At 46.6% G+C, this 72089-nt stretch overlaps 1 protein-coding gene across 1 annotated transcript; it reads left to right on the top strand.

Moving 5' to 3' along the window:
* The first annotated feature begins 20223 nt into the window (after positions 1–20223).
* Positions 20224–71616, top strand: LOC126531689 (uncharacterized). The gene is made up of 3 exons (XM_050179355.3): positions 20224–20658; positions 35037–36034; positions 65486–71616. Exons 1-3 carry the CDS (start codon positions 20600–20602, stop codon positions 66145–66147), a joined length of 1719 nt encoding a protein of 572 aa, XP_050035312.1. The 5' UTR covers positions 20224–20599; the 3' UTR covers positions 66148–71616.
* The last annotated feature ends 473 nt before the right edge of the window (positions 71617–72089 follow it).

Here is a 72089-nt window from a genome sequence, read left to right as displayed (position 1 = left end):
GAGCATTGCATTCATCAGAAGGATGGTCATTGACACTACATTTCGCGTATGTTTCCTTGCCTCTGCATGATTGCGATGCATATTCGAACCTGTGGCACTTGAAACACCGCCTCTGGTTCGGTATGCACGGTCTGACGTTGATTTTCAGATATCCTGCGTCAAGTGAACTAGGTACAGTGCTGCTACCAAATGTCAATATCACATGTTTCATCACGATCTGGAGGTCATTTCGCCGTAGTGTGATTCTTTGCACTTTAATTACGTTTTGCTTCTGAAATCCTTCGAGGAGCTCTTCGTCACTGAGGTTTAGGAAGTCTTCTTCTGATATAACACCCTTACTTGTGTTGAGTGAGCGATGTGGAGAGATTGTCACTTAAATGTCACCGATACGGCTGAGTTCAGCGAGCTTTTCTAGTAAATTTTTCTTCGTCAGTTCAATGAGGAGATCTCCGCTAGCCATCTTTGAGGCCTTGTAATCTGGTCCGATCGTGTTGGCTAGGCATTTAGAAACTAGAAGAGGTGACAGTTTTCTTACGGTTGTGTTGCCTTCACTGTGGAGAACATCGTATTTTGGAAACGTGTCTTCGTTTGATTTCAAAAAGAACTGGAAAACTGCTACGGTGCGACCTATTTTCAGAGGCCGATCTGAAAGTCGCGGGAACGCTTCTGCCGTGGGATGGTCCTAAATTACGGCGGTGGTGGTAGCCACCCACCACCGACCCCAACAACGGGACGCTACAGGTTCCAAATACCCTGCAGACGCCAGCTATACACCGCCATTATAACCTAATGCATATACCCCAAGGCTGAATATATTACCCACGGTTAACCCTTCCCGCCGGAAATTCGGAAGTAAGAATAAGTGAGTAGAAGACAGGAAGGATTGAAAGTGAGAGAGAAAGAAAAAAGTTTGAAGAGGTGCACAGGAAAAGGCGACTGCCGATTTCTCCCGGGTGGGTCAGTGCGGGAGTGCCGTCTATGTGAAGCAGAGGCCAAAGAGGTGTGTTGTCTCCGCCGCGGTGGCTTAAAGGTCCGAACACCTGGCATCAGCTCCACCCCCAAGATCCCCCTTTCCCTAGACACGGCTAAGCCGCGCACGACTATACGCGGGAGGGTCCAGCCCTCGTGTGCTCGGATACGTGGTGTCGCAACACACCAAACGCCTGCTGACGCAGACGCCCCTGAGGGGACTTGCCTATGTAAACCGCAACAAAGTGTTAGCTTGTATTTCCATTGCTTATGCTGACTGACTTCTTCTCACTCGTGCTACAGACCTATATCAGGAGTACAGTACGTGCAAACAAATAAAATTTAAAAATTTGTATTTTAGCCCAAAGAGCGACACACTGACAGCGTCAGCTAGGTTTAGCGTTACAGTTGAACTCCTCGGATGCTGTTCTAACACGCATATTTGACATACGCGGGTGCGCCAAAACGTTCGGCGTCCTTGTAAACCTTTAACACGCCAGGAAGGTCCTGTAATTGCATCGCATAGGCGCCACTTCGCTGCCCTAAAAAGCGGCGCCAGTTAAATTACGTAACTTTCAAACTGTGAGCATTAATACTATTTTGCACTTTCAATAGACCGAACATTTCAGATATGAGACACGCGTTCTGAATGAAATGTCTTAATAATTTTGCTTGCGGGCTACAATTCCCTAATTTTGTGAGGAATAACCCAGTCACGAAGAGAACCCCTTGTTTCAGAAACTTTGTCAGCAGAATAGTATAGCGTCTATCTCGCATATACGGCATAGGTAAACATATGGCCTACATATACCTAAATACGTATGGAACATTATGGCGACGATTCTAATTGGCTTGCAGTGTCCATTTAATTGCTATAGCAATAATAACATGACAATATGGAGGACGCATAAGCTTCGCCTTTAAGAGGGAACCCGATAGCGTTCATCGATCCCTGGCTGCTTCTCGCGCTTCCAGGCAACTGCAGCTTATGTAACCGTAATGTTTACCACGAAACGCTGGCGGCGAACGCTGTGCACGAAGACGAGCGTTCTGGTAGAAACGCGGCCTCTTGCGTGAGCCGATCCCGGAGGCAGTGCACAGCCGCACCAAGAGAATTGCATCATTTTCAAGTTTCTGTTCTTGTTCCGCATGTTTAATATTTAAGTATGAGAAGATTTAACATAAAAGCCACGCGGTGTCGGTGTTTCGTTTCATGACATTCTTGTTTTACTGTCATTCCCAAAATTCCGAGGAATAACTTTGTCAAGAATGTAAGATGAGGTATGAGCAACTTTAGTGATAAAATGATGTGGCAATATAACCCGCACATACAGCTTCTGAGTAGCCGTAGCCGCTTTTAGAGAAGCAAATCCTGGATGTACGGCTAGCCCGCGACCGAGCCAATGGGCCATACCTGCCGGTCCCGACGTCGGAGTAGCCGAGTGCGCGACGAGTTCGCGCCCTCGCCGGAGTTTCTTCACAATAAAGTTTCTTCACTCACTCACTCACTCACATACCGCATGTAATATATCAAGGCATGGTTTAAACATATACGTAAATATGTACGAACATTTTCGCTCACAGACAACTCCGCCGACGCCGACACCAGGTTTTCTGCGACATGGGGCCCTTAAGGCTATCGTGTTAATAAATAACTACGGGAACATTCAAACAAGTGGCTTTGGGCGTGTTCTGCGTCACGACCAGTGCGTAACACGTGTGGCACCTTTCCTCGTCTTCTTGTCTGTTTTGTCTTACATTAAGCGCTCGTCACAATACCGCGAACGCTGCTCCGATTTCACGGGAAACATTCATTTAAGTCATACACTTAATTCCGAGAACTAATATTTGTAAAAGTTGAAAGAGTCACTACGTTTTGTTGCCGATAAAATTGACATGGGGTTACCTGCGCCGCTACTCTGTAGTTATTGACACTGCCGTTTAACGAGCACCTTACGGTGCGCAGAGCGGCAGAGCAAACTTGCGCAATTTATTTTTATGTTGGTATACTGAAATACAGAACCAAAGCCATACAGGACAATAACAGAATGAGTTCATGCTGACTGAATACCAACAAGCCCGGTCTCACACCCTGCTTGAGTTCACGCACCAGTTAGTTTTCTCATTTCTCATTTAGTTTTCGGTCAACAGCGCCACCTGTGAAATTTTTTCCTGAAGTCAAGATGATCAGTCAGTCGTCAGTCGGTCAGTCGTCAGTCGGATAGACAGAAGGACAGACAGACAGACAGACAGACAGACAGACAGACAGACAGACAGACAGACAGACAGACAGACAGACAGACAGAAGGACAGACAGACAGAAGGACAGACAGACAGAAGGACAGACAGACAGAAGGACAGACAGAAGGACAGAAGGACAGACAGACAGACAGACAGACAGACAGACAGACAGACAGACAGACAGACAGACAGACAGACAGACAGACAGACAGACAGACAGACAGACAGACAGACAGACAGACAGACAGACAGACAGACAGACAGACAGACAGACAGACAGACAGACAGACAGACAGACAGACAGACAGACAGACAGACAGACAGACAGACAGACAGACAGACAGACAGACAGACAGACAGACAGACAGACAGACAGACAGACAGACAGACAGACAGACAGACAGACAGACAGACAGACAGATAGATAGATAGATAGATAGATAGATAGATAGATAGATAGATAGATAGATAGATAGATAGATAGATAGATAGATAGATAGATAGATAGATAGATAGATAGATAGATAGATAGATAGATAGATAGATAGATAGATAGATAGATAGATAGATAGATAGATAGATAGATAGATAGATAGATAGATAGATAGATAGATAGATAGATAGATAGATAGATAGATAGATAGATAGATAGATAGATAGATAGATTCCATCGTTTGTCGTTTCCCCACTTCCACCAGTCTTCCAACCATCTCTTACTAATCTCTATTGCGGACATGTTTAGTTTCCCCGTACTCTTGCTGAACCCAACGGCTTCAAGGAGGCCAGTGGTGCCTAAATCGACCGTTGGGCAGATATCTTCACATTTTAATAAAACATGCTCCATCGTTACCCTAGCTTTACCGCAGCAAGCACATGCATCTTCTTCCTTGTTATATCTCGCCTTAGCAAGGTAATGAGCTTCCTTTTGAGTTATAAATTGTTTCTTCCGTGATTTCATGTTTTCACAGTTACTCATAGCAGGTTTCTTTTCCATTGCCGCCACCCATGAGATTATGGCCTTCTTTTAGACTTTCCGCTTGATGTTCTTTGTTGCCATGTTGCTCACCATAGAGGTCGCATAACTTGCTGGTAAGCTTCCTGAATCTTTTCCTCCACTGTGAATCAATGTTTTCTTGTACAAATACCTGAAAACTCTCCGAGCCCGTTACTTTCTTTCATATTCCTCAGTCGTTCTTCATAATAAATTTTACTGTGAGCCTCCCTCACTTCAAAACTAGTCCAGCCCATATCACCCTGCACATCTTCGTTCGTAGTCTTCCCGTGAGCGCCCAATGCGAGGCGTCCCACCGGCCTTTGGTTCCCATCGAGTCCTCATTGTACCCCTGATTTAAAGCAAACAACCGCATTTCCAAAACTAAGTCCTGGAACTATTACACATTTCCACATACCCCGGATCACCTCGTACTTATTTATATCCCCATAGCGCTCCGTGCTTCATTACGGATGCATTTCTCTTCCCCTTTACTGTTATTGTTCTTTCCTGTGTTTCCATATATATATATATATATACTGCCTTCGTTTATCCATATACCAAGGTATTTATATTCTGTTACCCAAGGTATTTTCTGGCCCTGTATCGCCACTGTCTGTTCACTGTTTTATTGAATACCATAACACCTGATTTTCTAACACTAAATTTAAACCTCAATTCTTGCTTTCCTGTCCACAGATATTAGCCAGACGTCACAAATTACTTTGCTTGTTAGCTAGCAACACAATGTCGTCCACATAAAATAAGACTGGAAGCTGCTGCTCTACTACTGACCCCCCTGTTTGTATGAGAGATTAAACCCGATATTACTCCCTTCTAGCGCCCTCTTCATCCTCACCATGTACTTGATAAACAGCACTGGGGATAAAGGGCACCCCTGCCTGAGTCCCTTAATATCAACTCTCTCCTCGCTCCTCATCCCTTCCCATTCCACGCAAACGGTATTCTGTAGGTATATCTCTCTCAAAAGCTGTAGACAATCGTCACCTAAGCCTTCCTCTTCCAGAATATCCTCCAATACGTTGCGGTCTACATCGTCATACGCTCCTGTAATGTCTAGAAAGGCCACATATAACGGTCTCCTTTCTACTATTGACATTTCAATACACTGAATAAGAACAAATAAGTTATAATCCAAGCGCCTACCTAATCTGAAGCCATTCTGAAGTTCTTCCAAAATACCTTTATTCTCTGCCCGTGCTTGCAGCTTTAATTTGATTGCCTGCATTGCTAGTCTGTATATTACCAACGTAATAGTCAACGGTCAATAAGAGGGAATTCTATCTCACCCCCCCGCTTACCTTTATAAATCAAATTCATTCTACTTTGTCGCCAGCTGTCTGGTATTCTTCTATCTTTTAAAGTATTTTCCACTGCTTTCCCCAGAGCTTCCTTACTTTTTGGTCCTAGTCCATTAATCAGCCTAACGGGAACCTCGTTTGGTCCTGTGGTTGTGCGCTTAGAAATTTTCTCTTCGGCTTTCTTCCAGTTGAAATTTGTCAGCACCAGCTCCTTCTCCATCTGGTTCTCTTTCATGCTCCTTTTTTCTTCAAATACAATCTCGACATTGTCTTGGAAAGATTCAGCTGTTATTTTTCGGATGTAGTTAAATGCCGCTTCCCCTTCCAGTTTGTTTCGTATACTCGTACGCAGACAAATCGTATACAAAATCAAAAATCATATACAGACACCGCCATCTCACGGAAAGAATGCAACATGCAGCCATTCAGTCAACGTCTCCACTCCAGGGTGGCGCGCAAGCAGTCCCAACAATAAAGATTTACCCAACATGTTACCCAACAGATTTACCCAAGGATCCATCTTAGCTAACCGACGCTGAAATTGACTCGAACTCGCCCAGCTCAGCACATTAAGCTAAAGAAACGAAAAACAGAAATCGCAATGTTTTCCTCGTCGTGAGAAGTTTATTCGTATTCTGTTACCGAATGCCCTCTGACGAACGGGCCACGGATCAACAGATTCGCCACTGCGATGCTCGTCACCAGGTAGCGCAAGTAACCCACAAACAAAGTGAAAGTCACATATGAAAGGACACAGCCCGCTAGATGAAAAGGTTTCTACAGTCATCGCTATACTTGACGCGAGCAGTTTTTGAACGCATTCTTGCTTCACTCGCAGAGGATGCTGGTGATTTCTAATTAGGGAATCAAATGTACTAGTTTATTGCGTCTTCTTTCGAAAGGATTCCATGTTTGCTTCTCTTCAGCCCGTGTGTTAAAATTAAGGTGCTAAATTTGTCTCTGTAGAAGTCGTATGTATTCCATAACGGTGACTACTTTAGTAACCTTCACTGCAATGGAATAGTGTAATGCAATAAAACATGCACAATGTACTGCGGTGAAGCATACTAGTAATAGAAAGAAGTAGCCGCTCTGCATTATAGCGAGGGCTCCGTGTTTTCGGATAAATCCGAAAAAATCTGTAAAACACTCGCCGTTAAATTTTTGACGATTCGGATTTAGCCGATACTCCGAATTTAACGACCAACATGACGCTATTTCGTTCTTTGTCGAAAGCTTTTCGATAAAGGACATGTTCTAGGCGGTCATTGATACATCGGCCGGTCTGGCCGATATAAACTGTACCTCACGTCAACAGTGTCTCATAGAGCTCACCCCCAGCACATTTAACGAAGGGCGTGTCGCCCCGGGAGCGCGAGACGACATCTTGATATACGTTCCCCTGGCGGCACTCGAGCGCCACTCATGCTCACATGACGCATTCCTTTAGCGAGGAACAGACATTTTGGGCAAGCAAAATGGGAAGGATACGAAAGCTTTCCAGCGACTACGTAAAGGAGTTTTGTGATTTTAAAAGGTCAACGTCATCTGAAGAAGTCATTGTTTGCAAGTTTTATCGTGCAAAAGCATCTTCAGTTGGACGTGCCGTCCAGCTGAAGAAGCCCTGTCGACACAGGTGAGTCCTTTTTTAAATGTTCGTGCTCTGAATTTACGGCTTTGTGAGAGTGTATGTAACATGCTTCGTACAGCCTGACACGGTTTCTCCATTTATTGTGCACGCTTCCTTCTATGCCAGCTGTCTTAACAGACTTCACATGGTCGCAAACCAATTTATTCCCATCGTCTTGTTATTCCTATCTCTTATGCAACTCGTCACAGCAAAGCTCGCTGGGAGAATGCATCACACGGGCCCGATCCAACAGACAAGACGCGAATGACATCCCGTACCAGTTTTGCCGTGCACTCTGCCATGCTGGAATTCCACTGCACCAGGATGATGGACCTCTTAGCAGCCTCTTTCGAAGCAAGTGTCCGGCGGCACCCACGATGCCAGGTAGTGATCAGCTATTTTGGAAATGCCTACACGAGGTTAGTGCGAAAGACATTGCGATGACAAGCTCTTCGATTAAAGACTTCCCCATTTCCATCACCATCGACGAGTCGCCGGAACTCCGCACTCGTCCAGCAGTGGCGGTGCTTGCAACCTTCGACGACGACGAGCTTCCTCGACGTAGGAACCTCATGATAGACATGCAAGTAGTTCAGCAGTGGAACGCAGCATCAATTGGCATGTTGATACAAACCGCCGTTCAGAAGGTTGGAAAGGCCTTAGCCGACGTAGCTGTGTTGTGCTCCGATTCAGTTTCCTATATGCAGAAGCTTCAGAAGGACTTGCAACTCTCCAGCCCCGATTTCAAGGCGCTTCATTTCAAAGATCCATGCCACCTACTTAACGCTATGGAGGATGGAATCAAGACGAGATCATTTAAGGTAATTCAAGATTTTGTTGTGCACTTTCCTGCCCTGTTGAAGTCGTCGCGGAAGCTGCACCGTAAGTTCGGTCTTGCGTGCGTGGCCATGGGCATGACCATCAAGTCGCTGAAAGTTGTATGTCTGTCTTGGTGGTTCTCTTTTTATTAAACCCTAGAAAATGTTCTGGACTACAGGCGTGCCATTTTGTCTTTCTTTAGAAGCGGCGATGCCAAAGGAAAGAAGTGTAAGAAGCTCAAAACTCTTGTTTCATCGCCTGAAGTTGTGCACGACTTGCTGATCAAGCTGAGGATTCTTAAGACGAATTCGTGTGCTAGCTCTCAATCACCGAACTTGAGGCAGAGTGGGTAAACCTGGTGTACCACTGGTACACCATGTTTACCCTATACCCTGGTTCACTTGCACGCGCTCCTCAGTCAATGGCGTGACCCACCTGAGGTCTTCACATCAGATGTCGCAAGTCTGTTGGATCTCCTTGACGAGAATGACCGCTCAACGACTGTCGTAGACCTTCATAGATACTACGCTGCTGTCGGTGACAAGTGGAGACAGACAGTTGACAGCAACCTTTGCGATGTTCAGTTGTTCAAATTGTGAATCCAAATGTGAAGCATATATATCAGCTACCCCACGCCTTCGAACCCTATGCGCCGATTCTTAAGTTAGTGCTTCTTGTAACTGACGACATGAGCCAGCTCATCAGTGATCTTGCGAAATATCAGAGCTATGAAATAAGTAACATTGTTGAACCCCTGTCGTTTCGGAGATTTCACAATGTCCAGTGGCCAGTGCTTTCTCGTTACGCACTGAGTCTTCTGGCTCACCCTGTTTCTAGTGCCAACGTTGAAAGGGCATTTTCAAAGCTGAGAATCATCAATCATCAATCATCAGCGCGCTTTCACCAGTGATAGCAACCTCGTAAAGTATGTTTGCGTCTATTACAACAAGCTTTAAGGTTGTAATACGCACAAACGTACGTAGGTGTTTTATATTCAAGTATTTGTGATTGTCTGCATATGTGATTTTGCGTTCAAACCTTCCACACAACTAAAAAATCGTTTCATTTGTTCTGATGTTTTTTTTTATTGTTCAAGTATCATTCCATCTAAGATTTTGGAGTATTGAGAATAATGCAAAATTAAACTCTGAATTTCGGAGAATTGGTAATTTACGAGAAATAAACGCCGATAAACGCCAAATTTCTGCCAAAAAACTCCGAAAAAGACCCTCCGAATTTCAAGAAAAAAAAACGGAAGACATTTTGTCGAAACTAAAGTGTCAAACGGCGGAAGCCTGACACCACTGCAAATGGCGATTTGTTGCGTCGGAAACACCACGGAGGCACACAACTCGTACACTGTTATGTCAATGTTTGTTTGTTTATTAAATGCCTGCAACGTCGTTCTGGACGAAGTGTCTGTTAGATAAGTTGGACGACGGCATGGGCCAGCTACCTTCGAATTCATGCCCGACTCCAATCTTGACAACGGATCACGAGCGATGAGATTGAACCCCCAATCATAACACCCACTTGATCACTGAAGCAAACCACATTCAGAAAGCGAAAAATAGACGCATCAGCAATACATTAATCGCATTAACAGAAAAATAAATACAGTATCTTAACAAGTGGCGAACGTGTTGATTGTATGTGCACGCGCTGAGGTGTGACATGCGTAAAATTACGATTTTCTGTTGTTGCGCATGAGTTCTCAATCCTTTTTGTATATGCTTTCACTGTGATAAGATCTTCATATATATGCCACTACGTTTTCAATAAAAATTAGTTGCGAGTACAGCGCTTGTGTGTGTCTTTCTGTCGTATCCGGTCTGCGTGTATATTTCCATCAAAAACTTGAAGAATTGTACTCTCTGATTAAGAATAACTAAAATAACTACGCATGCATTCTCGAGTTTTAGGTGCCAAACCCACGATCTGATCATGGGGAAAGCAGTAGTGGGTTCATTCGGATTAATGTTTACCGCCTGGGGTTCCTCAACATGCACACAATGCCTAGTATGCGGGCGGTTTTGCATTTCACCCCATCGAAATTCGACCGCTATGGTCGGGATTTGATCCCGGGACTTCATGCTGAGCAGCGCAACGCCAAAGGTACTAAGGAGCCCCGGCGTATGTATGCATTTTCCGTGCTTTGCTATCATAGGGAAAAATGCGTAAAACGTCAAAATAAAGCAGACCATGCTTTCTTTTCCATTGCGATATTCTTTGTGCAAAAGGTATGTCGGGCAGACCAGCAGATGGCCCAACGACAGGCTGCCTCCTGCCGACAGGCTGCATTCACTGCCGCGATTTTGGCTGCATGCCCTTTTTTGATCGGTGCGTTGTACTGCAAGGCACAGGCCCCAGTTAACACGTGAAATAGTTGAAGCAGAAGCTATTTGCAAACCCGGTGACTGCTGCGTAAGCAGTCCTATGGCATTGTCACGGCTTGAGCGCGAGTGTACCTGGCAGCGTAGTGGAGCGATGATGGGCACGTAATACACGGTCTGTCCGGAAAGTAATGTCAGTGAATTTACTGTGACGCGACTATACGTCGGAGCGTAGTCAAAGCGGTTGAAACTGGTAATGGGGAACCCAGCTAAGCAGAGCTCAGTCTCTCGGTATGCTGCGGGCATCGGAGAGTGTAGGACGGGCCTGTCTGTGAGAGTTTTTTATTCTTGTGCAAGTGAAAATGCAGCGCTCATTAGAACAAAGATTTGCGATCAAGTTGTGCGTGAAACATGGCAAGAACGCTACGGGAACTGTTACTATATGCTCAAGACTGCTTACAAAGAATATGCCCTGTCAGATCGGCAAGTGTTTCAGTGGCACAAGGCCTTTTTGGAAGGCCGGGAAGAGGTCGACGACGAAGACCGCGCCGGATGGCCATCCACGACCACCACCACGGCTGACAATGTGACGCGAGTGAGGGAACTGCTGAACTCTGACCGACGATGAAGTGTTCGTTCATGAACACTTGATCGAACTCAAGTTCATGAAATCATTACAAACGATATCGGCATGTGGAAGATGTGCGCAAGAATGGTTCCAAAAGTGCTCACTGACGACCAAAAGTACGCAGCGTTGAAACGTGCCAAGAAAACTTCGACATGTACAAACGTGATCGAAAAGTTCTGGACGTCATTACAGTTGACGACACTTGGGTATTTGAATATGACCCGGAGACCATAAGGCAATCCTCAGAGGGGCACTCACACTGGTTCCCTCGCCAGAAGAAAGCCAGGATGAGCAAATCGAAGATCAAGATCATGCTCATCATTTTTTTTTACATCCACGGACTGGTTCATCACGAGCTTGTAGAACCTGGAACCACTGTGAACTCCAAATTTTATGTGGAAGTCCTCAAAAGACTGAAACGCAGGGTTCAACGCATCCGGCCGCACATCGCGGACAACTGGAAGTTGCACCGCGATAATGTGCCGGCCCACAGTGACTTCATCGTCACCATCTACCTGGTTAAAGCAGGGGCGTAAACGATACCCCAGCCTCAGTACAGCCCGGACTTGGCTCCCCCCGACTTTTTTTCCGTTTCCACACCTCAAAACACCCCTGAAAGGCAAGCATTTTAGGACAGTGGACAGGATCAAAGCAGCTTGCACCGCAGCATTAAAGGCATTCCGGATGAGGACTACCGCAACGCATTCGAGAGCTCGAAGTATCGCTGGAGCCGATGTGTCGACGCAGAAGGAGAGTATTTTGAAGGTTTTTAAGCACTTGTAACGATAAATTCAATAAATGATTTGCAATGGCCTTACTGACATTACTTTCAGGACATACCCTGTATAAGCGACTTGACTCGTCCCGTGATCGTTGCTTCGTTTTCCTACGCACTTCCGTATATATCCTGCTCTTTTCAAGATAACTGTCAGTTGGAAGTCAGCGCTGTTTCTTCTGTGCGCCCTTTTTTTTTCATAAAGCCGTTTACGCACTGCGCAAACCACCACCATGCGTTAAGAGTCCTGGAGCTCGGTTTGGACGTTTTGCCATTCATTTGCATGTGTCGCGACTGTTTCTTTTATGACAGCGCTTGATTTCTATCTGTAGTTATTCAGGTTCAATCTTTTTAGATAATTTGGCTTTCCGCGTGCAGTGATGCGCATTTCATGACACACGCCTGCACTAACTGCAGATGGTGTGCTAGTTCCCTTCCTGCAATCTTGGTCCAACGAGACTGCAACATAGACTGTGACATTGATGCGTGCAATCTCGGATTCTTATGCGCTCATTTAAGCTCATTTATACTGATCTCTCTCCCTTCCGCTCTATTTCTACCTTCTTTTTTTTCTTTATTTAATTCATCGCATACACAGAAAACTCAATACTGTTTGGATCCATAGCCTTGGCGGCTAGTTTGGGGCCCAATAACAATATGGACGTAAGAAGAACAGCGTACTTATTGTGCGAGACAACTTAAACACACGTTATTAAAGCATTTTACAGGGAAAATGTAGAATAAACAAAACACTATGTTATGACATCAGGGGATACAAATAGAAAGACCCTGTGAGCATTCATGAAAGACGTTTTTTTTAAGCATTGTACAAAGTTTTGGCTAGTCTTTACACTGAGTGGGAGTGCGTTCCGTATTAGAGCACCGTTGAACTCCACGAGCCCCTGTCCATATACAGTGTGATGTGGTGACAAGTTAATACAGTTGTTAGTAGCTGTCCTCGTGTTTCGTGCCGGAAAATTAAATATTGTGATAGGTAGCGGATTATTGAAACGTATTATTGCATGAGCTGCCTGAGCAACCTTTACTTTATACGCCTCACTGAACGGCAGAACACGAAGCAATTGAAACTGAGGTTTACTTGGATCAGTAGTATGAGAAAAGGTAGCGATTCGTAGCGCCCGTTTTTGAAGACCGACGACAGGATCTACGTAGGTTTTGTACGTGCTGCCCCAAGACTCTAAGCAATAATAAAGGAGACTCTGCATGAAAGCAAAGTAATGTATCCGTAAAACTTCATGGTCAAAACATTCACGGGCTTTTAACAATACATGACAATCATACACCAATTTTGAACATACCTTACCAATTCTATATTTCCCAGTGCATATCAGATTCAAACCAAACTCCTAGATACTTGTAGCGGCATGCTCTGTTCAACCGGACATTAGTCGAACATATAGACAGGGAGCACAATTCGTTTCCTTCCTCCTGAAATGAAAGACTACAAAACTGGTTTTGTCGATGTTAAGTGTAAGCTTATTCTGCGTGAACCATTTCGCGACACGACCGAGATCTTGATTTACTTTGCCCTGTAGTTCTCCAATAGTGTCCCCAACAAAAAATAAAGCAGTATCATCCGCGTATAATAAAACTTCGGAGCCCGTTAACACCGACAGAAGATCGTTGACGTATAGGGAGAAGACGGGCCCAAGGACCGAGCCTTGCGTAACGCCCATCGAAACACTATGTGAGGCCGACATGACGTTATTAATTACAACATACTGCTTCCGTTCCGAGAGATAACTATTTAGCAGATCCGGTATTCACCCCCTAAAACCATAAGTACACAGTTTATGCAATAATATTATGCGAGTAACCTTATCAAATGCTTTTTTTTTTTAAATCTAGAAATACAACAACGCCAGTCTTATTAGCATGTAATGCTGTATTAATCAATTGTGTAAGTGCAAGAACTGCAGATGACGTGGATCTATGAGGACGAAGCCCATGCTGATTAGGACAAATAATATTATGTTTGCCTAAAAATTCCTGTATGCGTGTACAAATTATTTTCTCAAACAAAGTATTAAATATGGAGGAGTAAAATTTTGAGTTAGGCGAGTTGGTTCATGGATATTCAAAAGGCACAGCGCAACTGAGACGGAGCCAAAGAAACACAAACCACAACACAAGCGCTGACTAACGACTGGTTTTATTAGCGCAAAACCTTTTTTGCGCATAAATAGGCCGGTTTCGATGCAAATAAAACCAGTTGTTAGTCTGCGCTTGTGTTGTGGTTTGAGTTTCTTTGTCTCCGTCTCAGCCGCACGGCGCCTTTTGAATAGCTATTAAATATGCTCAGAACAGATATTGGTGTATAGTTGCTGGGTGCAGAACGACCTCCTTCCCTATAAACTGGTACTTCCTTTGCTACTTTGAGGGCGTTAGGGTATTTTTGCGCTTCCAAGGTGTGATAAACATATGCAACAGATGAATACTTAATATATCTATATTATCTTCCAATAACCTGAAGGGAATTCCATCTAGTACCGCCACCTTACTTACAGAAAGCTTTTTCACTACCATTAAAATATCCACCAACTCTACATCATGCATCGCGAAGCTATCACTAACAGGTTGTATTGGTATGGAGAGTTCATAAGCGGGAGGAAACTGCGCTGCTAGTGACGGCCCTATGTTAGAAAAGTAGTCATTAAAAGCATCTACACCGTTGCTTGATCGACTAGTTCGGGCAATACAGGTTGATTTAAGTGATTTCTGATTACATCATTTACAATAGTTCATATTTTTTTGTAATTGTTACGCATTATCGCGATACTACTAAGATTTATCACATTTCTAAGGGTTTCTTCAAAGTTCAGATATTCAATGTTAACGGCACTGTCATACAAGACGTAAAAATCAGATTGTTCAAGATTTCTGCGAAGAAGCTTGTAATCAACCTTCGTACCCATATGTTCAACCGGTGACTTCTGTCTGGGTGGATCGGTTTGTATAACAAGAAAAATAGGTAAATGATCAGCTATTACATCAGAGCGAGTTCCAGCACACACCCCAGTATCTGTATTGCATAGATGTGATCTAATAAGGTGCTAGACGTGTCAGTAAGGCGAGTAGGTTCTGTGATAAGACTGCTTAAGCCAAATAACTGGATAAGTAGCGTATAACTGTTTTGCGCATCGCAAGCTAAATCAAAGTTAAATCATCAACCATAACAAGTGTTGGAGGAAGTGACGGAGGACAGGTTGAGAGTGCGTTACAGGAGGCCATCGAGGTCACGGAGGGCTATCTTCGACCCACGGGAATGAACTGTTCGGCTAAGAAGTCAGAGCTTTTACTCTACCGTCCCTTAAGAAGAGGTCGTAAGCCCATGGGCTGGAGACCACTGTCTGACAGCACCATTTGTCTTCGCACGGGCAAGGGAGACAAGATTCCTAGGGTCGACGCAATAAGAATACTCGGCATGGTGGTCGAATCTACTGGCTCTAACGCGCAAACGATAATCAAGCTCACGACCAAGACGGACAACGCAGTACGTCTCATCTGAAGGTGATGTATCTCTATAGCAAGCCCTGACCTCAGCTCAGCTAGGTGGGAGGCGGCCCTCCGCAACCCACTCCTGGCTGAGCAACGTTGGGCTGCCCAGCAGGCCCACGATGCGGCTGGCCGGCTAGGCCTGTCGGTCCCGACGTGGGAGCGGCCCGCGACGTGCTAATACGCGTTCTGCAGGACTGTAAAATAAAAGTTACTCAATCAATCAATAACAATATTACTACCGAATCCTCGAGCTAGTTCTCCCAGAGTAAACTCAAGCCTGCTCAGGAAACGTGCCATCAACGAGTTAGGAGGTCTGTAAACCACACCAACGGTTAAACCGAAATTAAGTCGTATAAACAGCGCTTCCATATATTCATCAGTACTTGAGAGAGAAGGCAGAACTTGAAAATGGATGCTTTCTTTAACAAAAGAATCCGACACGCCTCGCAAAGCCTCGCAAACGAGAATCGCGGGGGTTGGAGAAGAATTTGTATCCCTGAATATCGATTCTTCCGTTAGACTTAAGCCATGTTTCCGAGACCGCAATTCGACAAAACGATTATTTATTGCGTGAAATACATGCAACTAAGGAGTTTAAAGTCTTATGAATACTGCGAACATTGCAGTGAAATATAGAACATGTGTTAATGTTTCCGATCAACTTACCAACCTGGGAAGATCGGAAACCCATACTTAAACACAAAGAAAAACTATTCTTAGCTAACGAGCATTAGCATAGTTAACCTATACGGGACAAGTCCGCCTCGCAATTATGTGCACAACAGGTGAATTGTCCGCCTTTCGCGTAAGCACTTTGCCTTGGGAAACCCAAACGTATTTCCAGTTCTTCTCTTTCTTCACATGTCGTGCCTTGCCAAACAGTATTTTGTTCTCAATGCAAAGATGTTCGGTTACATAAATTGACGCATGAGCCTTAAAACCAAGGTTCCCAGTATTCAGCTTAGTCTTCTTGGCAGCGGAGAACACCCGATCTCGAGCAGTCCTCATGGAAAACCTAACAACATTAGGCCTCCTCTTTTGACTGTAGCCGGTATGGGCGATCTCAACGTCACCGTCGCGTAGTTCAACTCCGAGGGTACGTAGAAATTTCCTCCACACTTTACATTAGGACTTCGTTTTCGACCACTGGAAGACCTTTGATCTCGAGGTTCATATTTATACTATATTGTTTCATGTCAACAATTTTCTTCTTTGCAATATCAAGTTCCCTGCAGAGCTCTTGAATTTCTTTTCTGAACTGGTCATGATGGGCATTTGCCTCCGAAAGTTCACTACGAAAGTCAGCAACTTCGTTCTTGAATTTCTCAAAGCCTTCATTAATGAGGGTGAGAGTATCTCAGATTCCAAACAGTTCAACACGAATTTCAGCATTGAAACCCTCGACCTTTGCCACCCCCATTGTCATGGCATTCGCAAAAGCACCCAGTTTCCCTACCAGATCTGTCAGAACCTTCGCAACTTCCTTAATGCTGGACGATTGTTTCTCCCCGAGGGCCTTCGCCACGTCACCAAAGCCGTTTGCTATAACTCTCACTTAGGTATCGGCCCAGTTAACCTGACCCGTTTACACAATAACACGAACATTCAAGAGAGCATACCGCACGTACATTGCATGTTCAGCACATGGCAGCAACAACGACGACAATGCATACGTGAACTCAGTACAAAAGAGATACATCTCCAACCTGCAAAATACGATGGAGCCTCGTTAGTCAACGTGCATTCGCCGTCGCTGCTACTGCCAGAACAGGGTAGCTAGCAAACCGCACCTTTCTCTCGTAAAACTCACTGTTTTTCCCTTCTGTTCGTTCTCTTGATAAACGAGACAAATTCACAGTGTACTAAGTTCAGTTTGTAACCGCGAGATATTAGGCTGTGCACGCCCTTCCTTTCGTTCTTTTTTTTATTCCTTTTGCTTTTTCTTTTCTGCACGACGTATTCAGCCACTGACGCACCTTGTGCTTATACGATCCCTTCGCCCCTGCATTTTTACAGTTATTTTCAATTTTCAAGTTTCCTTTTATTTATCAGTGAAAGCGGGATGAAAGAAAGGCGAAAGGCAAGGAGGTTAACTAGAACGAAAAATCTGGTTTGCTGCTTCGCAGTGGGAGGCAGAAAAAAAAAAGGGGGGGGGAAGGGGGGCTAGAAAGAGAGGAAGGAAATAGAGAGATACAGAGCACATGCAAACGATCACTGCTGTCCACAGAACGTGATAACAGAACATTAGTCAGTGTTAAAGTCGCTTGCGCAGGTTTGTGGTCCTTAATAATTGAGGAGCTAGTATAAACACTGTTGGAGCAGCCGGCTATTCGGCAGCGTATGTTATATCTCATCCTCCCGCCTTTTTTCTTTTTTTCGTCTATTAGAATGCTTTGTTACAGCCAGAATAATAGGCGATGGCTTATCTGTTCACTATTTGTTAAAAAATAAGAATAAAGATGGATATACGTTGATTCACGAAACATTAACATAATTAAATGGATTCCACGCACATTTTGTAATTAATGCAATGCGAAGCTTTCATGAAGCGATTGATTAAAAGTTACAGTCGAACGCCTCTAAACCGAAATAACCTCTATAACGAAGGGTTGATTAGTTACCGGCCAAATTTATCTTTTATATGTATATATTGTGAAAGCCTGTACAACGAACACTGCTACAACGAATTTGCCTCTATGACAAAGAAATTTAGGTGTTCCCGGCGGCTCATTTGTTGATTTATAATGAATACTTTGTAGCGATGCCCTGTAGGAATTGACGAGAACTTCGGGATGAAACACTTGGGAGGTTTATTTACATTATTTACAGTGAGACGACCAAGACATTAACAGTCGTAAAGTCATTACGAGCCGGCAGCAACTCGGACGCTGCGGCCCGTGGCAAGAAGCTCGAAAGAGATGAATCAAGGAATGCTCTAGGAATGCTCTCTTGCTGCTCCCGGTCTGCGTCTTTTAAGCCCTTCGGTGTCTTGAAAACACGTCACGTTCGGCCAATGGGAGAGCCCGCTCAGGTGACGCCATTTTCGGCCAATCGGCGAGCCCGCTCGGGTGTCGTCATTTTCGGCCAATGGTAGGTGCCCGTGCGATGGAGTCACACCCGGCGAAGAGAGTCGCTGCTCGTGTGTTTGTCCGAGGGCTTTCTTCTCCCTGCGGTCTTGCCTTGCTGACTTGCAATGCGCCGTCACAAAAGATGGATGGGGGCGACGCCGCCAGGTTTTCACGGCGCATTACAGCCGTCTTGCTTCGGGACCCACTTTACCCGCAACAGTGCCAGGCTCTCGCTTCACTTTCGGGAAGAGTCAAGCAGTGAATAGCTCCACCGGCTGCACACGAAGTGGGGTCCGCCAACTTGTTTGCACGTGCCGTGCCTCAGGAATGTGGTATCCGTGCTTCTGCGCTCCTTACTTAGCTGTGGTGCGATTCGATGTGGTCTGGGGAACTCGAAGTAGGCTCAAGAAACTGTCCCGTATCTAACAGCCCCCACAGTACTCCCTACACATGCTTCACTAAGGTGGGTTATGCGCTAGCGTTAACGGAAGCGCCAGTTAGGCGGATTAAAGGGAGCCGACATTAGAAGTCCTGCTACACTGCTGCAGAAATCACTCAGCTTGAACGCTACTTGTAACGCGTCTACGGGTACGACGGTCGACGAATAAATCGCAGTTGATCCCGTGATGGTGTAATTGCAACTAAGGACCGACGACGTCTTCAGACCCATCTATGGCGGAAAGGACGCGTATGTCAGTGATAGGTCCCGTAAGTGAACCAAGCATTTTAACGGCAAGGGACGCGATAGCGGCATTCCCTAATCCAACGATTTAAATTGTGTAGGTCCTGCGTTTCGCCGCGAGGAATGCAGTGAACCTCGGCGCTTTAAGGTTGGCTGCAGTCGCACGTTCAATCAGAGAAAGTGTGCAACGAAAAATTAGCGACATATCTCACTATGTCTCTCTTGAATTGATGTTAAGAAAAGGTTTTTCTTATGTTTAACATGATTAGCCTGGTCTACTGCGAGCGGTACGGTGTGCAACCTATACAACGAAGTGACCTCCACAACGAAGGATTTTGGAGCTCCTTAGCCCCACGTTGTAAAGGCGCTTGACTGTACAAAACTTCATCTTTTGCAACGATATTTGCAGCATAGCGATTGTATGTCTTGCCGACAAGCCAGTAAGATTCAGAAACCCCCACCCTGTGACCCACATAACCCACGCGACCACGGATTACACTGTCTCCATGACCAGCAAAGTTTACCACTGCACTCTCTCCAGGACCGGCACACCTTGCTTAATAAGAAGCTGACCGAGCCGATGCGCAAAACACCGGGAAATGAGGCATCGAAATATTCATGCTAATAAAGAAATTGTGCGCTCGAAGGAGTACATTTGTTGCACTAAATATATTTGGGTACCATTTATTGTTTTACTGCGTAATTCCTTACAGAGCAGAGCCGGCAACCGGCACATCTGTGAAGGTAGTAAAGAACGGGCTGCATATAACCAAATTCGTTATATGAGTGCTGTCCTGTGTCTCGGCAAGACAGCAGCCGCCACAGTAAGAAAGAGCCGCGGGAGGGTTCCCCTGGGAAGTTTCGCTTTAAAAAGTATGATCACACAGAGGCAGAAAGAAGTCTTCCAACGAGAAAGACAGAAATGCCACAGACGTTTTACGTTCACAAATATGTTTAACATAGATGTTCTGCCGCCAATACATGTTGAGTGTTCCGCCGTTCTCAGAGGACGGCTGCAGCGCGTTCACTGCTTCGCTATGAACAACAAAACACGTGCGACACAACCAAACCGCGCAAGGGTGTCGTGAAGGGGCGAACGAGAGAGGGGGCGAAAGAGAGAGAAGGCGCGAGAACGGAGGAGCGGACAGCAGCCGTCCACGGCGGCGAGGTCGCGAAGCGCCGCGCGGCGCCCAACTTGGCGCCGGCCGCCGGCGCTACGCTCCCTCGGTGCCCCGAGAGCCGGAAACGGGACGACACGGGCAGTCGATGCCTGAAGCGCGCTCGGGACGCTTCGGGGGAGTTTGAGCGGGTTGTCGCCTTGCTCTGCAGAGCGCGGTCCAGCGACGCGCGGTAGTGCGGTCGTGGGCCCCGCCCCCCTTCTATTTCACTCGGCGGCTGGCCGCCCGATGCAGTGAAGTCCCTCGCCCGCTCGCACCCGCCTGTCGCCCTCGCTTTCGCTTCCGGTGATTCCACCTGCGCGTCCAACGTTGAACAGCAGTAGCGGCGAAGCGCGGTCTCCCTGCAGTGATCAAGAGGTTTTGCCCGACGCACGATATTCCCGCATGGCGCGCGACACTTGAAAGAAGAGTCGGCGGTCTGTCGGCACTGTAGGAGTTGCCGCAATGATGGCCCCTTTGCTGAGGCATATCTTCGCCGCCCGGAGTGTCGGACACCTGTTCAGGTAAGCTGGTAATGATAGGGCAAGACTAACGCTATCGTTTTTTTTTTTTTTTAACGTTCCATTCATTATGCGATTTGCATGTAGTTTCGCAGTGCAGGTTAACAATGTGAAGCACCCAGTTTTCTGAAGTCATGGCCCACCTGCCAGCCCCTCAACCAAGGAAGTAGCAGTTATTTATCAGTGTGGGAATGAGACCTCCCACGCCGCTGGATCCATGCCAAAGATACACATTGCAGTTCGCGCCGATTCACTGCGGATGCAGCCCGACAGTACCGTAAAACAATGTTAGCTGTGAAACTCCTCGTAGGCCTCACATTTAAAAAAAGAAAGAAAATGCACGCTTGCTGACATAGATCATATTATGTCTACTCAGATTGGATATTGTTGCATTATCTGCAGGCCCACTATCGACTGTGCTAAAAAAATTACAATGTTGGGGCTTTTTTTGGGGGGTGCCATTAGTGCTTTAGTAGTTAGTGCCTCGTAGGCGCTTCTAAGAGCTTTCTGGAGCTTGCCTCGGAGTTGGGCTCACTTTCGAAGCCTATTCAATGAAACGGATAGCTATGTGACGAGTATAGCAGAGCGGTTTTGTCTAATTTCATTTCATTATTGCGTTTTACGTGCCAAAACAACGATCTGATTATGAGGAACGCTGTAGTGGGGCACTCCTGAAATTTGGACCATCCGAGGTTCTTTAACGTTCACCTAAATCTAAGTACACGGGTGTTTTCGCATTTCGCCCCATCGAAATGCGGCCGCCGTGGCCAGGATTCGATCCCGCGACCTCGTGCTTCGCTTCCCAGCACCATAGCCACTAAGCAACAACGGCGGGTTGAGCGGCGTTGTCTGTTCGCTCTCATTACCGGATTGTGTATGTGTGCCCAATACCATAGGAAAATGCGGTAGCTCATTGGCTTCATACAGAATAGCATGTAAGCGCTTCCGTATACGCTGAAAGAATGATCTTCATTTAAATAAACATATTTCTCTATATATCATTGACGAACATGCTATATAAAATTCGCGAACTACATTTGAACGAATCTGATTATATGTTTGTCTTCGTTGCTTTTGTTCGTGTTTTTTTTTTTTTTTTCACGTCGATTATGAAAAAAGCGGGAGACTGTGCTTAGAATTACGCCAAATAATACTCAGATGTATGTTCTTCTTACTCCGGGCTTGGAAACGACAGGTTAAACCCCAGAAGATGCGGTATGCCTGTTAAAAAACGTGCTGGCTAACCAAGACAAAAGGACACAAACTAGCTTTATGCAATTCCGTCGCTTACTTCTTTCGAAACCGACAACTTCCCCATAGGTTCTTGTCACCTGTCCTGGATGCTTACAAGAAAAAAAAACAGCTTAGCACGATTCCACGTGCGTCAGCCACCATGCATAGTGGGATTACTGTGACCTGCTCTCTGCCACTAATTTTGGGGCTAAATAATGTTTAGCGGATGGACATGAAATATTCAGCACCACACTTCCATGTTCCTCGCGCGAAGCGTTTTTTAGTTCAATTTCTTCCTCACGGGCTTACATTTTATGCTGAGCTGATGGCAGTCGTGACAATGTGGTCATTATTGAAATTGTAATTTTAATTTATTTGGACGTGAGCTAGCCGGCGCACGGTGGCGTGCTAGGCGAAGCAGGTAAGTAAGAACCCTTGCGCATAAAGGCCTGCAAGCCTGCCACCAAGAACAGAAAAAAAGCAAGTAAACAAATGCACAACATATATGTTCGGGTATTATAAAAACGCTACGATTTATCGGGTCTTAGGGAAATAAATGGAACTAAGCGAACTTTCTCGATCCGCACTGCCGGCTAAATTGCGCTCCTGAAGAGAAGATAGCTGTCGGCAATGTATATTTGAAGGAAGCACACTACGTACAATAATAACCGCTCGTTTACGGCTACACGCACCATACGACACGCAAGCCAGGCAGCTAATTGTGACTGGCAAGTGAGCAGGAGATCGAGCGACACGCAGTGAAGCGGCACGAAGGACCCGAACATGACACGGCTCCCAAGACAGGCAGGCGGACGCGCTCGGACGAACACGCTTTTTGGGGGAGGCGAGGGAGGCGTCATTGTTCGGCCGTTCACAGACCCGGATACGCTTCTTATTCTTGAACATATTTCGATACAAGGCACAGCAACACAGCAACCTCGTAGAACACGCTTACAAACAAATGCAAACGTTCGAAGATTCCGTCGATATATCCAGCCGTTGTTAGATGAGGTTGGAAGTAACGTCGCCTTCAGACGGCGATCATTGTGGCACCCTGCACACGCCTCTGTAAGGCGCATTGGGACTGAATACCCACAATTTTACCAGCATTGAGAGAAAATTCGATGTTGTAATGGCGCCTTAGATGGACGTCATAAGATGGACGTGTCGTTATGAAAAGTGTTTGAATTCTGGTCGTACCTCTATAATAAAATAACATATAGAAAGCCCTGCGCGGCTTTCTTGCAGACTTCCTTCTGAAGACTGCAATGTAATAGGTGTGATATACTTTTTATCCCACGGTAACGTCACGATGATTTACGCTCGTCAGTGGCACTTCCTGTGCTTTGGTGTCACGTTGTTGTTGTTTCATTTCTTTTTAATCGGAACTTAACACGGTGATGAATTTTTCGTGTGAACGACTTACTTTGCATTTATGAACTCAGCTATTACAAACTGATTGGAAGCTACTCATTCTTTTCGCAGGTGATGCACTGGCTATATACATTACGCATAATATGTATATATTTGCAACATTGTGTTGCGTTCTTTCTATATGATTTTCATTTTCTAAATGAAGGTTCAGTCTTTAACCACTGTGAAAACATTAAGTATTTTCTTTTGTATTGTCATGTTATTTGGAGTTTTTCTTTTTAGCAGGAACTTCGGGATAGTGGGCACTTTAGTGTCTAAATTTCTAATCTGGTGCCGTCAAGAAACAATGATAACGTTGACTTCGTATGTTTGCTTTTCTCGGTAAGCAGTGCTGAATATACTGCTGAAAACATACTGTCAGTCGATGTTCTTTAAACTGATTTATTATCAGCTGTCCTGTCCGATAAACTGTTCGTTTACCAGGATTCCGTCGACCATAGCCCACTGTCTTCCAAGTAGAAGATCGTCAGAGACCCTCCAGTACAACTTCAAAAACAACAGTGATATTCACAAAGTTTTCTATTTCAGACAGTCCGAGATACGAGCGCTGCTTTGTTATTACTCAATCACAAATGCAAGAAAGATGCAAATATTCGCGAAAGCATGTTAGTGTATATATTCAGGGAGTCTGACGCGTTTGTCGAATTTATCAGAAGCCAGATGAAGTGTTGCACGAGTGTAATTCTCCTCTTATTTTCTTTTTCTCTCTTCGGCGTGATCCCTGCGATAAAACGGCAGACCACATCACCACTATCATGGGTCCTGAACACTTCTTCATTACTTTGGCACAACTGCTATACTCCCAGTAATTCAACCAGTAGATCAAACGGTATCGACAAAGTAGTTCCAACAAAGTTCTGTTGATTCACCTAAGCACACCGCGCTTCTCTACATATGCGGTAGCAATATAAGCATAAATTAACACCATAACTATTAATTTAATAGATATGTGATGTCTTTAGGTACCACACGAGCGTTTATTCGTCAGTTGCCTACTCCTAAAAGTCCACGTATTAAGTGACACCAATGGTCAAAAATACGCGCCACATCCGCCACCAGGGCCATGAGTAGCGCTAGCTAACACTCGCAGGGTCGTATCTCGCACTTAGGAATAAATATCCAAGAATGTGGACATGGGAACAGCCGTCGCCGTATCTCAAGGGTAGAGCATCGCACGCGTAAAGCCCGAGACACATGGTGCGATTTTGGGTGCGATCGGTCGTACGACCATTCGCATCGGCAGCCGCACTCAACAGGTTCTCAACCAAATCCACCGCACGCGGCGCCGAATCGCACGCCGCACATGCGACCAACTTGCTGAATATTGTCGTGCGACTGCCGCATCGGTCGGACGACCGCAGCCAATGACAGCGCCGGTAGCGCGAACGTCACGGCCACGTGGTAGACCCGGCGGGGCCGGCGAGCGAGCGCCTCGCCGCTCCGATCATGTGTGTGTGCGCGTGTGCGTGTGCGTGCGCGCGCGCGTGTGTTGTGAGTGAGTGAGTGAGTGAGTGAGTGAGTGAGTGTGTGTGTGTGTGTGTGTGTGTGTGTGTGTGTGTGTGTGTGTGTGTGTGTGTGCGCGTGCGTGCGTGCGTGCGTGCGTGCGTGCGTGCGTGTGTGTGTGCGTGTGTTTTCTCCCTCGTCGAAACGCGAGCCTCCTTCGCCGCTGACGGCGGCACATAAATCAGCTACAATTTGTTTCTGACACGAAATAACTTATAGAATAAAGTGACCTCGAAAGAGTGCGTGCTATCAAACGTTGTGCGAAATAGTAAATCGTTGGCGAGATTTCTAATCGGACGCAGTCAGCGCAGACGCGCCAGCAATCGTCTGTACGAAGCGACTGGCCTAACTTGCGTGTTTACTAATCGCTACTAACGGCACCGAGAAAACTAACCGTATTTTCACTTAAGAGAAACGTAAATGTTCAGGCATTGATTGTGCTGACGAATTTAGGCGCTTTATTACGAGCTGCGGATGCACGGGCAAGGGCCATCGGCCTCGGATAGACGGCCGGCGAGCTAGGCCTGCACCGTCTCCCAGCGATCGCAAGCTCGCCTGGCATGCTCGTTCGCTTCCGTCGGCGCCAATGAAAACAAATGTGCTGCAATTTAAGCGTGACATAACTGTGTACACGTTGTGCCGACTAACATAGGCGCTTCGCTATAGGAGCTGCAAGCGATTGTGTCAGAAGCGCCTCCGGTGTCGGATTCGATGGCCGAGCGAGATATGCCTGCCGGCTCCTAGCTATCGGCGGCTGTCAACGGAGCCGTTACTACTAACGCGGCCTTGCGGAAACACGTCTACATTGCCCGCATAGACGTGTTTATATCGTGATCGTTTGTTTCAAACAAGAGAGCTGTGCAAATACGTTTGCTTTCACTTTCTGTTCGAAGTTATGCAGTATTCCGAACTTCCACGCAGGGGCACCGGTTCTGGGCGGAGCTACCCGCCGCTTAGTCATTCGTACCATGTGTCCCGAATCGCCGTATGCGGCAAGTCGCACACGACGCGCCGTACGACAGATCGCACGGAAAATCGCACCATGTGTCTCGCGCTTAATGCGGAAGCTGCGGGCTCGGCTCCTTTGTATTTTCGTTGACTTTCATCTCCTCGGACTTCATCATTTCTACATTTTAATTAAAAGAACGCATAATTCGCCTTATCCTTCTGTTGGCTTCATTATCTGTTGGTATCATATGTTGTTGACTAAGAAAAATTGGACCCCTTGATTTCCTCCCCCCCTCTCTTCTTTTTTTTTCTCATTCACATATTTGGAAAAAAGCAATCGAAGCAGCATGGCACCTAAGACTTTTTCTAAGCCACGCTAAAACGATAACGTGAAACCTTGGTTAGAAAAACGTTTAATCACTAGAACAATGGTACACTGAGTACGTGTTAATGAGCGCAGTGAATGTGTTAACTTTGCACGGACGATAGAGATGCTCGTGTCTTTTTGATACGGCGCAGTCATGAAAGGCATTTGAAACAACCAAGAGCGACCGACAGCTTCTGAGTTCCCGAATTGCGGCGGCTGCCTGCGGCTGATTGAATTGACCTTCAGGCGGGCGCGTATTAAATGTCCCTCTTCGTGACAGCCATATCCGTCTTTCTCGCGATCCAAAATAGGATGGCACGCGAATAGTCGCTCACCATATGATTCTGCACAAAAGAGAGAGGAAAAAGGATGCATAGAAAGTCAGGAAGGTTAACCAGAAGTAGTTCCGGTTAGCTACCCTGCACGGGGGGAAAATTAAATTAACATTAAATTATGTGGTTTTACGTGCCGAACCCACTTTCTGATTATGAGGCACGCAGTAGTGGCAGACTCCGGAAATTTTGACCACCTGGGACTCTTTAACGTGCACCTAAATCTAAGTACACGGGTGTTTTCGCATTTCGCCCCCATCGAAATGCGGCCGCCGTGGCCGGGATTCGATCCGGCAACCTCGTGTTTAGCAGCCCAAACACCAGCGCGGGGGGAATGGTTAAGGGGGATAAAAAGAAAAACAGAGTGGAAGGGGGAGATAAAGAAAAAGAGACGGGCGCGATAAACCGGGCGCACAACAGAGCGATATAGGGGGCGGCATTCTTAAAGTTTACCCTGAAGCTCCGTAGACCGCAGGAACCTTAATAACGCGAGTAAGGCCTTCATAGGGGATGTTCTTTGGGAGCCCTGACCTAAAGCTTTGAGTTCTGATAGTGGATGATTGTCCAACTGGTCCAGTACTCTGCACATGACTTGTCTCTGGGCACTATATACAAACTTGTCTTCCGATTAAATGTGCTTGCTGACGTATTGAGTAATTCATATGCAAAACAAAATGTCTGAATTCAAAGGTCGTAGTTTCACGTCATGTACCGCTCAAAATGTGGTTTCTGTGAGGAAGACGTTGTAGAAGTACAAGTACTGCAAAAATTATTGAGCGCGTCAGTCATGTGCATTTACGTTCATCTGGTGCTGCAGCACCTGTGCGACTTCAAACGTTTCTGATTCCCGACATGTAGTCGGCGGTGAGCGCAGAATGTCACCCACTCCCTTCAGCACAGGTTCAAAGTCCCACCAACCCTGCGGACGCAATCTATAGCACCAATAGCCTTATTCAACACCATTGCGAAAAACATTTTCTTCCGAGTTTTTTTTTTTTTCCTGAAGTGAGTCAAAGGCGCGACTCTGCAAGAGTGTTGACAGCATTGCTCAGACCTTCCAGGATTGCTAAAGCTGAAACACCTGTTATGACAGCTGAGGCTATTTCATAAGAACATTCGCTATTAAAGCTATTCTAGGCGAAAGCCAACAACCTTGTGATTACGACATACGAAGGATTTATAGGAGCTACCATACTTCAACTAGCCTCCTTATAATCCCCGTTGCGATTTTCTTTTTTCTTTTGTTCTTTTCTCAGAAACGCGCGACTCATATAAGGAAAGCAGAGGCAATCCCCTAGATAACGTGCAATAAAACAAAATATGGGTTAACGAAATATTGCGGGACTATTTGGTTGCTTAAGCCCGGAAAAATGTTAGCGCGAGTGAAGACGAGCAGGAAACAAAAAACGGTGTCTGTTGCATTTCTGAACACGTCTTTGGCGCGCCCTACTTCCTTCCTTAAACTTATTTTCCCTTCTCTAAGTAACTATATTCATTCAGTGCCGTGCCCTCCCACTGGGAATCATGCACTAGGAATCACGCACCAGTGGCTCTTTCCTTTTTGAGCCTGCCTTATCCTTTCGAAGTTCTTGCACACAGCCACTACTGCCATACAAATGCTCAAAATAAACATATTCTGCGCAGCATTCGATGGCCAAGGAGCCTTTCTGGCTGATTCAAGACTGAATTTCGTCGAACGTGGGACATAAAGGGGTTTTACCTTAATCTACCTGGCCCATTCTGTCCGCGGTGGAACTGAAATGGGTACATACAACTGGTGTCGCACAGTGTGAAAGCCGAGCTCTGGTGCCGCATTCCAGCCACGTTCGCTCTGGCGCGCCGAAATCACCCGGCTGCCCCACCGTGCGTGGTCACCGTCCTCATGCCTCGGTCAACTCAATCAGTCGCCTGCCCCGATTTCCTCCTTCGCCGATGGCTGATTCGATTCCCCAGTAGAGGAGAACTCCTTGATCGCCTCAAGTGCGAAGTGATGGAGTAAGCTTGACGCTGGGCTCAACACAAATCGAAGTACTACAACACAGTCCCAAGCATCTCTTTTTCTTATTTTTTATAACTCTGTTGCTGTCGGTTCTGCAGTTCACTCCTTGGTAGACTCCTTAGTACAGCTCTTGAAGAAATTGCGAAATGTTGCTAGTAACCGAATGATAGAATCATGAGGCTTAACGTCCTACCATGACACTGCGGCTATGAGGAACACTGAAGTAGAGGGCTGTGAATTTTATGTCATCGCGCGTTCCCTAACATGCCCCTAAATCAAAGTACGCAATTTTTTTCACATCCGAAGGATTTGATTGCCGCCATGGCCGGGTATCGAACCCGTGACCTCGTACCCATTATAGCATAGCACCATATAACCACAGCATGAGGTACAACGATCTAATGTTTGTTGTGACAGGCATGAGACGGTTGCATCCGCCATCATTTAACACACTAGAAAAATGTCTCATTTAAACACCGTAGTTAAATTTAACTGTAACGCTTTATTACATAGCACTCACGCGCAGGAAAGTTATAAATCTTGGCTGTGACAATGGGACGCAATGTTGCGCCTTACGTGCGTTGATATGCACGTCTGCAAAGAAATTTTGAGTTGCAGTAATTTCTCGCGCAATATTCTGTGGCTCGTTCACGGTATAGGCCCGCCGCCTGGTTGCACAAGAATATCCTAAACAGTTCTTGATATAAAAATGATATTAGCGGCGTTATTCTTGGAAAATGCGCTACTTTCTTTTCTTTTTCTTCGTTAATCGCAAGTACTATTTTTCTTTTTTTGGTAACGACCACTTGGCAAATGTAAATCATCAAATGGCGCGTTGTCCTTATTGTGTTGTCCTCCAAAATCATACCTACAGCATAAAATCACCATGGACGCGTATTTTTCTCTTCGTTTTGTACCAACCACGCGCCTTAGAAACATATTCAAAATTTCTAACATTAATATAAACGAACAACCGTGACCTTGCAATACAGTTATCACATTGACTTCTGAGAAGTAAACATAGCACGTTAATTATTTGGTTAGGTTGCGGAGGACACAATGTCATAAAAGAACAAGTGGGCATAACTAAAACATTTCTGTGAGAGACGAACGTGATCGAAGCGCAGACTGAAGAATCTGTATTGCGTGAATGCACTAAAAGCGGCCCCACTGAGCCGCCGCAACACAGCAGAGCAAACGCAACTTTGCCAGGAGGCCTGAAAGAGCTGACAAAAGGTGCACGCGAAGTAAGCGCCGGGTGCGGTGACGTGTGTTTACATCAGCTGACATAGCACGACGGTCTGACAAAATTTTGCCACCTGTGGTGCTGCTTATTCAAACCCCCATGCCCGCGTCCTCCATAATTGCTCTAGAATGTACGTTAAGGAAGCGGTTCAACTTCTGAATAAACTAACACCAAACGTCGTGATTGACTGCAGTTGAATTGTTGCTTCTAAGCGACAATATGCATTGGCAGTTTACCAAAATAGTAGCCGAGTAACAAGTCATATAACGGTTTGCTTGCCGTCCGATCCCGCATTACCTTAAAGCACGCTTACTTGCACAAATTCGCGTCACACGACAGTCAGGTATGCTATTTCAGCTCAGTACGGCGAGAAACATGCAAGACTATTGTTTGTATGATCCACTGCTATCCTATTTAGGTATGTTAGCTCTATAGACACTCAAATACTGGTCTTCTCCCAACCTCCCGAAGTTTCATCTGCATAGGCAGGATCCATCCTTAAAGCTACAAGTGCCATCAAATGTTTCCCGCTCTGACGCGACAGTACTGTGCCGCCTCTGGCTCGGGGTGGCATTTACGAAGGCTTGAAGAAAAATAGCGCTACGAAGACGCGGACTAAAAGAGGAACATGTACGACGGACAAGGCGCGTTTTAGTCCGCGTCTTCGTAGCGCTCTTTTCTTGAAGTATGCAAAATCAACTCGCCCACATCAAGCTTCTGCTGCTTCAGATTTACGAAGGCCTACTCGTTCCGCATTGTAATGGGTGATGCGCCTATGTACTGGTCATGTGGAAGCACAGAAACGATTGAACACATCTTCTGTAGCTGTCCCCAATACGACCTCGAGCCTGAAGCTCTCCGGACAGCATTGAACCAGCTGGACACCAGATCATTTTCGGTAATTAAGATCCTTAATTGGACCATGGCCGTACGTGTCGATGGCACAGAATGCCACGAAAGCGCTGCTGAAATACCTCAAGTCGACAGGTTTTGGCAACCGTGTGTAGATTCGGTACGAACCTTCACATGGGCGCGAAACTGCTCTATCTCCTCTCTCTGTTCATCCTCATACCCCTTCCCCCAGCGCAGGGTAGCAAACCAGACGTGCGTCTATTTAACCTCCCTGCCTTTCCTGTCTTCTATTTCTCTCTCTCTCTCTACACACACACACACACACTATATATATATATATATATATATATATATATATATATATATATATATATATATATATATATATATCTTGCATCCAACTTAAGTCTGCAGCGAAGCCCCGCCCGCGCCCTCATAACCGCGAGCCAGTGTTCCTCCGCAAGGCTCCAAATAGTTCGTACTTCAAGCTGTCCCTGTTACTCAAATAAGACGTTAACCACAAAAATAATATCAATAGCGTGTAATTTTATACGTTTTCACTCGTCTATCACAGTCGAATGGTGAAAGCCTAGTACTTTATTGAACTTAAATAAAACGCTTACTTCGCTGCAACTATTTATTGTCAAGTTTCACTTCAGTTGGCAGTGACGTTTCATGAGTAAAACGGGCTCAGCAGTGAAAAGAACTGTATCGCGGACTTTTGAAGAGTGAAATGCTGCGACTCCATACACTTTGTCCATGTCTGTGGCACACCTCATCGCTTCCTTTCATGAAAAGGCTCTTCAGGAACAGCAGACGCTCCGAAGCTATCAATTACGACGTCTTTTTGAAAAGGTCGCATGACGGCTATTTTGTTTGCTTCTGTGATAGGCTGACGGAGTAACACAACCACGCGCACTCCGTATACCTTGGTTGCCAACCGCTGTTTTTTTTTTAAAGTTGTATCCTACTATAGTTATAGGTAATAAGTGTAACAGGTGAACAACAAGTAATCACCGAAGCCAGTCGATATTATAGTGTAACGCCCGCGTTGCTTTGTAAGTCTTGGACGCCTGGTTCCATAGTGCAAGAATGCTTGTCTCTGAAAACTGCCGACGTTATATAGTCCGTAAACACAGCCCGATGAATGATGTGTTAGACGTTATAACAATGATGATGATGATAAGCTGCATTCAGGGATGGCTCAAAGGCCTATTATGCGGAATAGGAAGCGGAGGGGGTAGTCGTGTTCAGAGCCGTCCCAGGAGCTGCGCGTCCTTGGCGAAAGCAAAAGCGAGCGCAGAATGACCCTGTCGGAATCCATTGATCCAGTTGCCGGTATAATCCACTCCTCGTAGGACGACGCTCACACCGCCCTCAGGTGGCGATTCCGTATATAACAATAAAAAAAAATACAATATGTGTTCGATTGTATCTTCAGAGTTGCACGAGTCCCACATAGATGTGCCTGTTAATCCGACAAAAAATGAGTAGGCTTTCGTAAAAAAGCCTTTTGTACGGAAACGCACAATGCGAGTTCAGCGTGTCGTGCACAAAGTGTGCTTCCAGCGCAGAAGCAGCTGTACACTGTCCGGCTGTTCACGTAACCACCGTATTCGTTTAAGCTTCACACATTGTGTTCATTAGTTAGTGCGTATAACGCACAGACGACTAGCCGTGATGTCTGTAATCTGCGGCAAATCGCTGCTTTGGAACTCTGCGTTGGCACGTCTCAGCCGGAAACTTCTGGGCCGCCTGCCAACCACGTCAAAACAAGCTACTCGACTCATCCTTAGCCAGGCGTAACGTGGCGACTAAGCGATGGCCTCCAGCGCGCACGCTTCTCGATCCTGGCGCCTATTCAACGTGTCACGCTTCAGGGCATTGCGCATAAGGCGGCCGTGTGCTTCTTAAGCAGCTGAAAGCACCTGCAGAATCGAAGGCTTGATGTGCTCTTTCACCTCATTCTTCCTTCTTTAACAGTTTCGGAAGCGACAAAAAAAAAAAAGAGAGAGAGTCATGGCGCCACAATGTTATCTCCGGATACTACACACCTCTATGTATAAACTTCTAGATTGCTTGCAACAACGTTTAATTAAATCAACTGCGTATCGAAGAAATCCACGTTTTACCTGCGCCCGGCTGCCTGGGTATAATGAACATACACATAATGTTCTGCTGGAGGTAAGGCATTTTTCTTTTAATCCAATTTTTCTTTCTTCTCTTTCGCTGCCTCTCTGTATTCTTTATACCCCACCAGGCAGCATTGTGCCCTACCTGGTGGCCGTCATCAAGGCGAGTCCTCCTTGCTCAGGACTCGTGTCCATCTCATCATGCCGCGTTCAGTTGGACAAGAGCGAATATTACTCTTTTCTCGGGTGTGGGAACTAGATGGGAGATGGTTATAAGAAACTTCCTTACCTTATCACTCAACTGCAATAATATTACTAAAAACGACAAAACGTCTTGCTGGCTTGTTTCGTCTTAATGTAGCAACTCTGACAATAATTCTAATTGACAGTAAGCAGCGTAGTATGAAGTGTCAAATAAAAGAACTGAGGCTGTAGTACAACAATAACAATGTTTAAATAAAAGGAAGAGGAGCTGCACCATGAAACGGCTATATATAGCTTTGAAACTTGCTTGGCCGTTTACGTTGTTTGTAGGTTTATGTGCACCTTTCCACTTCTTTCATGATCAGCAATGTCGTCAGTCTGTGTTTATTCGTTCAATACTTAAAAGAAGCAACGTGGCACGATGAAAACAAAAATATCAAGAACAAACAATACACACCACGCGTTGCGTTGTTATTTTGTGCCTAGCAGGTCGCTTTGAATGTTTAGTTCAAACATGAAAACGCATCAGTTGCAGCCAACGCTTCAGCACACCATACCATGTGTCCCACATAACTTATGCTACGTAAAAGTGCCTCGCGACTAGTCATGCGGCACATTTCCGTGTTTCGCGCGCTTTCTTTCAGGTTGGGAAAACGCTTTTATGTAGCACGTATTCAGCAACAGAAAGCTGGATTGGCAATGTTTCAGCATGGCCTACAATTTTCTAACTGACACTTCTTTTTAAATATTTGAGGAGTTGATTAATTAATATTAAATATTGATGTAATTATGCAAAATACAAAAAATACTCCGACTTGTTCCAAGTGCCGACAAAACATTACCGTGTTTCAGTCCACCTACGTGGCAGTAACATAGTTCTTTTTAATTTTTCGCAAGTTACGTTGAACATAGGGTATAACAGCACGCTCGTTCTTACTCGTCAAGCGGAGTTTTGGTACGTGCCTGTACGACGTACGGTCGGCACCAGAGGTCGTGATTACGCTAAGGGTCGGGCCGGCCCTTGACAACTGAGCAGCATAATGCACGGAGCTAGAACAGGAGGCGCCACGATGGTCCTTGGAGCTGCCCCGAGGCTTGGCAAATCGATATGTCGATAAGTGGCGCTCCTTTCGAAACAAGGTCAACTGAGCCTGTCCGCGCTTTGCCCCTTTGTATTGCCTGACGAAAGGGAATAGCTGTTCCGTGCTGAACAGATCATCCAGTTATTAAATTTTCCCGCGCGCAGTTGTCACAACGACCTTGACACAAATAAGGTTAACCTCCGCTTTTTCCACAGCATCAGCATAGCGAAAGTTGATTATGATCACATATGAAATTAAACCGAACTATATTGAGAAGCCTGCTTACGACACTCATGACTTGCTTTCAAGATTGCGTGTGACCCGTGTATAGAGTCACCCTCGATCTCGATAACAATCATCATTACCATATTCGTTTGCTGTTTACGAACCGTTCGTTTCTCCTGGTCATCGTATCACTTTATGGCATTCAGTTATCACAACTTGACATGTATAACACTGATAAGCAGTCTTGGATATAACATCTAGTAAGTGGTGTCATAAAAAACTTGCAATTTATAAATTTTCAGATGAACATACACAAGAAGTGAAAGCCATAACACTGGCTTTGGGTTCATCGTATGATGAAGAACAAATGGAATCACTCATTTTATTTGCAGTATACATAAGCAGTAAGCATGCAGGCTGTCGGCGCTGATTTTTCAGCAGCTTCTCTATAATGAGCGTGGCAGTACTACAAAAGCAAAAGCAAAAAAGATGTGCATTTGTCAGTGATGAGCCTTAATTGCAATAGAAGAGCTAATGGTGTTCTGAAAAACTTAAACAGCGCTAAAGCAGCCACCTACTGTACAGAAATGTCACGAACGACCAGCATGAGTTCTCTGCTGTTTATAATGGGGGCACGCACATTTACCATCCTACTAGCGCTGGAAATTAAGGACCTGCCCTTTCGGTGAATGATGAAATTCTTTTCCATTCTTTCCACGTTACGTTTTGACACGAAAGTAAGAAATACAAATAAAAAACTCGCGCAAGTTAACACAGACTGTTAAATGGTCATCTGCATTTTCGTCTCTCTTTTGCATTCCCAGGTACGCAACCCTACTGGCGTTTTCAGTCGTTGCCTTCCACTCAAGAACCGTGTCCGAAGCCGCAGGACATGGCTCGCCGAAGTTATGCGACTCAACCTATCAGCCCATGTACTGTCGCTGCAACGTCGAAGAAGGCGATGGAGAAGACCCAACTGAGGTGCAGTGTTTTATCACAGCGCAATTCGCGACGGATGAAGCCTTCCTGAAGGTCTTCGAAGGAAGAGCGTCCGTAGAGTCACTGGGCTTCACAACATACGGTTCGGGCACTCACAAGATGGACTTCGTGCCGACTGACACACTGAGCAAAATGCCCGGCCTGGAGAAGCTCAAGTTTTCCCAGATGAACCTCGGAAAGCTGGGAAAACGAGCCTTCTACAACCTAAGCCGACTGGTGGTGCTTTCGTTGGACTCCAACGAGATCACAGCTCTGGACAAGGAGGCGGTCTCCCATCTACCACGACTTCGCAAGCTCGAGATCGCCGACAACAACCTGACGGCACTAGCTGCTGGGGTTCTGACGGAACTGCCCTCCCTTACGCACCTTTACTTGGAGAAGAACCAGATCACCACTATCGAAGACATGGCCTTCGTTCACCTGAGCAGTCTTAGCGAGTTGGACCTCAGCGACAACGCCATCGAGAATCTCACCGAGGGCACGTTTAAAGGACTTGCTCAACTCACCCGCCTGGACTTGTTTCGAAACAAGGTTCGCAGGCTAGGCGCCCGAGTCTTCGGAGGCGCTCCCATGCTAGCAGAGTTGGATCTCAAGTACAACTCCATCGACGAAGTCGACCCGCTAGCATTCGATGGTCTTCCGCAACTGGCGATCCTGTACCTGTCGTACAATCGCCTGCGCGTGCTGCCGGCCAACATGTTCCTAGGCGCTCCCAACCTGCGGACTGTGGACCTGTCGCAGAACAAGCTGGTCACGCTCACGTGGAGGACGCTGCAGGACTTGGTGAACATCGACGCCCTATCGTTTGACCTCAGCCTCACTGGTGAGTTGCTCTGGGGCGTAGCATCTCTTCCTAATCACTTCCCATTTCACACAACGATCTGGTGGGTAGCAGCGTTTTCACAAAGCGGGATTCATCGTATTATTGGGATGAAATCTTCGTGCTGGGTACGCACATGCATGCGCCAGAGGTTCGCGTTGAGGTAACTCTTCGGCTCTGTGGGTAAACCACCCTCGAAGCAACGGTTTACTCACGCAACCAGCACGACAAGCAAGGTTACCGGATTGCCCCAACCACAGATCACCAAACTGGCCTCCGTAATGGCTGAACAGTAGCCAAAATCGAAAATATTATGTAGCCCGAAATTAGCCAAAAACTAATTGCTTCGTGACGTAATTCCAGGCCTATTAAAAATTTGCTTTCGGCAAGGAAATATACATGTTATAGATTTTTTTCCACGAAAAACAGAAAAACGGGATTTCACGAGAGGCTTTCGCTAGAGCAACAGGATAAACCACTAAAAAGGTGCGACTGCACTCCGTGCTGTACTGAGTTGACTTTGAATTTTAGTGTGGCATTAGTCTACTTACGTGACTGGACTTCGTGTTTTTATGATTTGGTTATAGTGTGACATTAGTGTACTTATGTTACCGGAATGTGTGTTATGATTTTACTATTATTGTTACGATTTATTCGTTTTTTTTTATCCCTATGTGAAAAGGAGCAGCCGGCGCCAATTAAAGGCAACAACATCTCCTAAACATCATATAATAAAAAAAGATGTTAAGAAAATTTAATTATGGGGTTTTACGTACCAGAACTACCTTCTGATTATGAGGCACGCCGTAGTGGAGGAGTCCGGAAATTTCGACCACCTGGGGTTCTTCAACGTGCACCTAAATCTAAGTACACGGGTGTTTTCGCATTTCGCCCCCATCGAAATGCAGCCGCCGTGGCCGGGATTCGATTCCGCGACCTCGTGCTCAGCAGCCCAACACCATAGCCACAGAGCAACCACGGCGGGTAAAAAAAAAAGATGTTAAATAAAATTACCTGCAGCACTTTGCTCGCAGTTAAGTTGGTAATAAGGTAAATTCGGTCTTTAGCATAATGCAGCTTTTACTTTTGTCAAAGAAAAAACACAAATAGAACACAAATGGCGTCACTCAAACGCGTTGAGCAATGGTATGCATTGAGCCTAGTTATAGCTAATGTCATTTTCACAAAACAGAACGCAACACAATAAACGATGCAATACAATAGATTCCAAGAACAATTGCTAACATACGAAAACTGGCATATGAAACTTTTGTCCGCAGTAGGCTTGAATATGCATCCGCGACCTGGAGTCCTCATCAGTCCTACCTAATTACCATGCTTGAATCCGTCTAGAACCGTGCAGCACGCTTCATATCGTCGACATAAGACTTTCATTCCAGCGTAAGCTCCATTAAACTATCACTTGGCCTCACTTCCTTAGCTCTCAGACGAAAAGTTGCACGCCTGTGTTTATTACATAAATTATATTTCAATTTCCCCTATCTGCGTGGTTCCCTTACATCTCCTCCCATTCGTACATCGCGCCGCCTATTCAATTCAAATAGCGCCAAAAGACTTCGTGGCTCCACTAATGCTTTTAACAAGTCCTTCTTCCCGACCACAACTGAAGAATGGAACCTGCTGCCCGATTCATTAACTAATGAGCACGACGCGACAAGGGTTAAGGCGATATTGTTAAATCAGCTGGGTTGACATGTTTCTCTTTGCTCCGATTTGCGTTCATATATAATTTTATCCCTTTTTCTGTATTGAGTTTTTTTTCTTTTTCCCTGTAACCCTTGTGTACTCGCCCTGCTGCCCTAACCATTCGCCGACGTGTGTGGCGCTTGTGGCATAAAGCCAATATTGACAAGCACCGTTTTAACTATCGCGTTCTTTGCTTCTTTTTATGTCCCAGTTTTGCATTGTTATATTTTTATGACCTTTGTTTTTATTATCTATCGTGTCTTTATCTTTGTTTTATTATCTACCCCCTTATGTAATGTCCCGACAGGGGCCTTTCAGGGACAATAAATGATGATGATCATGATGATAATGTCTCGTTAGACATCCCATATCACAGATAATTTTAGAGAGTGACACCTGGCTGAACACTCGTTCGACGGCGGCCTTTGACACAGGTAGTCAGTCACAACAGAGAGAGAGCCAGCTCTGACATCAGGAGGAAGGCCGGGTTGGAGGTGATGTTTCTTGCATCTCTCGTGCTTTCTCAGAATTCATTTATGGGCGGGGTAACTTCTTCAGGGCTGTCGACTTTCGTTTGGAGCAGGCGATACGCAGATTCTAACGCAGAAATTTAAATGGTCCCCGCAAACTACCGAATAAGCGATGGACAAAATCGAAGGTGTATTTCTATAGGTTTTCTTTCTTTCTTTCTTTCTTTCTATCTTTCTTTCTTTCTTTCTTTCTATCTTTCTTTCTTTCTTTCTTTCTTTCTCTTTTTCTTTCTTTCTTTCTTTTTCTTTCTTTTCTTTTATTTATGTTTTTTTTTTCGGGGGGGGGGGGGGGGGGAGTCTAATAGCTGCAGGTCACTCAGAATCTTCAGATTCGCAGGAAGCCACTTCAGCCCACTTTCAATGCAGGCTACGATAAACCGGCGGCACTTTTCCAACCGAAAAATTTTCGCGGATTAACTGAAGGAAGACTTCTTGAGCATATGTTTTACGAGGAGGCGGCGGCGCGAGGTAATCCTTGCCTTAAAAGATGTAGCCCTAAAATAGACAATCAGCCAAAAAGAAAATTTTCGAACCAACTCGAAGAGCAGGCTGCAATAGCAATGGCCTTATTGGACGACAAGAGGACATCAATCTACAGTGACTCAATAACAGCTGTTAGGGCATTTGCCAAAGGAACCATATCCGAGCTGGCCCTAGGGATATTAGGAAGCAAAGAGATCAAGCCACACACATCGATCTGGTTTCCAGCCCACATGGGACAGATCGAGGGTGCCCCGCCCAACCTCAATGAGTCGGCACACGGAGCTGCGCGAGGGATCACCAACCGCGTAGCTACCGGGCAACGTGACGCCGGGGGTACTGGCAATCGGGACTCTCCTTTCTCGTACACCGAAATTGCTAAGCACTTTTACTTGGCTCGGAGGATCTGCCCCCTCCCACATTGCAAACTCAATAGACCTCAGGCTTTGACACTAAGGCTTCTACAGACGGGGGCATACCCAAACCCCCTACTTCTTCACAAGATGTACCCCGAAATTCAGACGACAAATACATGTGCACTATGCAATGACTTAGCGGACTTACCTCACATGCTCTGGCGATGCCCCGCGTTACGCGGCGATGATAGTAACACTTCTTCACGCTGGGATGCTGTCCTACACAGCCCCAACCTCGAAGAACAGTTATGGGCTGTCCAACGGGCCCGCGACGTGGCGGAGAGGCTCGGCCTCTCTGTCCCGACGTGGGAGCGGCCCGCTGCGCGCTAGGGCACGCCCTAAAGGACCCTAATAAAGTTTTTCATCCATCCATCCATCCATCGAACGAGAAGTAGCCCCATTTGGCTATTAATTGCTAAATCTGGTAACCCTGATGGCACACGCACGTAAGCTGTCGGTTACACGATGTTTGCCGGACTTCTGATTCGGCCTGTTTTCGTCGTTGTCAGCACCACCCAACAATAAACTACCCACGGACGTCTGCTTACCGCCATTGTCTTCAGGAAGTCGTAGCAGGGCTCAGGTCAAGACGGCCACTTTTGGTGGCACGGTCAGAATTTGCATTGTTTCTTTTTCTTTTTGTCTTTTTTGAACCGACATGTGCAAAGTTTGTGAACCCTTGACAAGCACATTGATGTATATAGGCTTAGGCAGATGCTCTCACAAATGCACACGGTGACGCACGCCTTTTGTGCTTCTATGCCGCAGCTTCTGCAAATCGGAAGGCTGCTCAGTGAGACACGTTATGAGAAAGTAAGTGCTCCTTTCGAGCTTTCTGCCCTTTCGCGTCGGTGCTTGTTACGAAAGTCCGGCACTCATCTCGCGTCAAGGTGCTTTGCCGCATGGTGCACAGGAAGTTAGATATCAATGGAGAGAACGAAGGCGACACTAGCTAGATTCTTCGTTTTCAGAGTGTTACGAGCACGTACTGAATACTGGAAAATTTCCGTTAGAGTCAAAGAGCACTCTTTATGCTAACTATACTCTATTCACTCTTTCAGCATTCGCATTCATATGCAATTCCAAGCAAACATGAATGCGTCCACTGTATTCAAAGGGAAATATTCCGATTGGTGCTGGTGACGTGTGCTTCCCATTATGCCTGTACTGCAATATAGTAGTGCCTCATTGCGTTCAAACGCTTTGCCCGCGTGACCTGTGCATATGTGTCACCACTCAGTCGTCCAAAGCATACAACCAAGCGAACGAATGCAAAACAAATGGACGCATAAAAGTCATTGGTGGCATCATTCGGCTCCGCAGAACCTCTTAAACGGCGACCTATTTGTTTTAATTAGAGCTGCGAGAAAGAAGCACACGATGACTCGTCCCCGCTGGCAGACGCGACGACGGGGGTGGCAGAGATCGCGCCTGAAGCGTTAAACATCGCCGCCAACATAGAAATTAACAAGTTCATAGTCGGCTTCATTCTCTGAATGCAAAACGCCGCGCATCGAGCAGTGGCCGAGGAACCTTAATTGCATCGATCTGACATAAGTCAGTTCTTTTTTTTTTAATAAGATGTCATAGCACCTCCCGGGCCTACCATTTCGCACAAACAGCACGAAATTTTCTGGAAGTCACGGTATTCTGCGTTCGGGAGTACGAAATACGTGTAAACAAAAAAAAATCTCACTGTGAACCTCACTGTCATGTCCCTTAACTACAGCGTGCTTTAGGGAAGCAAATCATAAGGTCCCTTCGAATCCCCCTACACTTCGTGAGCTATAGTTCCCGCCAGTGCAGTGGCAGTTCTTGCTGGATGTATGGATGGATGTTATGAGCGTCCCCTTTGGAACGGGGTGGTGGGTTGCGCCACCAAGCTCTTGCTATTATACCGCTTAATGTCCTACCTAGGTTAAACAATGAAAAAAGAAAAAAAACACTATGAACTACCGCGCCCAAATTTTCTGATCCACTATTGCGAACTGTGCTTTTGTACGTCTCCGTCTTTTGTCGTTTCCATACCTTTCTTCCACCAATCCTCCAATCGCCTCTTACTAATGCCTATTGCGGACATGTTTGCTTTACCACTGTTCCCGCTGAACCCAAGGGCTTCAACGAGGCCAGTGGTGCCTAAATCGACCGCTGGGTAGACATCTTCACATTCTAATAAAACATGCTCCGTCGTTTCCCTAGCTTTACCGCAGCAAGCACATGCTTCTTCTTCCTTCTTATATCTCGCTTTATAGGTGCGTGTTCTAAGGCATCCCGATCTCGCTTCGAAAAGTAATGAGCTTCCCTTTGAGTTATCATAAATGGTTTCTTTCCTGATTTCGTTTTTTCCTCTTAAGTAGTTACTCATGGCAGGTTTCTTTTCCATTGCCGCCACCCATGAGATTAATTCAGCCTCTCTGACTTTCCGCTTGACCGTCTTTGTTGCTGTGCTGCCCACCCTACAGGCCGCATACTTGCTAGTAAACAAGACCGGCTGGTGCGGAACCGGCACGCCACCTACTGTACGAAGGCTGCGCCACCTTTCTGACGAGTGCCGGGAATTCTGTGAACTCGTCATGCACGAAATCTGCACTGAGTGAAACGAATGGCGTGATACAGATATGCTGAACTGGTGAAAGGGCTAGCGAAGTGCAGCACCCTGTGAACTAAGTTCAGAAAGCGCAGAAGCATCGAACGAACCTTCAAACATTGGATCCAGTTTCATCAATATGACGTGTACTTTTATTTAATTTCAGAGTACCGCATTTTTTTTTTAGCATCTGCAATATCTGCAATCCACAGGCGTTTCTTAGAGCGCGCTTTAGACGCAGTCAAATGTATCTTTCTCATACCGCAGTCGCTCTGCATTTGTGAGATCATCGTTGTTTATTCTTCACTCTTCAACTTCGCGGAACTCTTCCTGCTGCACTGCTGAACATGCACGATTTTCTCACGAACAAAACAGAGAGAGAGAAAGGGAAACAGAGCTGCTTCCGCGTAAAAGAAACAATTTACTGTATTTTTGCCTTGATCTTTTCTTTGGTAGCCACATGCTGGCCGCCTTTCTTTATGAGCCCTTAGAACAGCTAGGCTATCGCTCGCCTAGTGGCATACCCGTGCTCGCACAATAGGAACATAAAGAGCCCCACCAGAAAGCACTCGCGCCTTTGTTTGCCTCATCTCCGCTTGTCCAGTAAGCTCTGTATTTTGTTTCAGTCCGCTTTTGTGTTTCGGGATTATTACTAGCCCGGCACAACTTCCGGTGCCGTTCAAACCGCCTGTCACCACCCATTTCCTGTGTCAACGGAAGCCATGTCTTTGTTCCCGTCGGCCACTGCCTCCGTCAGTGTGAGCGAGCCAGGGCGAAAGACCCCCGCCTTCATTTCTACGAAGAAAGAGCGAGAGAGAGAGAGAAAAGGTGGTGACCGCACGAAACCCGACGTTAGGTCTCACAAACAGAGCAGTTTGTTCACACAGCCGTTGCTCGACTCAAACGAGCGCAAGACGTGCCTTTAAACACGTGTTTCGTGTCGAATTGGAAGCTTGAATTATTTCTACGAAGAAACAATGCGACGGGGCTTTCAACTGTGGCATTTCTATCTTTATTCCTTATACAAAAGAAAATAGAATTATGCAGTGCATTGTCGCAAACTTTTTGTCGCAAAAGAGGAGAGATGGGGCAGATGGCTTTAAACACGGCTATAACCAGGAGTTATAGGCAGCTACCTATAAACCGAATTTTTTGGGGGAGCAGTGAAGTGGGAACCAGGCACGCCGTTTAGTAATACGCGCCCGGCATAACAGTCGTAAAAAGGCAAAGCAAAGATGAATCATGGATAAGCCAAAACTGCTGCTCCGCCTGGAGGCTCGATTTGCCTCTAAAATTTGCTTTTCCTCTTAAATATTATTGTTTTCTTTTTTCCAGTTCTTGTTTTTTAGCTTCAGCATTTTTCGTCATCATATTCTAAGTGCCGTCTTTACAGTTATATAGTTTTTTTCTTACCTGTTTATGGAACACATACCGGAATAATTTTATGGGGAGAAAAATTCTAATAAAGCTGTAGTTTTGAAACATTTCATATTACTTTCTCTTTTTTTCTTGCGGTTTTGTAAACGCATTTGTGCATATTTTTCCCCTAGGAGCGCCATTTCAAAGCTATAGATCCCACCCTCTTTTGGGTAGAGAGGTGAGGTAAAGGTGAGGTGGAAAGGTGAGCTCGTTTAGCAAATTAGGAAATCCTTTTTAAGTACTTATTAGGCGCAATATAAGCACGTTTAACAGTATTATATTACTTTGCTGTGCTATTTCTGTGCTACTATTACCTTGCTGAACAGTAATTTACGCCATTGGTTTATTCCCCTCACCAGGCTCTGTGCCGATTGTATTTATTATTGGAGATCCACGCAGTTTGCCTGAGCCTGCTCCTGGTTATTCCTATTTGAGAGTTGTGATCTCTTGTAGCAACATACGTGTTCGACACAACGTCTCTAGAGTCTAAAAAATATATATGCACGCATCTACCCATAGCGAATTCTACGTGACCAGCCATATCATGGGGACATCGTCCTAATACGCAGTGGTCTGCCTGTGAATAGCATCTTATTTCTATTTCTTTCAAACCTCGGAAAGCTTATATTATTATTATATAATTGCGCAGCGTCAAGCGCACGCCGTATACCATCTATATCCTGGGTTGTATTCTAATATTTATCCCAGACGGCTGAACAGACGCCAACGCCAAAGAGCGGCTACCTTAAGTCTCATTTCAGGTTTGACGGAACCGGGTATGAAACAGCTTCGCGAAGACAGCGTTCGCTAGCTACACTGGAGGAGGAGGAGGGGGAAAAGAAGGAACGTTAAGTAGGGAGGTCAATCAGATGCAGGTCCGGTTTGCTACCCTACACGGGGAAAGGGGTTTAAGGTTTAGCTACAGTGCTGTCCAAACAAGCTGGCAGCTTAGCAGTTTCCCTGGAAGCTCGGCTGAAAGTTCGCCTACATGGACAGCGACAGTGCGTTAAGTTTCCGAAGTTTCATGGTTTGAAAAGTTAGGCTTAGAAAACATAGTCGTAAGAGTGATGAAAAGAACAGGAATGTTTGTGATATCTCTTCTTGTACCGCGTTCGTGCGTCGTATCTTCCGCACTTAGCTTTTCAAACCACGAATGCCAACCACAAGCTTACGCACAAGAAGGCTGCATGCAATCGTGTCGCAGGGACACGCTCCAACACTCAGGTTCGAAGCTGTCTTTTTTAGTCACCAAAAGGTACTGGTTTCAATGCTGGTAAGAAATAAACCACATTTGTGGTTCCCAAGCGGCAGGAATCGCGGTGGCTCAATTGCATTCAAACTTTCCGACGGACGCACCGCCTTTTCTGACTCGCGGCGGCCTTGACTGGCTCAAAAAAAAAAAAAAAAAAATTCACAATGCGGTGCAAGCGCGGAACGAAAGCTCGGTACCGCCGGCTGTAATATTAAATCATGAAAAAGCAGCTGCAAACGGCCACGTAGCAAACAAAAGGGTTGAGTCCGTCTCCGATTCTCCTATTCCATTCTTCGATGGATGCCGCGCGACTCGAACATGGCAGACCCGATTTCTTTTGCGTGGAGTGCGTCCACCGCGTCTGCCGCTTGGCCCCGTTACTCTCGCTCCACGTATTCGCTAAGCCTCGAACGTCCGTTTCTCGTGCCCTACTTTCATTTTTCTTACTCTCTTTCATAGTTCTTTTCTGGCATGCTGTAAAATTCACCAGAAAGCAAAAAGGGCCGAGACCAAGAGAGTGGAACCGTACACGACGAACTCTTGACTACGCGCACTCAATTTCGACGTTGCATGAAAAAAAAAAAAAAAAAAAGATCAAAGAAAATTTACTCGTAGACTAAGACATTTTAGCGTCCCGTGAAGCCAGCGCACGGTAATGTGGCCGTATTTCCCTTTTTTGTTGTTATTTTATTACTTTATTTGGACTTCGCTGGTTCCGCGGCCATTTTTCTCGTGTGCTTTGCATTCGATCGCTAGGTACAAATCGTACGCTTCACCAGGGAAGGAAACAAGTAAGTGACCCGTTGCTGGATAGGAGAGTTCCTCTATTGTCACTAAGAGATTCGACAATCGTTCTGTTCGCTCGCAATTGCCGCTGTCGCGGTGCATCGACTTTATAGTCTTTTTTTTGGGGTGATTTTGTGTTCCCAGGGAGAAAGCTGTGCGTTTCTCTGAGCTCCCTCAGCCAGCATCAGTACATTTTTCAGCACTTCTTCCCAACTGTGCACTGCCTTCGCAATTCAATCCAGAAGAGCTCGACGCACGTCGACCCAGATAATATTGTTGCTGCAATATCGAGTCACTGTAACAATCAGGACTGCGCCGTGTTATATGTCGTTGTCACATAAAGGAGAATTGACATGACACATTAGAATTATTATTATGTTTACTTTAAATGAAGTTTAAGCCTTCTGAAGCCTAGAAAAAATAGTGGCAAACGTCAGAGCATCCTGACCAGCTTAATAGATATTTTGTTTCTACAAAACAGTTAGGTTTCGGTATTCAGCAGGAAGCGAATGCGTCATGATGTCATGATACAATGGGTCACTCCGCTACTGCGAACGCTGACGACCACATACGAGCGCAGACAGAAGAAATGCGCCCAGCGCCCTTGTTTATTTCACTTTTGAGCAGTGTGATCATACCTATAGCCTTATTGCTACGCGACGTCAGCAAGATTTACTGCGTCAGGAGGTCATGATAGCATCGATGACCCCAGGATCGGCACTTGGAGACTAACTTTGGCATCAGGTTAAATTATATTTTCCAACCTTCATGTCTGCAAAGAGCAATCCTTACACGAGCGAAGATCATATGCTAACGAGGTTCTACAACATCAAAAATATGTGTTAATACAACTGTGATTACTTGGAAATTGAGGTGAGCGACCAGAGGGACGCGGTAGCGGCATTGCAAAAGTATGCTTTTCATATGGCTACCGATTAGAGAGTTTCTCACAACCGACGTGGAAGTAGCGTCTACTTATACATGAATGTCGGAGAGCGTAGGAGGCGAGAAGCAGCTCCGGTGACGACGCCTTCTGGTGCTATGATTAACCATGACGCGTTAAAGGACAAAACGGTCAGTCGGGCATGCTGGTATAGAAAGTCACATTTAAAGACAGCGTAGAAAAAACGAGGACACGTGACGGGAAGGATACTACGTCCTAAAGAAATGCGCTATAAACATTGGTGCGTTCCTCTGACTTTTTGAAAAGCAAATGTGCAAAAGGAGCTTCGTGATCATCACGTCACGGACGAAATGTTTGCGCAAGCTGATAATAAAGTAGGGTCGGTCCGATGCAGGCCTATCGCGGTACATAGCAGGCAGCAGCAAGCACCCGCAAGCTGAGGGGCAGAGGCATTCGATTAAAAAAAAGAACTAAAGCACTGTAGTAGCACACGGTGTCATAACAGATCGCCACCATCACCGTCTCGAAAGTGCGGGTATACAGGGTGGAAAATGCCGGTATTGTTTAAGCAGCAATTAGCACACAATCTGTGTAAGGCTCTCCTTACGACGAGCGGAACACCTGCCACTGACAATCCGCGTTATATTTTTTGCTTTGTTTTGAAGTTGTTTTTTCCTGTTTGTTTTGGCTGAAAAACCGAACACTTCCGGGTTTTTCTGTTCTGTCATTCTGTCACGAGCCGCCAACTGTCCCCCCTGCGTCTGTCATCCGCCCTCTCCCACGGAAAGGCCACCTGCCCGGTGGCAACGCTCGTCGCATTCGTTCGCTCGAGGTCAACGGTTTGTCAACGGCTCTTTGTCGCGGAGAAAGACGGAGACAAACAGAAGCAGCGCAGTGCGTCCACATAAGAAAACATTATGGGCGGCTGTCATGGTTGGCGACGGGACCTTCGCTGTCTTGGTCCATGCCTCCTATTCACGGGCTTTTTTGCTGTTATTTTCTTCAACCCGTATTTTTCGATTCTGTATTCCTTGGCTTCCGTGGCTCCCATAGCCTGTCACCGTTGTGCCGCATGAAATACAACCACGACAATCAGAAAATGAGCAACGACGAATTGGCGAGCACGTCGGAGACCGCTCTCGCTCTTTTGACGAAGGCCGACTGCCAGGATTCGTGCCTCCTGTATTCGACGCACACGTGGGGCGAGTCTGTCCTGCACGGTCGCACGGACCACTGGCAAATTGGTCCTCAGAAACACTCGAAACGCTAACTTGTTCAAGGTCAACATTTTTACGTGCAAATGTCGATGGTGATCTTTTAAACGATAAAAGCCGCGCGAGTATATGAAGGTTCTTAATATTTTTTTTTTGTGAGGCAACCACATCATCATCAATCGGAGTAAAATTCGCAGGTGCAGGCTGCATGCAACTGCGGCGGGAAGCGTTAAGCATGTCAAACATTACATGTTTAACATGGCGCCTGGCTCCGCAGTTGCTCACAGGTTGCTTCTGCAAAACCACGCAGTTAAAAAGCGCCAAGCGCACGCACACATAGTGCCCACCGTGAGCATGCCGCAGTACGGGAACGCAAGGCCGACAGGACCCTGCATTTAAGACCCATGTCCCCTACATGCCCTTCGAAATGGTATAGCCAAAACAACCAAGCCCGTGCGGCCGTTACAATCAGTTGAGCTCCTACCACTTTTGAACATGATAATCTGGACGTGTCCGAGCGTCTTTGGAGTAATACCAATTTGTGAACAGAAAAATTTTTTTTTATTTTATTTTTTACATAGTCGTTAACAGTTGCTTCTTCAAGCTACATGGCGTCTTCCCGTCATTATATTTTTTTGGCAAAAAGGAAATAATGCTAGGAAACTATTTGTCGCTCTCATTGTGATAGCAAACGTACACAGCTGAGCGGGGGTCTCTATCAAAACGTTATTTGTAGCTCAGGCTGAAAATAGACCTTAGACGTGTTGCTTTTTCTTGTGCATAAAATGCGAGTTGCTTGACTGATAAAACGAAATTTTACTGACGAATATTTAACCAATCAGTTTTTATCGAAACTGCTACAAGACGCTGACATCGTCCGCACCGATCATTCCGTACGCGCGCGTTCAGATACATATTTTGTTGTTGTTAGTGGACGCTGCTACGTGCATTCTTGCACTTTAACCGCTTCACCATCTTTCCAGTAATTTATAACCACAGACTAATTCATGCGCGTACACATACGCATGGCGCTATTTGTCCATCCCTGGCCATTGCGCCAATAGACCCTATACACCGTCATCAACATCATCATCACGCACGCATGCACGCGCGCGAACTTACACACTAAGTGCCAGTGGGCTTGATCAAGAAAAGCAGACCGTTTGAAAAGGTCGAGAGTTGAAAGCGTCTATATGGCTGGACAGCATTTCAGGTGTGCATCTCGAGTCAGACTTGGCTTCAAACAGCATCTCTAGCCCGAACATTTATCATTTTTCTTAGCATCTGGCGCGCACGAACTCCGGAAGGACCCGGTTGTCGCGCTCAAAGCGTGCGTTTCGGCGGCTGTACAGTCTTTATGCGATGTACCAAAGCTGCATCGTTTCTGACAGATGGAGTCGCCAGGGAGTGTTAGCGAGGTTCGTGCAAGCACACCTGGAGCTCCCAGGATCTTGAGAGAGCGCGCGAAAACTGTCTGCCTACTTTTCTTTTTCTTGTTGAGAGTTTTGGAGCATCTGGTGCGCGACAGGAGACCGGTAGGCGGCAGGAGCCAACGGCTAAGCCGATCAAGCACGACGTGGTCCGAGTACTCTTGACAACCACCATACGTTCTGCGTTCATTGTTCTTGTTTTGCTTTTGTTTTAATGGCACGAAGCTTGGTTTGCTTTGTCCGTACGTCCCTTCCGTTTAGTTTGATTACAAATAACAGAGGTGCTACCGTGTGGGTCAGAATGTCGTGCTATATAAGCCGGTTTGCTGGGAAGAGGGCTTAAATTGTCTGCAGAGCGAGCAACGCAGTGGCTGAGCTCATGAACGTTGATTTTTTCTTCGCCCTACGGCAAGAGCAAAGTGGAAGGTGTGACCTGACGACGACGACTTGACGTCGTCGGCGTAGTATGAAGCACCACGGGTTCAAGTATGGTCACAAGGAAAGAGTACGGGACTGGCGACTCAGTTTATCCAAGATGGGGTCGTGCGATTCTTCGAGACCTGTCCAAACCGAAAAGCGCGACAGGAAGAGCCGGGCGGGTGTTTGCGAGAAGCGCCACGCGTTCGCCGAGCGCCCCTCCAGTCGTGCATTATTCCCAAACGTGGGCCTCCCAACTCTCGGCTGCTTCAAGATTCCGCAACTCCGCACCCGGCCCAGGCATGCATAGTATGATGAACTCGCCGTCGCCTTTCCGGGAATCCTTAAGTCTCGGGAGGAACTCGCATCGCGACGGATGCGACGAGGTGTACGTGCCGTAGAGCTCGTTTTTCATCTTACGTTTTCTTCCTATTTTGTTTTGCTTCATTCGTTGAACGTTCACTTGCTCTCGACTTGAAAAATGAGGAAAGGTTTTATTCCCTAGTTTGCTTTCCTTCAACGACAGCACGTGCCGTAAAGCCCATATTCCACGGATATGCACGTTTGTGCGTTACGTGAACTCGGCGGAGTCGTATCGTATTACCCCGTCCCTCCTTGTCTTGTCTACGAAGAGTGCGCGTGCCACCAGGCGGAGATTATATATATATATATATACGGGGTGAGAAAGGCAGCAGGTTAATCCGAAAAAATTCTGATTTGCTACCCTGCACTGGAGCAAGGGAAGAGCAAACACATGGCCACACACGTGGACACAGTGCTTCGAAATTTGCGGACACGTTCTTTTTATATTTCTTCTTATTATTATTATTTGAGTTCAAGGACGTGTTGGTGCCTTCATGTGGACGGTGCCGGCTACTCCTCCTAATCGACAGATGTGAAACAAGCGGTGTACTTCAAACAAAGAATACAGCAAGAATATAGCGACAAGAGTTCTGAAGTTCTAGTACGCATGCACAACATAAATACACAAAAACGAATGCGCCTCTATAGGTAGTTTATAAAATATTCCTTGCGGAAGTAGGAATTACGACTCTCGTTGGCGGCGTGTTTCAAACAGCACTCACAAACACGCGCATAAATGCCACGGAAATAGGGCAACAAAAGGTATTACGGAATCCCGAATATGTGAAAATGGTGAGGAGATTAGTTATCGCCACAAATACAACGTTTGACGTGAACAACGTTACGATAGTAAGATGTAGTAACATTTAGATAGTCCTGATTCAAAAAATTTATTCGCTGAATTTAATATGGGCATATACAGACGTGAGACTTGCGCGTTCCTGCGTGAGAATATGAACAAACTGTAAATGAACCCGCATGCACGCGTTCAGTAGTAATGCGCTGGCCTAGCACGAATATGACCTTGCGCCGAAGCAAGCGGCAATTCTTTCGTTCGTGTTAATACCTGTCTAAACGAAATAACGCTGAAGTGGTGAACCGCTTATGCTACGAATATAATAACGACAAGTACTCAGCGCACCGACTATAGCTATAGGTATTGCAAGTCAAGATACGCGTGAAATTTCCTATTGTCATCGCAGGAATACCACTCTTTTGCCCTCCCACCTTTGGTCGATGGTGGTAATTTTTCCTTCACACAATTTGAGTGGCTGGCTTTTCACTCGTGCGTAGGGTAAAGCGTGAAATGTCAATGCTGGAGTTTTGGGCGCCGCGTTCACCGTATAAAATTCAGTCTGTACGTGCGCTGAAATTTTCCGCCCGGAAGATTGCTGCAGGTCCGGGGCAGCGTGGTACGTTTTCGTGTGGTAGCACGACAATGCTAAAGCTCTCTGCTAATCGCAGTCGAAACAAAGCAAAAGCATGAGACAAGGCAGGGAGACGGGCGATTATAGTGTTGACGTGCAAGTAACGTTATTGCGTGCTGCCCACAGAAAATAGACACACTCAAAAGGGAGCAATCTAGATAACTCGATTGCGAGTGACTGCGTATCAAGTGCCACTATCACAGCCGCGCACGAGGACATCGAAGAAGTGGACCTCTTTATCAAACAGAATAAATAAAGGAAAGCTAACGCATGTTGTGCTTTTTGTTTTATTGAAGTGAATGCTAGGAGAGGTTGGCGCCTTTATGGTGGGCACCGGCTACTTCTTGTCACTTGGCAAACTAAATAAATTTGCGTAACAAGAGAGAATAGCGACACAAAATATAACACTCAGTAGAACACCGGATCAATAAATATGTCGGCATGTTTCAACCGTTCGTATGGCTGGAAATGGGGGGTGACGAGCTCTTCTTTGTTATCATGTACCTTCAGCAAGTTGTTTTTTTTTTCGCACAGGGAAGAAAGGGTCTCAATCTTTAATCTGTTATGGCTGAACTGCATCAAACAGTGGCCTTCGGATGCACACCGATGTCTCAGTACAGATCCGCTTCGCCTCAACAGGCTTATCTATTAGGCGGTTAAGGGTTGTTAAATCTGATAAGGCTTTACCCCAGTGCGTCAGCGTGTAACTTTTGAATGCGTCGCCACTCATGCTAGAATTGCGCTACGTGCCTCTTCAGGCCATTTGACCGAACGACAATTCAACACAGCCGCGGTCTCAGCACCCAGAACCGAGGCCGGCTTCTGTTGAAGCGATGACAGGAGAAACATTTCTGGGCGCGTCCGTTATTTTGAAACCGTGAAAATGGGCCGTTCTCTTCATCTTGCTTTCCATCGCGGTTCTTAACTTCCGCCTTTATGTTCACTTTATGCACGTCTTGACGACCTCCTTCTGCCAAGGGGTGCGGCGCGCCTTTGCTTTCGATTCGGTCCCGATTTGATACGATCCGACCTCGACGCAGGAGCGAGGCGGTGCTCCTATTCTGGGAGCACCGCCGACCCCGGACTGTGTTGGCCGTTATATGCACCTGTCGGAGGTTTCCAACACTCCGTGCTGCACAGTGCGACTCCGGGAACGCTCCATCAGTTCTCGATAAAGGGGCCATTGGCACACCAAGTCCCTATGCGTCAGTCGCTGCGCTGCTTTCCACCCAGTGTTTAAAATGTCGCCCGCCTCAGAGCCGTCCCTGTGGATAAGATCTCTTGGCCATTGCCACTGTTAGCAGGTGAACACAGATAAGCCAAATCAGGCATTTCGCTCCTTCATTTAAGTCCAGATAGGCCAAGACGGCCTTTATTGAAATCTTGAGCCAAAATAAAATAAATGCGCGGGCCCGCACCAGTACATACAGCAGGCGCGCCTTTATTGACAGGCCACGTGTGCATAAAAGCACCGCGAAATCGCTTAATAGGCAAAACGACGCAAGTATTCCTTGAGGAATTTATCAGCCAAGGCAAGCGGCACAGTACAGTCACAGTACCTTCCACTGGGACTACTGGTCGAGGCCTAAGGACGCGTCACAAATGAGACGACGAGCGCGGCTCATACGAGGCCAACTGGCTTACAAATGGCACCCGCTTGAATGGCTAGGTTGGCCGTCTTCGTCGTGCCGAAAGAAAAAAGGATAAATTTCTGCGCCATGCCCGAACGAGAGGAAGAGAGAATCCGCTTTTTGTTTCTTTGACCAACGAACGCAATGTTGTTTGCATCATCACTGCAGTAACAAAACGTATACACTTTTTGTCATCCGCCATATTGCTGCATGGTGAAGGCACTGCAGGCCGCCATATTAAACAGAAACGAAAGTTATGTCTTATTATGCATCACGTACCTTAAATTAGGGTAAAACCGGAGGCACGCCAGCAGTAGCCTGATTAAATGTTGTGCATAACGTGTTTTATCTGTTCATCTCTTTCGTGCGTCTCGTGTGCGCTACTTTTTTTTTTTTTTATCATTGCTGAACCTATCTGACTGAACAAGTAAACTCACGGCGTAGCGCTCGAAAGTGCGGAAAACTCCCGCAGACGCATTCAGCAGCGCTCTGTCGAAAGCCAAGCATCGTTGTCAACGAAGTAAGAGCGTTCATATCACTAACACTTAATTTTCTAGGGGCTAAGCTCGAGGTCGAGGGATCAAATCCCAGCCACGGCGGACGCATACCTACGGCGCCTAAATGCCCGTGTACCGTGCATTGGGTGCACTTTAAAAACAAGCCCGGGTGGTCAAAATTAATCCGAAGTCCACCGCTACGGTGTGCCTCATAATCATATCGCGGTTTTGGCACCCAAGATCCTACAATTCATTTTTTTTTTAATTTTCTTGGAAGGCAGTGCCCACTAACCATAGCTGAAATGTTTCATAACCGGCTTTTACGTTGACACTTGTGCCACAGTAATACTTTAGTAGCATGCAGCACGACAATACAACAATGCAACCCGCCCGCGCCACTTTGTTATCGCCAGATACCGTATATTAACGAAAACGGCAACACCCCGCTGAAAAATTCAAACGGTTCTAAGTAATAAGCGACCCATCTTAATAAGCAAGCAGTGTTAAGCGTCGAAGCTCCACTATAAGGCATGCCCATAGTAGGGATTCATCCGGTTTGCTGACAAAGCCCACAAAGCTCAATAAGTAAGAAATTAAAGAACAGACTTCACAAATATGAGAGAGCATAAGCGATACACGAAACAGTTTACGCAGGGAGTCAACCAAATACACTATCCGGTGCTTGCGTGCCGTTAGAGCAGAAAGCGGAAGTGACTGGCTGATTGTATCACTGAAGGAAGACTATCACGTACACTGCATGCTGCCCACCACCAGTGTTAAGAAATAGTAAGAGATGTGATACAGAGATTACGACTAAATACACTGCCAGCCGTGACCCCCTGCAAATTGTCTTGGTTAGTGCGACCTGCGCGGCCCTAACGCTTGCATGAGCTCGTTAACTTAACCGCGAGTACTTAGCCGCTAGTAAGCAGAACTAGGCCACCACTGCGAGCGCCCAGCTATATATATATACACGTCGAGAAGGAGAAGCCGGATGCATGTTGCACGAAGCAGACCATGCGAGAAGTACGGAATTTTTATCTATTTAGCAAACCTACTGATTCAGGTATCAGATTAAAAGAAATATGTCCGACTAAATTTAATTTCATGTTTGCTTAACGACAGCTCGATATTAGCAACACGATTACTAAAAAAAGAAGAAAGAAATAACTCCCGTTATCGTATGCTTTTCGTTTTTATTCTGAAAAAAAAAATGTATGCCTTACTTCGGCCCCTGCTGTTTTCGCAGATAGGCTACGTGGCTAGGCGGGCATCAACAGTAAAAAAAAAAAAAAACGTTTCAGCGAGAGCTTTGCTAATTAACCAAAATATGCTAATGAACTTTATAATCAGTCACCTTACGGCACATTTATTTGTGAAACTGAAGCCGATGAGTCGTGATACCATGCATACTTACCAGAAATCCTAAGAATAGTGCCACTTTCCATAGATATGCGACCTCGGAAAGTGCTACGAAATACACTGGCGCTGCGGTTAACAGTTTCCCAAAAGCGTGCGAACGGTTGAGGACGATCTTAATATAATTGCACGCCAAAAGGAGCCAGTGATCTTCACGCTAAACTATATTCTGTCGTAGTGTCTGGTTACCCAACCTGAAGTTGAACCATTTCCCAAGGAGGCAAAATATGTCCAGAAAAAGAATTTGATCATCCGGAATATTGAAGTTAGCACTGGAGAATTTTGGACCAGCCTTAATACCGTACAGAAAAGCCGGATTATAAATATTTTCTTCCGGCATAGAGGAGCAGGTGTGAAGCGGAGGATCATAGATTATTACTTGTTGGACTGATATGCTAACGCGTAAAAGCCAAACATTATGTTAGCATAAACGTGCAGTTTCGCCTTCGGCAGTGACCCAGAAATTGTGGCATTTTAGATGCTGAATAGAGGGTTTCAAATTCGATTCCTGGCCGAGATTCCTTAACATCGTCTTCAACCAAGACAGAGATTCGGAGAAAGACGGAGTCTTAAAATGATTAAAAGTGGACGAACAAGAGATGTTTCTGGAGCTAGTGTTTCTGCAAAGAGCCTTGCCTTTGTAAGGGCTAAAGGGGCAGCAAAGTTTCGCTTGTCTCTTGTCCTTCTTGCTTCTCCGTTAGAACGTGAAGTTTCTCGGACGATGAACGGCAGTTGTTGCTCAAGTGAAGACAAGAGGCGATGGAGATCAGATAAATTTAAGAAATATTTATAATGTATTTACAGAAAAATGAGAAGATAAGATATAAGATAAATATTTACAGGTAAGCTTTTGCATATGCATGACAGATAAAACAAATGCATTACAACTTGAACAACTGAGAAACAAAGTATCACTCTTCGACTGTCTCAATAGAGCCCAGATACGTTTTAACGTCCATGGTACGGAGCCTCACTGATATATCAGCAATACTGATTTCTGCCCAGTTTGAGGGACAGCATATCGTCCCGATTATTATAGCTCAAGCAGACAACGAAAAAGGGCGATAGGGTCGTTGGTCCGTCCCACAGATGTAGTTGCCAATGAGAGTTAAAGGTTTGTTAAGCCACAACCCAAAGGGATGGGCTTACTCTTAAAAGCAAACATATTGAAAACAAAACAGTTTTCCTTCTTCCTAAAACTCGGTTCCCCTCTCCCAGTTCTGCGTAGTCAGTGACGGCCCCAGCAAAACACCCCAGGCTCGCATAATTTATTTCTAGGCCGCCTCGAACCTCGGCGGCGTCTCCAACCCGCAAATGTCTCGGAAGCCGGGGCTTCAACACCGCGTACGGCAGCGACACTCAAGGTTTGTCCGCGTGGGAGAATTATGACCGTCCATGGCATCCGAACTTACTGTCTACAAGACGACGTTCTCATAATGCGCTACTCACATGTGCACTGCATCTCTACAGCGCACACTGCAAATCGTCATTCAACACCAGGCGGGCTTTTCTCAGCACTCAACAACAAAGCCCGACGGTTGTCTCCCGCACGCGTAGGGGAATAGACCTCCGCTCCGTACATGCAGCACGCGGCCAATATTGCTAGGCCACTCTAAACCTCGGCGACGTCTCCAGCCAGCCAGGGACTCGTGAGCAGGCACCACAACATCGCGTACAGCTGTGTGTGGACCTATTATGGCCGTCGGCGTAATGCCAACTCAGTGCGCACAATACCGCGTTCTTCGAGTCCGCACCGCGCCCCCCTGGCGCGCGCCGCGACTCGTCACCCGACACCACGCGGGACCTCTGACAACTCGCAAAACACAAATGGTTGCCCCTCGGACGTGTAGGGGAGTGGACCCCTTCTCTATACACAACGCAAGTGAGCGACTCGCGACACTTGGGAAGTACACATACAATCAAAGCGGCCTTACTTGGACTTCGTAAGGGACAAGGGGACTCGGCCTGATGAAGACTAATATCAATATTTTAGTTTAGGAGACACCGCGGTGCACGGCAATCCCATCGACCCGGCGCATGATGCGGGATCGAGTGCTTATGCCTTGGCAAAGTGGCTGGCCGCTCGACTGACTGAATGAAACCACCGGCATTGCCCGATAACTTAAGTAAACTCAGAGACTCGGAAGTTCTCGTAACAGCCATCGCTCCGGAGTGTTTCGCGGTCAAGCAACATTTTCGTGGGTCAGGGCGTGCGTTCGGACGGCGCACGCAGAGTGATGGCAGCTCGCCCTGGTCGCCCACCCTCCACGCCTGCATAGTGGGCGTCGCGACAGTGCGCGAACCGCGTCACACTGTCTAGCCACGAGGACCAGGAGGAGGTGGGGCACGCCGGGGCTCGAGTTATAAATTGTGCTCCCGCACTCGCTGCGGGCGCGCGTGCTTGCACGCGGAGCGGAACGTTGCATTTCGCTCGTCGTCACGGTGAGAGGATGTTGCTCATTCCACAGGCTTCCGCGACGCGGCATGTAAGAGCCCTTAATTGCCACGGAGCCTTTTTTCTTTTTCATTTCTCTTTTGCTGGCGCATGTCTCAGGAGGAGCTGGCATATTATGCACCCGCGTCCCGTTTGCTCCAGCGTGCGGCCTTGCTGCAAACGCCGCGAATATACGCGCGTTTAAACCTACACTCTTCCTAGAGTGACGTGGATTTTAAGCGCGCTTCATGCAGTTTTGTCAGCCTGTCACAAGTACAACACCCGCCGTGGTTGCTCAGTGGCTATGGTGTTGGGCTGCTGAGCACGAGGTCACGGGATCGAATCCCAGCCACGGCGGCCGCATTTCGATGGGGGCGAAATGCGAAAACACCTGTGTACTTAGATTTAGGTGCACGTTAAAGAACCCCAGGTGGTCAAAATTTCCGGAGTCCTCCACTACGGCGTGCCTCATAATCAGAAAGTGGTTTTGGCACGTTAAATCCCATAATTTAATTTAACAAGTACAACCATTATCACGCGCAGAAGAAGTCAGCGACAAAAAAAAAAAAAGGCGATTTGTCGCTAAAGAGCAGCTTTCGTGTCGCTGTGATAATCATCTTTACTTCATCGTTGTCGTCGTGGTTATCGATTTCGTTGTCACAGCTGTCACCAGGCCAGCGACCACTTTCTCGGATACCTTCTGCGCTTCCGCTTTCATGGTTATATTGCGCTCAGTTTTACACAGACGATATTAAGTGAAGGACGGGACGTGGACGCTTCCGCTTTGTTGAAGCAACATTTTTCTCAACTTCAACACGGAGCTGACGTTTCTAACACGTCATTGCAGGTCGTAGCGGTAGTGCGCGTTAAAGACCTGAATTAATAAATCGAAAAATTATGCTGAGGTATTAAGATATGTATGCGCTATTGTTTTTTTTCCCTAAAACTACTACAACATAACGCACAAAAAGAGCGTCGAAACAGAATGTCCATTAAATATCATAAAACATTACGCCAAGTCAAAAAATGTCCAGACGCCACGAATAAGAACAATTTTTTCGCGCTCTGTACAGAAAGCGGCAAATATTCTGTTTACTGTAATCGACCTCTGGTACAGGCAGCGCACGGATAGCTTTGGGATGACGAATGTATCCTGGCCGTTCCTGTGCATGGAAACATTCGTCAATTCCCCGCATTACAAGGAAGGACATGGTAGCATCAAGTAGTTTTGTCGCGTGAACATTCGTTCGCAGCCGAGGGTCATAAAGGACGTCAATCTGAAGATATCCGTTGTGAGTATATATGTTCATCCAAAGCGGACGCTACGGACAGTTTAATACCACCAAAAAAGAACAAGGCCGGCGATAAGTTGGTCTGATCAGTGACAGGTCGCCCGTACGACCAGCTTGAGTGCGTGCTAGACACTGGCTTCTGTTGAATGCTCTGTCGCGGGTGCGCTTTGGGACTCAATAAAGAATCAGCAGCAGCGATCACGGAGCCGACACAGCGCTTGAAAGGGATGCTTCAGGCGAGAATTCACGAGCGTGTCAAATCTGTCAGGTTGCCACCTGACAATGATTATTTGCCCCACCACTGCTCTGCGCCCAGACCAATAGCCTGGTATTTGCCAATAAAGCCGGAATGGAGGGGGCTCGGTGGGGAAGAAGCTGCGGTTTATACTCTCGGTCGCAGCCGCCAGCCCCTGCTTTCTCTTTTGACGCCACAATCTGCCCAAAACTTGCACCGCCGGCACTACGTGTCTTTCACTTATGGCCTATTTACACTAATCTGATCCATGGTGCATGTAGGCAGGGTAAGCTGGCATCAAGCTGGAGAGATTGTAAGCAGCCTGCTTACAGCATTTTTCTTACCGGCGAAACAGGAATTCGCTTTAATGTGAGAAATGATAGAAAGCCAAAAGGAGACTTTAGCACGCGTTTGGCACTCACACATAATTCCACGAGAACAAAATAAAAATAAAACGACAACGAACGCGAGTCACTGTACATAACCACGTCCCCACTGCTTTACGCGCACGCCTGTGAAAATAAAACAAGTCTAACGGCAGTAAAAGCAGCCACTTCAATGCGAGTACCAACGGCCCACAGCCCGACTACGGGCATACGAAGACAATTTTTCTATTTGCCCAAGGAGCCCACCGAAACCGGGCGCAAGGAACCCTTTGCCTCGAAGACGAGGTTACGGCTGCTGGATTTAAAAAGAAAGAAAGAAAGAAAGAAAGAAAGAAAGAAAGAAAGGGAGCGAGGAGGCGGTCAGTGTATGAAGTATGAGAAATGGCGGCGAGGCAGAAAAGGTAGAAAACGACAAGAGGAGGAACGAGAGACGGGCGGGGCCGCGGTCACGTTCCGGGGCGCGTCCAATCGCGCCTCTCTCGCCTCTCGTCTGGCCGGGTGTGGCGCGAGCACGAGCGCCGCACCGCGCGTGGCCTCACCGCAGCGGCACGCTCGCGCAGCGACGCACACGTGCACACTTGCAGGCGGGTGCTTCGCCGTAATGCCCGGGCGATCAGCGGGCCAGCCGATCTCACAGCAGAGTTACAGCGGTTGTTTCTTTCGGACATTGAGACGATCATAATTATAAGGTTGCACGGGAGGGCTAGTGTCGTCGCCCGTTATATCGGGTTCATCTAACCTTGCTATATGTAACATGCGTAAACAGACCATTTTAATGAGCATTCATTCACAGCTTAGAGAATACCATGAAAACAAAAGAAAAAAGAAACAGGGGGTTCTCGCTGATGGCCTAGCTAATGCATACTTAACTACATACGTCAAGATGCGTTTTCTTTTTTCGGTGGTAGAACGGTTTAGAAAACTTCTTGTGGCAGAAACCCAATTTAAGTGATTAAGCTGGAATCGTGGATGAAGAGGACATTACTTGTATTAGAAATCAAAATGAGTAATTGAAGAATGAACACACTATCACTCATTAAGTTTTACCTAATTACGTCACATACAGCCATTTACTGACTGCAGCAATTGAGTTTGCGGGGTACTTTCACTTGCATCAAATTCAGAGGATGACGAAGGTTTGTAGGTATGCACCGTCAAACTTGCCGTAAGAGTACACTGTTGTGCTTCTTAGTCGATTTTTGTTTTAGAAAACGCCGTTTTATGCATTGAAGCACAATATATTACTGGAACGACGATGTACTGGTTCGCGCACTTTGGGAATTAATATCTCGAAACTGGTGTTGTCCTGAGTATTCGTTCCAAGTGGATACGTCTTGAGCACGCAACAGCAACAATTCTTAGCTTGCAATGTGTGCCGTAAAGTAACTCGATTAGAAGGTAACTTGAGAAATTTAGTTAATTGGTCGATTACGCATTCCAATTTTGTGGAAGTAGTGTCCCCCTTTTCGAGAATTCCAGCTCAAGCACTAAGAACCGCTTTCTGGCACCGGCAATTTTAAAAATTATTCTTTAGCTGCGCATGTCAGCACGCACAACGCATGTGCGTCTACTGAAGTCATTACTTTCAGTACGGGTACAGTTGTAGCCGATATCGCATATATTTGCTTGTTTAGGTTTTACTCTGCTTCGACTTTGCAACGCGTGTGCATGTATGCATGCGAAACAAACGCGAGCGGAGGACTGTTTCGTGCGCATGTCGTCGTGTTTTTCCTTTTCTTCCGGCGGTGCAACTTCGCCTTCTTTAATGTCGTTTCTTTTTTCTTTTTTATTCGCGCTTCGCCGCTGCATCTGCGCTCGCTCGCGACGAGAAAAACAGACCAACTGTACATCTTCGCGAAGTGAACACCGCACTCGCGTCGTGTTGGTCACTCCTCTTCATTTGGTCTGTCTGCGTCGAGCTCGATTTAGCCCCGACAAGCTATCCTTCTTCATTCCTCTTACTTTTCGACGTGATAGCACGACACGCACGACTGCATACCTCCTCGAAGTACTAACATTAATGTATGGCTTCTTTTTTCTTGTTCATAGATTCTATGCGGGCGCTAATAGCACAGTGCATCCGTATAGCAGCAGCACGGAATGTCGAACACGACACTTTCTTTATATACTATATACCCTCCATTCGAGCACTCGGAAGACAGACCTACGCTTATTCATCTGGAACTTTGCTAAACGCTGTAACACAAACGATTCCTGCTTGAGCGCTCTTCTGAATGATCAGGAGCGTCGTAGGCTACGTTTGTGGCCCTTCGCGTATATAGCACGCCCTAAGCAACGGAATGGAGTAAATGCGGCGCCATTTTCTATACCAGCGCGAAAAGAATGCGTCTACAGTTGTTTGTCATCTACTTCGGCGCACGTTCGCAATACCCTTGATCAGTTCCTCCGTGAATAACGCACGTCGGGGCTACTACAGCTGGACTACACACAGTAGTTGTGTGCAGTGAAGTGGAACCTAGATGCAACAGTTTTCTCGTAGCTAAGCTTGTCTCGCAGACAGGGAAGACAGTGGCTGCTGTGGCGAGAAACGCGAGCCAGAAAGGCAGCTACGGCGGTTCATTACACCAGATTTGCGAATTTCCAAGTAAAATGAAAAAAAAAACGTGAAGTGCTTTCTCTTATCTATGAATATGCGATGCTGACGGACATGTTCCGACAGTGCGTCATTTACTTCGACGATCGTGAGGGGCATAGCACCATTCGAGCTTTGTTTTTTCATACGTTCCCGCTCGTGAGAGAGAGCAAACATCTTATCAGCACTCTCGAGCGCCCAAACCATGACACACCCGAAAGGTGGAGCAATAAGAAAACAATTAAAACTGCCAATGCACACAAAGAAAAGAAAAGAAGGCAACACGAAGACGGCAATTACCTCCTACACTGAAGGAAGGCGGCTAAAGTTGCATAATACCCCTAGCGCACGGACGAGCTAAACTTCTTTGAAGTACACACTTTTACGCTGAAGGATCCTTTATTAAAAGGAGTTTCGCCGCTGACCCACGGTATGGCGCGGTCTCCTTTGCGTGTTCAGTACGCAACGTAACAAAGCACATGGCACTGCTTCGATACTGAAACTGACAAGACGTTAAAGAATAGCGTATCCGGTCAAATTGCATCTAACTATAAAATTATACTATCAAGCCCTAAAATTATTCATAAGGCCCGTTGCGTTTCATCACGTTTTGGGTCGCTGAAGAGCGGCGCACAAGGTTAACCCTCCAGGGCCATAGTGGAGTTTAGATGCCTCCCCTTCCACAGGGGACTTGCACCCTAAAGGAAAAACTTTTTTTTTTGCCCCCCTCCCCCGCGTGAACGACTTCCAGGTAAATGTTCCCTAGTCCAAAGGCCTGCGAAGTGCCCGTGTGTCAGGGGTATGAAACACGGTATCAATGAAGTATTTTTAGAGCGAAGCTGGTAAGGGCTACTTCCCCACTATCGTGTACGCGTGTAGAAAAAATCCCGAAGATAGTGCAATACCGGGCCGACCCGCGGCGGAAGTGTCGGAGGCGTTCAGCAGTCCCCATACGTGGGCCGATCCCGAAGATAGTGCAATGCCAGGCCAATCCGCGGCGGAGGTGAAGTAGGCGTTAAATACTCCCCGTACGTGGGCCGATACCGAGGATAGTGTAATGCCGGGCCGACCCGCGGCGCAGGTGCACTTCACATACACAGCTTCGCTGGTCGCCTTTCTTCAGAGAGTGAAAGGGCACTGACATTTTTTTTTTCTTCGTTGAGCTAGTCACAGGTTCAGATTAAGTGCAACTGTTTCTTGTTTTTCGCGGAAAATAAACGAAGGTCCGCAATAACGGGGCACACTTTCTTCATAAGGATGCCGATTACCGCCGGATGCTCTAAACTGCAACATAACGACCAGGACCATGGCAATGCAAGGATTTTTGAACCTCTGCTCCCTCCACCGTGCTTCGCCCGCAGCTAAATCACTGCGTACCTTGGTATCCCGAAGAGCACGAAAAAAAAAAAAAAAAGCTGCATTCGACGTTTTCTGCTGCGGAGCCCGACAGTCGTGTCCACATCGTTCATAGACAGCTGTGTTTTCATTTTCACGAAAATCGCTTTAAACTAAATTGGTTAACTCGTTTTCATGTCGGAGCAGAGGCTCGGCGCTGCTTAGACCCCCCTATGCCTGTATCAAGGCTAAGGACGATGATGCAGGGCAAAAAGCCGAATTAAAAATAAACACATCGTTATTTGTTTTTCTCTTTCTCTTAAAGTGCTAAAACACGCGCCGTTATTCTGATTGCACGCCTGCACGTGCGTGGCGTCCTCCGTCAGCAACATTGTGTCTGCACCTGCTCAGAATCAGCTTCATCAACGCCACTCAGCCACGACAGGAACTGAAGAGGGTGTTCCTACCAAAGTAAAATAAATAAAAGATACAAAAAAGCGGATTCCCGCGCTCGGAAAACCGCGCCCGAAGCACGTGCCCTTCATACCTGGCACCGAGCCAACCACAACAGCACCACTGCGGCGCGGTATGATAAGAAGTCGGCGGAAGAACAAGAACGCGCGCAAAAGGCTTCTCAGGGTTGATTATTTTTGCCCAGAGAGAAAAAGAAAACGGAAAACGGTACGGGGCTCCTATGCGTTAAGTCTCGGAGGTAAGCGTCGTAGCCCGACCCATTTCTCATTGTGGCGAAACCATTCCGCGACAGGCAAGCGCGCTCGTTCTTTGATGACGCATCCTCGGCCGAGCTCTGCCGGCTCTGTCTCCGCTTGCCACAATTCCTTACTTCCTTCACTCCTCTTTACATTCCTTTTCTTCTGGCTACAGACCACCGCGCAAGTGACACGGCATCTTAACTTTCTCTCTGCTCCTCTCTGCTCCACCCAACCGTTTTTACTCTCAACGAGCTTTTATCTCTTAATGTTTTCCCTGCCCGCCCTTTACGGGTCCCCACGAAGTCAAGACGATTGGCCGCTTCCGCGTCGTCATCCGCTGGGGACTCTAGAACCTTGCAGCGCTGAACAAGTTAACCGGTGCCCCCTGAGACGATCACCAACACCACAACAAAAGTAGCGCTATATTTTGAGACCGCGTATAGATAAGTGACTACTCAAAGCGCACGCACTCACCACAGCACTTGTATCAGGCCACGCCTTCGGCACCGTCACTTGCTCGCCATTTTAGGCGACGTAGTCATGGGCGATGACTCGGCGTTGCGGAAGCTACGGCATGTGGCGACGCGGTTACCAGTACCCCAAAAAAAATATGAAACAAAATATAGTTCCTAATTTTAACGGTTCTTGCAGGGCACATTTCTAACTATTCAAAGCACATGGCCTCACATCGTCGTTTCAACACTTCAGTGGGACGCCACGGTTTCGTGATGTCCTCTGCTTTCCGCTCTTCAGTGGGAACGACACAGCCGCGGGTATGTAGTGCACGGCGGTGGACAACGGTGCGTTGACGGCCTGCGCCACCACTTCTGTCGAGACCAGATGTAGCATCTTCAGCGCTGCACAGTACTATCGAGACGGGACATGGGAAACACAAACGTGGAGTGAGGCTAACGAAAATGGCAGGGCACGAAGGCACCGCCGCGGCGGTGGCCGGAAATGAAATACGGCGGACTGTCGACGAAGCGTCGCCTGCCGCCGCCGCTGGAACAACACGCTTCCTTGCGTGTGCCTCGAACAGCTTCGTACGTCCCTTTCGTCTTGCCACCATGGTGGCCTTGTCACGGTTTTATCACGTTTGACTGCTTTTACTTGTTTCGAGTTATTCGCTTCGGAGACATGCCACCTAGCGCCCTGTATATAAATAGCGCCGCTGCGGCCAATTTCTACTGGCTTGTTCCCTTTTCTATGTTTACGTTTTGTTTCGTATGTTGCCTCGTTCTCCGTGTGACGTAACACCGCTCCTCGTGGTATTTCACGCCCCTGAAAATGCCTTTTGTTTTGCGACGGTGTGTGTACCAGACTGCTTTTATTCTTCTTTATGGTGTTATATAAGAATTAACTCACAAAATTACGCACATTTTCAAGCTGCCGTCGTTCTTTCAGTGTAAGCAGCTAAAAATATCAAATAATCCGGATTTTCGACCCACAAAGTTACTTAACTTTTCGCTTAACTCTCCATTTAATTCTCTGAATGCTTATGGCAATCACGAGCATTCGTGGTGTGTTTCGGTGTCTCTTGTCTTCGTCTCATTCGCGCTGCGTTTTAACCAAGCATGAATTAAATCGCCTAACGCAAGGTTCTCCCCCAACGTTGTACTCCTGTGAAAAGAATAAGGTATTTTAGATTTACCTTGGTGTCCGTGTTCAATCGGTACGCGACACGAATTATCAAGGGCGCGCGCGCATACGTATGTGCGTGCAGGTCTGCTCGCGCGCAAGTGTTTTTGCAATATGTCGAAAGTCGAAGAGAAAGAAAGCGCTGACAGGGCATCGAGACACGAAACGTATAGGTTACATTTCGGCCAATCACACATTTTTGAAACACTGTTCAACTTAACTCCATGCACCCTACTTGATGATCGCCTGAGGCGATCACAATGCAACCGATTGCATTTGTCTCACCATAATGTTATCTTCTCCAAAGCGTAACCTTACACACTTCGCTCATGTTCTCTCAATGATGCAGGCAACCAGTTCGGCTGCGACTGCCGGCTCGCTTGGATGCTGCACCTGGAGAACATCACTCACAGTGATAAGTTTCGCAGGGAACTGCGTCACGTCAAGTGTGACTTCGACGCCACCGACACTGGTCCAACTGCTAAGCCGGGTGTCGGCAGCTCCAAGGTGGCCAGGCTGAGCCTGAAGCAACTGGGCTGCCGCGAGGACTACGAGCATCCCAGGCTGCGAGCTACCCATACTGCTTCTTTCCCCTCGCCTTCGTTCCCGGCGCCTGGCAGCCATGATTACGATGATGATGACGATGACCCGAGGATCACTTTGGTCGGTATACTCGACGACAGAACGACGAAAGAAGGTAGTACCACCGATGGTGACCAAGACATGGTCGAAGCGTCTTTGCTCCCAACAGTAGCACTGCCAGCGTCCGATACTCAAGGCGAAGGAGAGGCAGTTGGTGAAGACCTCAGCAGGAGCGATCATTCGTCGAACAACGACATCGACACGGTTCTCAGTCAGCAGAAGGCACTCGACAAGTCAGAGCCGGCGCGCAAGAATAAGCCTCGTCCGGCGGGTGTGAACAGCGCGGCGTTGCACATCAGCCCGGCGTCAAGTTGTGTCGGCATTATGGCGACGTCGTTGATCGCCCTGGCAATGTCGACCGACAGGTGATAGGTAGGCGATCGCAAGAACATGCGGACAGGCGTTATACAGAAAGCAGGTGGTTTTCGCCTCGTTTAAGCGAGTTCCTCTGTTCGCTCGCGTCTGTGCGTGCTGTGCAGATGTTGCTCCTCTGCTGCCACATCAGACGGTGTTTCGGCAGCGTTGAGTGCGCGAGTCAAGTGTGGTGCGCAATACGCATCACGAGCAGGGCGTGCAGAACTGTGTGTGTGTTTCTTTTTTCTTTTTTTTGCAGCCGATTGTTGTTCTCGTCGTATTCAACGTGCAGCTACACTTTGTGTTGTAACGAGTCTTGATGCATCTGGCCATACAAGAGGGTGAAAACAAAACAAAAAAATTGATGGGGAGCATGGAGGAGAGGATACGGTTCTATCACTTTTGTTATCGAATCTCACTTGTGACGCAAGGGAATTACAGTAGATCATAGGGATGGTCAATTAATTTTTTTATTCGATCAACGATTAATCATTCATCATTTTAGCGTTTAATCGATTAATCGCTTTCGATGCAAGTTTTTTTCATCGAATAATTGATTAATCGAAACTTTTGACGGCCACTTTAAAAAGTATGACACACAGCTATTTACTTTTGTGCGACCCTATATTAAAGTTTGATAGGTGGAACAAGGTCAGAAATACAAGTGTATAAATTTTGATAAAGAGCAATTCTTAATTTGTTAAAGACTAAATAGAGCTGGCACTAGTGGCCTTTGAAAAGATAAACAATATATGTTATAAAATGGCACTTAGAGCAGAATTATATAGTATACATGACACTAGTGAAGCACTGTACAGTACAGTTAAACAAGAAATAAGAAAAATGGCAAAAGTGAAAGGTGAACTCCGATTAAAATATGCAAGAAATTGCAAAATGCACAGGGGAAAAGAAAATTGCTGGTTCATGATTTTAAGCCGCATGCTCTTTTCTACAGAGCGAAGGAGAGAGAGAGAGAAAACATTTATTTATCAGGAGTTTGGGCGACTTCCTCGCAGGGTGGAGCCCTTAGTTCAGGGCCCCATTGGCTCGCGCCACTCCGCGTGCCCGCCGGATCAGCCATCGCTGCTCTTGCGGGTCTGAGCTGGCCAGCGCAGTCTCCCAGGAGGAAGGGGAAGGTGAAGGAATAGGGGAGTAGCCCGGAGGGTGTGGGCACTCCCAGGTGCAGTGATATACTGTGGGCTTTGCTCCACAATAGGGACAGTATGAGGTATATTGTGTGGGGTGGAAGAGGTGAAGATAAAAGAGGCAGGGAAATGAATTAGTTTGAAGCTGTCGCCACGCGACGGCATCCTCTCGATTAAGGGAATTATGTGGGGGAGGGAAGTGTCTCCTGTTATCTCTGTAATATTGTAGAGTTTCAGTGTAGTTCAGTGGTTCTGTCGGTGCGTCGTCTGGGTTGGACAGCTCTTCCAATGGCGCCCGGTTAGCGAGCTCTCGGGCTACCGCATTAGCGCGTTCATTACCATGGAGAGAGGCGTGTCCAGGTGTCCAGACGATACGCACCCTGTGTAACGCTGTGGGGTGTAATGATGTAAGGATGCGGTGTGTGTAGGGTGTCACCCTCCCTTGTGCCAAAGTCCTGCAGGCGGTCTGAGAATCAGTGACCACTGTGATAGGTCCATCCGGCGCCGGCATGGTTGAAGCGTGTACGATGGCTAGGGCAATAGCAGCCTCTTCCGCCGTGCCACTCTCCACAGTGTTGAGCGTTGCCGAAGCTCTCAGAATGTCTGCACTATCTAGTACGACTAGGCATAGGGCGCGTTTCTGTGGGTAGCGGGCCACGTCGGTGTACAGGACTGGAGTGTTTGATTTGTCATCGCCAAATAGGCGAGCGAGGGCTTGTGCTCTTGCCTTTCGTCGACCTTTATGACGGTCAGGGTGCATATTCCGGGGAATTGGGGCCACGTGAATTTTGTTGCGAATGCTAAGCGGAAGAAGTGTGCGGTTTTCCTGTTGTGGTTGTCTTGGTATTTGGTATCCTAGCCGGGATAGAATGTGGCACCCTTGCATTGTTCGTTGCAGACGTTGCAGTTGGCTGTTAAAATGACCTTCAACTAGTTCGCGGATGGTGTTGTGCACCCCCAGTCGTAGTAAGAGCTGCGTAGACGCATGTTGGGGTAGTCCCAGCGCTGCCTTTAGTGCCGTACGGAGGAGGGTGTCCATCTGGTGCATCTCAGTCTGAGTCAGATTATGATAGGGCAGGTGGTAGGTTAATCGGCTAATTATGAGGGCTTGCACGATTCGGAGTACGTCTTTTTCTTTCAGTCCTTGTCGGCGGTTTGTAATGCGCTTTATCATGTGCGTTATTTGGGTAAGTTGTTGGCGGAGCATGTGTAGGGTATGTGTGGCCTTCCCGTTGTGTTGTATGTGAAGTCCTAGTACACGTAGTCTGTCTACCCTTGGAATAACGTTGCCATCGAGATGCAATGTGATGGCTGGTGGAAAATCGGCCTTGTTCCGTTTTTTGAATACAAGCAGGAGCTCCGACTTCTCAGCTGCGCATGTGAGTCCTCCGGCTGTTGCGTACTCTTGAACTATATTTACGGCTTCCTGTAGTGCGTCTTGCATGGCGCCGTCTGATCCTGTGGTCACCCAGATTGTAATATCATCGGCGTACAGGGCGTGCTGCACGTTCGGAAGTTTGTCGAGGAGCGGTGGTAGCTTTGCCATCGCCACGTTGAACAGGGTGGGTGAGAGAACCGAACCCTGGGGAGTCCCTCTGCCGGAAAGATTTATGATATCCGACCGAATATCACCTAGGCCGATGGTGGCTGTTCGGTCGGATAAAAAGGCTCGGACATAATCATAGATCCGCTTTCCGCATCGGGAGAATGCAAGGTTGTTTAGAATGAGGTCATGTGAGACGTTATCGAACGCTCCTTTGAGGTCCAACGCCAGAATGGCTCTTGTTTGAGCTTTACTTGGACCATCCACAACATCCTCCTTAAGTTGTAGGAGTACGTCCTGCGCAGACAGGCCTGGTCGATAGCCGAATAAGGTATTGGGAAAGAATCCGTTCACTTCGAGGTGAGGCTGGAGGCGATTTAGAACTACGTGCTCGAAGAGTTTGCCAATACACGAAGTCAAGGAAATGGGTCTGAGATTTTAGGAATGTCGATTGGCTGCGTTGTTTGGGTGAAACGGACACCTTCTGTGAATGGCCACACAACCAGCATGCGAGAATAGACGCTCGGAAGCTATAGATTTGCTGGAATCGACACGAACTCCATCACTATATCGAATACATGCTCCAAACCGGCGCGAATGGTATGCCCCGTCTTTAGTGGACGGGGAGTGACACCATGACCAACCACTCGTAAGCCTTGGATTGAGCGGCGATTTCAGGCCTCCAGCTTTGAGCGGCGTGGTGGCGTGGCCAGTGGGGGGAGAGGGAGAAGTGAAGCGCTCAGCTCGGCATCACTCCGGAAAAACAATCGACAGCCGCTCTACCCCAGGCGCACAGTCACTGCTCGTGCCCCGCCATTCTAGTGCGATTTCAATGTTTTCGTGTCACTCATTTCAAACTCTAGAAAACGATTATTTGAACATGTCTAATCGATTAAGGCAATTAAGCGCAACGTGGACATCGATGAAGACTAATCGATTTGCGGTATGCGTTTAATCGATTACTCGATTAATCGTTCATCGATATTACCAGCCCTAGTAGATCTTTCGAAGTGATGGTGATGACTAATGGAGTTTTATGGCGCAAGGGCCAGCGACGCAACTAAAGGCGAGCGACGCAACTAAAGAGCATCGCTCGAAGTGACCTGCATAAATCTTCTTAGGCACTTTTGGGCAAATCATGTTTGGCGATCAGAATTGCTTTGCTGCGTTAATGAAGTGCTTCTTTTTGCAAAGATAATTCGCTGTATGTTTCTTTGAGAGCAATATCATATAAGCATTTTTCTTTTATATTTCTTTTATTTGCGTATTCATAATATAGCGTCTGAACGCTGCAATTCTACAGGCACTTTCCTGCATATGAGACGAATTCTGCGTATTTTATGCTCTATGCGTAAAGTACAATGGGTTGTAGATGCATAGCACGTTTTTATTGCAAGAATTTAGTGACATTTCAAGCTTTTCGCACCCATGACCTAACCACGCGACCAAAATCAATTCTCAACATCCAAGGCTTCCTGGCATTGCCAGTGAGGAGCTGCGCTTTCTCGGCACCTGGCAATATTATGATGACCAATGTTACTTGTCTTCAAGAAGCCACTGATACCTTTAAATATATATTATCTACCCTGTATTTGCCGACTTGTGTTTAGGTGGCTCACAAAATTACTTTTCCGTGTCCGATAACAACGTCATGACAGATTGTGCAAAGCCAGGTCAGCGTACGCGTAATGCCAGCGTCTATGAACAGACCCGAGTGGCTCTTTTTGCAAGAGACAGGATACGTGCGACATTTTAAATGCACCAAAGAACTCCTGCGCTAGCGATGGCAGCAACAGTAAGCAGACGGAGTCATTTCTGAGCAAATTTCATTCCTCATGACTGCCATAAATGGCCCAGAAAGAAGCATAAATACTCACACTGTAGACAGTACCAGGAGCAGCAAGATCGGACGCAAAGCTTTGGCACTTTGTCATAGCTGAGGAGTCGTATGTGACGATGTAAAAAGTCTAAGCCTATATATATTCAATGTCGATAGACGTATTCATTTCGCAGAACTTTTCATAGATAGGCAACACATTGCAATTCACCGCCACACCTCAAATCACATTTTTGTTTTTATCTGCCGGCACCTTCACCAGCCTTCGCCTTTCTTTTTTTTTTAACCTGCCTCACAAGCGAAATACGAGTTCGTACACTTTGTGTGATACAATGTCCCCGAAGACTTTCTCGTCTGTCTGTCCATTTTTAGTCCATATAGTGTAAATGACGACTGCGCTCACTTCGCCCCATAATCACGGTTGCTGATGAAGAATAGCACACTGCCGAAAATGCAGGTGGCATGTGTTATCATATGTTGAACGCGATTTGCCTGTTAATGCAACCCACATACACAATTATTGATTAGTTCACTGTACATGTAGATTCTGCGCCATTGTGCAGCAAGATGTTACATATTCAGATTTCTAATTTTCGAGTACATATTACAATGCACCTTTCCGCTAACTGTACTTCAATGTAACTTCTGCATAAGTGTTTTAAACATGGAAGCGCACTTCCACACTTGTTCAATAAAGAATATTTAGAAATATATATAACTCTGTTACTTTCCAGTCATAACAACCTTCAGTCGGCTGTTAGCGACTGATTTCTGGTGTATATTCTTGATGTTGTTACTATTGCTGCTGCTCATGTTTTCATGTTGCTGTTGTGTGCGTATACATGCGAAATTACACTGACCGAATAGCCGACCTAGCGTGTTTTGTGACGATTGACATGAGCAAGGGAAGCGCCGTCAGCATGCGGTAGTTTGTTCAATAAAATTTTACCGGCTCATAACTTGCGAGAGTGTGATTTATTGCTGTGTGACACGTACGGAATACAATGATTTTCCTCGTGATACTAAACGACAGTAGCTTGAAACAGTTCTTGATATAAAAACTTCCTGGACACAAGTAATATGATGCTCTTATTGCTGGAATTTTTAAGGGGAGTCTCAGTGTCCCGACAATCGTCCCTGTCTTAAATTCCTGAACACAAATGGCCCCAAGCGATGGTTTTGGTGAGAGAGATTCCACGGGGCGCCAAGTTCACCAACGACGAGCGTTCTTGCATTTCGCCAACATCGGAACTCCTCTTCCGATGGGAACCGAAGCCGCGACCTCGTGATCAGCACCTGAACATCATAGCCACCGAAGGTGCGCAGTTGCCCGCAGTAGCGTTACCTTTACTCGTCGAAACTGCTTAGATTTTTCAGAATTGATTGCCAATAGACATAGCTTTGGTACTACTTGCCTTCCTTTCCCCACCCT

The sequence above is a fragment of the Dermacentor andersoni genome, chromosome 5, assembly GCF_023375885.2.
Source record: "Dermacentor andersoni chromosome 5, qqDerAnde1_hic_scaffold, whole genome shotgun sequence".
Taxonomy (NCBI): domain Eukaryota; kingdom Metazoa; phylum Arthropoda; class Arachnida; order Ixodida; family Ixodidae; genus Dermacentor; species Dermacentor andersoni.
This window is presented reverse-complemented; position numbering and strand designations above follow the sequence as displayed.

Excerpts from the sequence above, each read along its gene's own strand:
- LOC126531689 (XM_050179355.3), top strand. The coding sequence starts at position 20,600 with ATGATGGCCCCTTTGCTGAGGCATATCTTCGCCGCCCGGAGTGTCGGA. Across the intron at positions 20,659-35,036 it reads AGTGTCGGACACCTGTTCAG|GTACGCAACCCTACTGGCGT; the intron begins GTAAGCTGGTAA and ends TTGCATTCCCAG. Across the intron at positions 36,035-65,485 it reads GTTTGACCTCAGCCTCACTG|GCAACCAGTTCGGCTGCGAC; the intron begins GTGAGTTGCTCT and ends TCAATGATGCAG.